Source organism: Leptodactylus fuscus, chromosome 11 (assembly GCF_031893055.1).
Source record: "Leptodactylus fuscus isolate aLepFus1 chromosome 11, aLepFus1.hap2, whole genome shotgun sequence".
In the NCBI taxonomy this organism is placed as follows: domain Eukaryota; kingdom Metazoa; phylum Chordata; class Amphibia; order Anura; family Leptodactylidae; genus Leptodactylus; species Leptodactylus fuscus.
Window position 1 is genome coordinate 78,131,669 of NC_134275.1, and position 72,089 is coordinate 78,203,757.

Here is a 72,089-nt window from a genome sequence, read left to right on the forward strand (position 1 = left end):
CAAGGGCCAAATACACTTGTTTCAAGGTGTTTTTCCACTGTCTGAGAGGTGGTATTGAGTGTGTAAAGTGTGTAGTTGTTAGGCTGTGATATTGGGGTAATAGAGGGTCTTTGGTGTGTTAGATGCCCCCAGACATGCTTCCCCTGCTGTCCCAGTGTCATTCCAGAGGTCTTGGCATCATTTCTTGGGGTGTCATAGTGGACTTGGTGACCCTCCTGAGACGGATTTGGGTTTCCCCCTTAACGAGTATATGTTCCCCATAGACTATAATGGGGTTCGAAACCCGTTTGAACACTCGAACAGTGAGCGGCTGTTCAAATCGGATTTCGAACCTCGAACATTTTAGTGTTCGCTCATCTCTAATGGTAACCCATGGTCACATCTCTACTTTCTACTTCTTTAGACTCCATCAGGATGCGAACTTGCCAAAATTTTCAGCTTTCTGACGATGACGTTTTAACCCTGTGGGGTACAATGATGGCTGAAGACATTGAGACCCATGCCCTCTATAATGATACTCGCAATATTGTATTCAAGCAAAGCTGGTCAAAAGGAGGCCTGACTGAGACGGACTGGATGTTCTGCGATATGTTCCTATTCAGCTACTTCTATTACTTCCAGATACATATGAAAATGATCTATAATCAACTTGGGATTCCACGTAAGTAATATGTACTGAGGGGGAATGGAGACAGGAGACATAGACTCAGACTAGCTTCATGTACCCCGCCATCATGCAGGGACCCGTCTATCCAATCTCATATGGACTGGCATAGAATAATGGCAGACAGACACAGACTGTTAAAATGAAGCACAACCTAAACATTACTTGCACATGTAGCTTCAGGCACAGTCAAGCGCGTATTAATAAAGGTATTTACATGGTTTATGAGGAACATCCGAAACCCCAACCTTTATAGCTTTAGCTCCTCTCCTACCTGCAGCCTACTATTAACATAAGGACCTGCCAATAAAGTCATGTGACTGCAGGTCCTTCACATCAAACAGAAAAAGATAATTCTCCCTTCCCTCATTCCCTCTCCTGTCTCTGTTGCCTGTTCCTTAGAAGTAGTAGCCACATTACATTGTGAGGTCTGCACTTCTGGTTCAGACCAAATAATTGAAACAGAATTGGTGGCCAAGCCTCAAGAATATTCGCAAAATAAATTTCAGAAGACTCATCCAGTATATATCCCTGTCTCACATTCTCATCTGTAGAAATGGAATAATATCTTGCTCCTACTTATTTTTTTCAGGACCTTTACTAGTTCAATGTCAAGCTGGAGGTGTCGCCTATGTGGACGATCCTGAAAGTTACTATTTCCAGGTGGCCATCGATGGAGAAGATACGGTATACTTAAACATCACAGAGCGTGTTTGGGTTGCAGAGCACAATAAATATGCCCAGGCTATAAAGCAAATCCTGGACCAAGACAAGGTCACCATACAGTCCATCTATAATAATCTGTCAAATTATGGACAAAAAATGGCCCGAGCACTTGCAGTGTCAGGAAAGGAAGCATTATCAAGGAGAAGTAAGTCACTAATAATTATCAGCAAGTTCATGCGCCATCTTCCTTTTTCAAGTTTAACTATATTTGGCTTTTGGAGTCATGGGTGAGGTCACCACCATTATGAGTATAGATGGGTGAACCGGGTTGTAAGGTGGTGGTGGTGGGTTAATTACAAAATTTTCAAAAATTTCAGGTTTTATGCATATATATATATGTCATTCTCATGGTCAGTGTAATCTTCTATATATTCCAGCTAAACCAGAAGTCTACTTCATCATGAAGTCATCGAAGCCCGAGCTTGTGTGTCTAGCAACTGGTTTCTATCCCGGGTCAATCAATATAACTTTATGGAAGGACAAAGAGAACATGATGGACAATGTGATGGTCTCCGAGACTCTCCCTAATGGTGACGGAACCTACCAGGAAAGAGCAATAGTGACAACAGGTTGGGAAGAACAGACAACCGTCTACTGTAAGGTGGAACACATCAGTCTGGAGGAACCACTGGTGAGACAAATAAGTAAGTGATGGATGGACTGATGGTCTGGCAGGACTGGGAACGTAGAAAAATAGGAACTGAGACAAAGCTGCTGCTGGAATTGTTCTTTTTTTAAAGAGAACCTTTTAACACCATCTCTTCACACTCTTTAATAGGCTCTGCGCCAAATAATCTAGTGCAGCTTTTTTCTCTGACCCCTACCATTTCTGAGCAATAATTCTGTTAGTTTCACCACCCAACTGGCTAAATTGTCTCCCACCTGCCCCACGATGAGAAAACTCATTACCTGCAAAGTGGGTGGGATACTGGTTAATCCCATCCACACATTGCAGAAAATAATGGAAATGTGGTGATTTCAAAAACGCAACTTCAAAAAAAGCAACAAAATCAAAATTTAGCGTTAAAGACAGTAAAATCAAAGAACCGACCTTCACCCAGTATTGACACTTGGAAGATTCACACATCTGTCACCTCCATTTGCAGATCTGAAGCACAATGCGTTAGCTGGGATTGTTATCGGCTCCATACTGGGAGTTGTCATCTGTGTGACTGGACTGATCTGGCTTGTGAAGAGGCGCAGGTAAGACGACTCCAGACAGTAATATTTGGCATCTATGATCATAAAAAGTTCTACTTTACAGGGGTGGAAAAAATGAATGAAAATAAATTTCAGGGTATTTGTTCTGATACCTACCTGTGGCCTCTTAATAAGATTCAGATGATAGTTCTGCTCCTGTGGACATAAATGTGAAAGAAATGGCAGCCACTGATCTTCTTTGTGTAAAACCCATCCTAGACAGGTTCAAAAATTCTGAAGGCTAGGCGGAGTTTACGGCGGGGCAAGAGGAAAGTCAGGTGGAGTTTCACATCATTCATCTCTGGTGACCAGAAGATGGTGGAGCAGCTGAGAAGAGAGGTTGTCCTGCTCCACCATCTTCTGGTACTATGGGTGTGAATGTGTGTGTGTGTGTGTATGTATGTGTATGTGTGTGTATCATGTCCCTCTGTGCTGCAATCCCAATTCTCAGAGTCAAGACATTCATACTCAATCTGTACGGTGTCCAAAACCAAGAACAGACCATTTCCTCACGCCTCACAGCACTGTTTTTGTAGGTATCTTTCATCTTTCTGCTCCATGATCCCTATATTTTCATGTTACACAGATCATACACATCTATAGCCGGAGGAACCACAGACAGAATACTATAGAGAACTACAGATGGGAAGTCTAAAGATGAAGCCTGGATGTTCCTGCCCTCCAATAATGTTTGACCTCTAAATAACAATTTTCCAGGGTACTAATGGTCAGACCTATAAGTATTGTATTGATAATGACCGCCTGCACCTCTGTAATGGATCCTTTAGTGTATATTTGAGGCTTAAAGGGGTTGTTCCATCACAAGGATCCTCTCTATACTGCTTGATAATGTGGATGTAAGACTTTTCCTAAATACACTGCTTCAGCAAAACTGCTTTGTTTGTCCACTATCTTACTTTATTCAATTATATCGATTTGCATCTCTAAAGCGAAAGGAGATGTTCTGGATTTTTAAGTTTAATACCCTTGCCCCTTTAGGTTTAAATGAGGCTTTGGAAGACGTGACAACATAAACCTCCCAGGTTTCATAAACTCATAAACATACCAGTTCATGGTATGTTCCCTCTAACTTGCCCTTCCCCTTTTTTATGTATAATATTTAATAATTAATTTTTAATATTTATATTCCTTCCATCTACATTGTGGTGTGACTCTTGTTTCCCCCTGTATATGAAATAGTTTCCCTTATGTTTATTAGTTCATTAGTTGTGCATTTTCTATGGGTTTAATAATTAATACAAGTTGGATTATGTCCATCATGCAATTTGGTTTTTATGTGATGACATCTCACATGTCTGAGTAGGTCTATGTAATGAATTTTTTTTTAATTCACAAGGATTCACTTATATTAATTCATTATTTATTTATTTTCCCTTGAACCTATTTATTAATTGTTTTATTTATTCATATTTATTGTTTTTTTTTAAATAGATTATCTTTTATTATAAGGTGTTTCTATATACCATTATATGTGTTAAATTAAGTTGACACTCATTTGATCATAGGCTTATCGAATAGGCTGATCGGCAGCCTGCCTTAGATTTACCGGTTTTGTTCACTTGCTAGACGGCGGGCACGCTTCAGCGGCTCTATTAGCAGCTGATGCGAGCCTTCTACATACTCCGCATGCGCGGGTTGTTCGCCGTGCACATGCTCATAGATGTTCTTCCGGACGCCGGCGCTGGCCGGCACGTGCGAGCTTGATAGTGAAGGATGTGCCGTCATGAGATAGGAGTGCGGGAAAGGATCCCCACTCCTCCCACTTCAACTTTAGAGGCTGTTAAAAGGGGAACTGGCACTAGAATGGCTAAGCACCAAGCCATTTAGGCCAGGTAAGTTGCTGACCTTTTTATCCTCTTGTCTACTTTTGTTCGTATGTTTGCCTTTGACTAGGGATATGATTATACGGGGCTAGGTATATTTTGTACAGCGGTACCTACGCTAGCCATGTAGACTTGTACTGTTTACAATACTGTTATTAATTCAATTGGCCCTGATACAGTGAAACAGCATTGGTGTATATCTCTCCATCAATTGGTCGATATCAGCTAATGGTAGAGTCTACAGCTAACTTAAATGTTAATATCTGGACATTACTAGTATCTGAGGTGGTTATACTGTGATACTGCATCCATTTGTTTATTTATATTTATTCTATTTTATATATATCTTTATTCTGACTAGTATGTCCGATATTTGGCCTGGGTATATCTATGTTTATTTCCTTTGTATTTAGACAGAGTCTATTACAGAGGCTTCTTTGTATGCTCAAAATTCTAAAGTTTTTTATATATTGTGTCATGTTATTTTAAAGTGATTGTGCACTTGAGAAAGGACATGTGATAGTCCGATACGCATTGTGCCTACCAATTCCATTAAAGAAGACTACTTTAATTACTGGGGTGAGCGCTGTGATCCTTGCCTGTTTCTTGGGTTGGTCCTTGCTCTATCGGTTCACTTTATGTCCTTGAGACGCTCTTGCAGCTGCTGCCACAGTAATTTCCACTGGAACCTACGCTTCAGGTTGTTGTGACTCGTCACAACCCACCAAGGTGAGCAGACACCTGTTGGTACTTTTTGCTACAATACGTAACTTGTGATAATACACGAGGATCAGCTCGGTATTTGTTTTTTTTGTTCCAGTATTTCCACATTCCGTCTTTCTTGCTTCCTCTTCTGGTCTATATGCTGAGACTTTGCCGTCCGTCTGTCTCCTGGACTCTTGTCTCCTTGCTGGTGTCTATTCACCTTTACACCGTGCTGATCCTTCCGCCATCTTGTACGGCTTCTCCTGTCCCACCACTACTGCAGACCCTATGGTGAGTAATGGTGATACCATCTGTCTGATGAAGGGTCTTGAGAATGTTTTTCCCACTTAGTCCACTGTTACTTTCTCTACGTTCTGTTTGTTTCTCTGGTCCTTTGTGTTGTCGGAGAATACATTCTGGCTTGTCCTTTCTACTAAATCGGAAATGGAAGATTTTTTCTTTAATAAATGTTTGACAATAAAAACAGAATCAACAAGTGAAACAATGTATAAGATAGAAAAAGCATTATAAGGTAATTGTAGGACGTGATAATGAACGACCATAGTAAGTAATTTTAGGGGTCATTCACACGGAGTAACACCTTGTGTGTATCACAGCCGTACATGCCGGCGTTACGGCAGGGCTGACGAACACTTCCCATTCATTTCAATGGGAGCGCTCGTAACGCTGCCGTAACGGCGGCGTTACGAGCGAACCCATTGAAGTGAATGGGAAGTGTTCGGCAGCCCTGCCGTAACGCCGCCGTTACGGCTGTGATACACGCGAGGCGTTACTCCATGTGAATGGCCCCTTACTGTGTTTTTTTTTGAGGTAGGCGCACCTCCTTGTTCAATGTTGTCCACGTGTTAGATTAGATGCGCCCCTATAACCTATGAGCACTTTGCCCCTTTTCATTGTTGTCTGATCTCGTGGGCTTTTTCACTCTGCTCATGATGTACTGAAGGGCATTTGCACCTTTTTAGCTCCTTTTCAAAAAGGTGCAAATCATAAATACAGCGGGGGGGGGGGGGGGGGGGGTCCCGACAAAAAGCAAATGGGGTGAGGGCTGTATAAAATATGGGAAAAAAAAGTTGCAAATGCTTCATAGACAAAAATAGCAGAAAAATACTTTAAAAAGGTGCAATTTACACACAAACAAAGGTGCAAACAGCTTTATAAATGTGCCCCAATGATTCTGACTATTCACGTAAGACCTTGCAGCAAATCAATTTGCCCTCAATACCCCATAATAAGAATGTGAAAACAGCAATTTAAGTTTTTTTTCAAATGTATTACAAATGTAAAAATAAATTTTGCAAGTACATGAGTCATTAGACCCTTTGCTCTGAATTGAAGTTTAGCCCTGAGGGTTAACTATTTCTCTGAGCATCTCTGAGATGTTTCTACACCTTGGTTGGAGTCCACCTGTGGTAAGTTTAGTCTATTAGACATGATATGGACAGACGTCCCCTCTCTATATAATATCTGACATCTGACAATGCAAATCAGGGAAAAAACCAAGCCACGAGGAGGAAAGAACTGTCCGAGGAGCTCAGAGACAGGATTATGTGGAGACAGATCTGGAGAAGGGACAAAAACATTTCTTCTGCACTGAATGTCCCCAAGAGCAGAGCGGCCTCCATAATTCTTATCTGTATGGAACAACCAGGACTCTTCGTATAGCTGACCGCCCCACCAAACTAAGCAATTATAAAAGAGCTTTGGTACAAAATGTGAACCGAGAGCAAGGCAGACGGTTTAGACTCCGCAACCAGAAATGAACGTAGACGTGGCAGTAAAGTTGAAGGAAAGTGTATTTATTATAGATTATTAAAGGCAAATTGGTACTATTCCGTTATCGGGCCAGCAGCAGCGCAGTTCAGCAGCAGCTTTCGGGACAGCAGTTCAGCAGCGGGAATTACAATGACATCCGAGGACTGCTGGCCCGATGCTTGTGCCCAGTAACCAGTACATCGATGACCCCCCTCCCCCATCCTTCTCCTCCTGCCAGTGCTGCCCCCCAGCTCTCCTTACATCTTCCCCGTACCCTCTCCCCACCACACGACTAGGCCTCACCTCAGCGCTAGTACCGAGACCGAAAGGAAAGACACCGGGGCTCAATCCAGGCCCTGACAAGAAACACGCCGACTATAGGAACGGTGAGCTACAGCGAGCCGGAGGGACAAACTTTCTGCAGCGTCCGGCGGCTATCTAGTAGCATTCATTGCTCAAGATTTACGGTGAGGCCTATTACAGGGAGAGGGTACGGGGCAGATGTAAGAAGAGCTGGGGGGCAGCACTGGAAGGAAGAGGAGGATGAGGGCATCGATCGATGTACTGCCTACTACACACAAGCACGGCCTCTATCATCGGGCCAGCATCGGCTTAGTCATGTGGCGGGGAGAGGGTACGGGGTAGATGTAAGGAGAGCTGGGGGGCAGCACTGGAAGGAGGAGGAGATGGAGGGGGGGTCATTGATGTACTGGCTACTGGGCACAAGCATCGGGCCAGCAGTCCTCGGATGTCATTGTAATTCCCGCTGCTGAACTGAACTGCTGTCCCGAAAGCTGGTGCTGAAATGCGCTGCTGCTGGCCCGATAACGGAATAGTACCGGCAAATTATCAGTAAAATAACAAGAGGAAGGACAAGCAAAATACACAGTGTAGGATGAAACATTCAAGGTAGATTTAGCAATGTTTTCCACTATGACCGCTTCTACAGTACGGACACTGAATGAGCACTATACCCCAAACTTTCCCTAACTGACCCTGACTTCACATTTGGGTGCGCACCCCCCTTTTCCCAGTGGTCCAGGTGGATCACTTACAGTTTGTAGAAGCGCCCAGTGGGGCCCAAAATCGTTCTTTTCTTTTGAAGCGTCTTCTCCTCACAGGTATCACGATTTCTGAAGTGATGAAATTCTCCTCAGCGAGCCAGGAAAATAAATGGATGCAGAATCTGACAGTCCTGCAGAATCCATACACTGAGCTGGGATGTAAGCCGGGGTTTGCAGTTACTGTCCGGTACTTCAGCAGTACTGCGAGAGTCTCTCTATGAGGTGGCAATATACTCGGGCACAATGTCAGCCTCACAGGTTATCCACTGGGCACAGTTCTGGTAATGTGGCCACTAGACGCTCTGTCTCTTTACACTCGGCCTCTGGGCTGATATATCTACAGCTTAGCTGCACAGGAAAGTCCTCAGAGATCTCCACAAACACTTCATATATCACAGACAGTCCTTCTTTCATCCTGCCAATATGGCTGCCGCTCTCTGTCTCGTCACTTCCTTCTTCTCTCTCACTCTGTCTCCAAGCACAGGTGGGATGACATCATAGGGGGCGTGGCCTTGCAGCATCATATCACAACTACAATGGCCGCTGTCTTATAGGACCAGTATCACAGAAATACATTTACCAGCTTAAACACACAAATGAAGTTTCAGACATCATTGGGCTTTCTTACAGAAAGATGTCCAAGAAATCATTGGTCACTCTGGTGGAGCTCCAAAGATCCTGTGTGCAGATGGGATAAAACTTCACGAAAGCCAACCATCACCAATCAACCCACCAATCTGTCCCCTAACTAGTCATATAGAAAGGAACACAACATAAAGAAGTAAATGCTGATCTGTTCAATAAATAACAAATCCTATAATGTATATGAGTGATCCTTAAAGGGGTATTCCCACGTCGCATACTCACCAGTCTTCGTTTCTTTGAAATCTTCTGTCTTCCGGCTTTGTTTCATCATTGGTGGGCGGGGTCACATATTCAAAGCCAAGCGGCGAGATGCTGCCGGCCCTGTGTGCACGCTCATACACCAGTCCAGCCTTCACAATGCAAATACAGACCCGACAGGGTGTCGGGTCTGTATTCACATTTTGAAGGCTAGACTGGTGTATGAGCATGCACGCAGGGCCGGCAGCATCTCGCCGCTTGGCTTTGTATATGTGACCCCGGAGTCATGATGCAGAATAACAGCATCGCTTCTGCCGCTGCTTGCTTCAGCGATGTTGCTGGCTTCACCTGTGCCGGCGTATAACTGTCCCCAGCATCCGCCTCTCTATTACAGCGGATGCCGGGGAGTGTTAGACACCGGCACAGGTGAAGCCAGCAACATCGCTATGCTTCTGCCCTGCATGAAGCCAGCAGCAGCAGAAGCGATGCTGTTATTCCGCTCCTCCGCCCCCCCCCTCCTCTGGAATAGCAGCATCCCATGCGTTGCTGGCTTCACCTGTGCTGGTGTCTAACCCTGCATTGGCAGCCCCTTCCCCCGAAGGGTAAACTACCCCCCCCCCTCCAGGCTCGCTCCCTGCACTTAGCCCCTCCTCCCTCCCCCTGAGAGCAGGCAGACACATCACTTAACTCAGGAGTAGCTAGGTCAGGGCTGTGGCCACAAAAAAAATGAATAAAGTGATATAGTGGACAAGCAAAGCAGTTTTGCTGAAGCAATGTATTTAGGAAAAGTCTTACATTCACATTAACAAGCATTATAGATAGGATCCTTGTGATGGGACAACCCCTTTAAGTTCAAAAAGAAAACATTTACAAAGTATTTTTGGGAAGGACTAGAACAAAACAGGAAGATAGATGGGAAATCTTAGGAGATGTGTATACGGGGACAGATAGCAGGGGAGAATAATGCAAAGGATGGGGCCCGGAGGAGAGGGGGAAACGGGCAGCGACTAAGAGGAAAGCACAGTCCCAAGACTAGATCCCATAAATCATTGTACCAGTAAACCCAACAACAGGACCAAGACCCCCAAAAGAAACCAGACACCCCCAACCCAGATTTAAAATATGTACCTAGGGACATCCACATAAACAAAGACAGACCCTCTACTGTAATCCAGGTCCCAGACCCCACCTCATACACTTACACAGCGGGTCCTCATCTGATTTTGCAAACCAGCCATTATTACTAGGGTTGAGCGATTGGGATCGGAAAAGATTGGATCCCGATCGGTGATCGAGCAAATTTAATGATCGGGATCGGCTGAAAAATGATCGGAAATCTGATTTTGAAATCTCAAGATCGGCTGAACCCTAATTATTACATGTAAGTGGACCTTAATGTTAAAAAAAACTAATATTTTATGTTCTTGGTTTCACAGCAACAAGATGAAGATATATTCACCCACAATAACAATGACCATGATCCTTCTGAGTATTATCGCAGGTGAAGGTAAGAAGGTTGTGAGCTTATTAAGGAGGTATATGACGTCATGTTACATTACATACATTCTTCCATACATTTCTCAGGGTGGTGATAGTAGATACGGAGAAATTGTCATTCGAAATATTTAATAACATTGATGCTAGCTTCACAGTAGTGTTTGGGTTTCCGTTCTTTGGGTTCAACCACTTGTGGACCCAAAAAGCACAAATCCCATCTTTTTAAAAAGAATATAATGGGATCAACCTGGTTTTTGTCCAAAATTGTTGGAGAGAAAAGTCCTGCTTATTATAATAATATGTTACTTTAATATTAAAATAATTCCATAAAGTTCTATCATAACCTTAAAGGGATGAATAGAATCCCTTTTTTCAGTACTACCATGTCGGAATAGGCTTAAGAAAGGCTATTCTTCTCCTACCTTTAGAACTCTTCTCCGCTACGCCGTTCCAGTGATATTCCCATTTTTTTCTGTATGCAAATGAGTCTCCAGACAGCACAGGGGGCGTTCCCAGTGCTGCTTGAAAACTCTGGGAACATGGTCACATCTCTACTTTCTACTTCTTTAGACTCCATCAGGATACGAACTTGTCAAAATTTTCAGCTTTCTGGCGATGGCGTTACAGCCCTGTGGGCTACAATGATGGCTGAAGACATTGAGACCCACGCCGTCTACAATGATACTCGCAAGATTGTATTCAAGCAAAGCTGGTCAAAGGGAGGCCTGACTGAGACAGACTGGATGTTCTACGATATGTTCCTGAACAGCTACTTCTATTACTTTGAGATACATATTAAAACGCTCTATAATAAATTTGGGATTCCACGTAAGTAATATGTACTGAGGGGGACTGGAGACATGAGACATGGACTCAGACTAGCTTCATGTACCCCGCCATCATGCAGGGACCCGTCTATCCAATCTCATATGGACTGGCATAGAATAATGGCAGACAGACACAGACTGTTAAAATGAAGCACAACCTAAACATTACTTGTACATGTAGCTTCAGGCACAGTCAAGTGCGTATTAATAAAGGTATTTACATGGTTTATGAGGAACATCTGAAACCCCAACCTTTATATCTTTAGCTCCTCTCCTACGTGCAGCCTACTATTAACATAAGGACCTGCCAAGAACGTCATGTGACTGCAGGTCCTTCACATCAAACACAACAGCAGTATACAAAATATCAGAAAAAGCTAATTCTCCCTTCCCTCATTCCCTCTCCTGTCTCTGTTGCCTGTTCCTTAGAAGTAGTAGCCACATTACATTGTGAGTTCTGCACTTGTGGTTCAGACCAAATACTTGAAACAAAATTGGTGGCCAAGCCTCAAGAATATTCGCAAAATAAATTTCAGAAGACTCATCCAGTATATATCCCTGTCTCACATTCTCATCTGTAGAAATGGAATAATATCTTGCTCCTACTTATTGTTTTCAGGTCCTTTACTAGTTCAATGTCAAGCTGGAGGTGTCGCCTATGTGGACGATCCTGAAAGTTACTACTTCCAGATGGCCATCGATGGAGAAGATACGGTTTACTTAAACTTCACAGAGCGTGTTTGGGTTGCACAGCACAATAAATATGCCCAGGCTATAAAGCAAATCCTGGACCAAGACAAGGTCACCATACAGTCCATCTATAACGATCTGTCAAATTATGGACAAAAACTGGCCCGAGCACTTGCAGTGACGGGAAAGGAAGCATTATCAAGGAGAAGTAAGTCACTAATAATTATCAGCAAGTTCATGCGCCATCTTCCTTTTTCAAGTTTAACTATATTTGGCTTTTGGAGTCATGGGTGAGGTCACCACCATTATGAGTATAGATGGGTGAACCGGGTTGTAAGGTGGTGGTGGTTGGTTAATTACAAAATTTTCATAAATTTCAGGTTTTATCCATATATATATATGTCATTCCCATGGTCGGTGTAATCTTCTATATATTCCAGCTAAACCAGAAGTCTACTTCATCATGAAGTCATCAAAGCCGGAGCTTGTGTGTCTAGCAACTGGTTTCTATCCCGGGTCAATCAATATAACTTTATGGAAGGACAATGAGAACATGATGGACAATGTGATGATCTCCGAGACTCTCCCTAATGGTGACGGAACCTACCAGGAAAGAGCAATAGTGACAACAGGTTGGGAAGAACAGACAACCGTCTACTGTAAGGTGGAACACATCAGTCTGGAGGAACCACTGGTGAGACAAATAAGTAAGTGATGGATGGACTGATGGTCTGGCAGGACTGGGAACGTAGAAAAATAGGAACTGAGACAAAGCTGCTGCTAGAATTGCCTTTTTTTAAAGAGAACCTTTTAACTCCTTCACACTCTTTAATAGGCTCTGCACCAAATTATGCAGTGCAGTTTTTTTCTCTGACCCTACCATTTCTGAGCAATAATTCTGTTAGCTCCACCACCCAACTGGCTAAATTGGCTCCAACCTGTCAGGTGGGTGGTCTAAGATTATCTTCTCCAGCCAAGGACCACCCACCTGACAGTAGAGAGTCTAATTAGCATATTGGGTGGTGAAACTTACAGCAGTGGGGTTTAGAGGAAAAATTTTAACTGTGTCAGAATCAGTGATGTGGCAATGACTGAAGGATACAAAGACTTGATGTAGGGCAAGGTCCTCCTTAGCCTGGGGATGAGAAAACGGAGCGTTTTACAATTACCTGCAAAGTGGATGGAAATCTGGTTAATCCCATCCACACCTTGCAGAAAATAATAGAAATGCAGCGATTTCAAAAACACAACCTCAAAAAAAGCAACAAAATCTAAATTTAGCGTTAAAGACAGTAAAATCAAAGAACCGACCTTCACCCAGTATTGACACTTGGAAGATTCACACATCTGTCACCTCCATTTGCAGATCTGAAGCACAATGCGTTAGCTGGGATTGTTATCGGCTCCATACTGGGAGTTGTCATATGTGTGACTGGACCGATGTGGCTTGTGAAGAAGAGGCGCAGGTAAGACGTCTCCAGACGGTAATATTTGGTGTCTATAATCATAAAAAAGTTCTACTTTAAAGGGGTGGAAAAAATGAATGAAAATAAATTTCAGGGTATTTGTTCTGATACCTACCTGTGGCCAGGGTCGGACTGGGGTGTCTAGGGCCCACCAGTGGAATTGTTTCTAGGGGCCCACCACTAGGACCCTGCAGACCAGCGATGCCGAGACAGGGCAGCTAAAGGTAATACCATCTCGGGAGCCATGCTGCTCACCTGCCATACAATGTGCAACAACACACTACCTAAACCCACTGCTACACTCTGTAGGGAAAGTGATCAGCATGGCTCCTAGAAATGTTACCATTACCTGTAGCCGCGCTGTCCTGGAATAGCTGATCTGCAGAGGTCCTGGCTGTTGTATTATCACAGATGTAATATTGACGGCCTATCCTAAGGACAGACTATCAATATCACAAAGATGGATAAATCCTTTAAAGATTTGTCCAGGAATTGGAGCAACCCATGTGCCTGGCAGGAGGTGTAAAATAAAAAATAAATAATTAAAAAGTGTTCACCTGTCCCCATTGCTCCATTGTCCGCCGCCAGTGTCCATTTAGTCTCGTGCCGGCACCTCCTTGCTGGGAGTCCTGCACCTCATGGGACCACTGAAACCAATTAGATACAGGATTTCCAGAAATAAGGCCATGAGACTGAACAGACACAGGCAGGAGGATAACGAGGTGCTGGGGACAAAAGCTCAATGAAAAACACTACGTCTCACTGTTGTGCCTAATCCTTATAGAGGACCTTTCACCATTTGGGGTACATGCGGTTTAATACACCGCTAGAAAGCCGACAGTGCGCTGAATTCAGTGCATCTTTCCTGTTCTGTGCCCCGGGTGAAGAGCTATCGGTGCCAGTACCGTAGCTCTTCACTGTCAGAAGGGCGTTTCTAACAGTCAATCAGTAACGCCCTTCCTCGCAGTAGCGTCTATTGCCCTGTACTGTTGTGAGGGGGCTTTGCTTACCGCCTAGTGATGACGTTGAGTGGTGAGGAACGCTACCTCTCCCCAGTACATGTCTATGGACGAGCATTATCAGGAGGGGAGGGGGGCGTTCCTCCCCGATCTCATAGTACAGCACAATAGGCGCTGCTGGGAAGAAGGACATTGCTGACTGACTGTAAGACACGCCCTTCTGACAGCGAAGAGCTACAGTACCGGGACCGATAGCTCTTCACCGGGGGCACAGAACAGGAAAGCTGCTGTGAATTCAGCGCACTTTCTAGCGGTATATAAAACAGCATGTGCCCCAGGTGGTAAAAGCTCCTCCTTAACATCTCAATATACTGTACATTATACTATAAGGATAAGACCTAACACAGCATCCCGCAGCAAAAAAGCGCTGCAGGAAAACCCCCGGCGGCAACGTATCAGTTTTCCTGCAGCGCTTTTTGCAGAAACTCCACAGAGGTTTGCTTTGAGGACTTTCTGCTTCCATTATACCTATAGGGACACTGTAGGTGTTTCCGTAGGTATAAGTGCTGCGATTTCCAAAAACTGCAACAGTTACCTACACACTCATACATATACATTCATATATACTTACTCACACACATATATATGTATACTAGCTGGTACCCGCGACTTCGTCTGCGGTGATTGTAGCAGAGGGTATATACAGGCGCGGGTATATACAGGCGCGGGTAAGGTTTTCGTACTGTGTATAAGGTATGGGATATGAGATGTAACTTTGTATCTTGTTTTTGCTGTAATTCAGAGAATCCGTGAGACTTTTGTGTTGCAGTTACTTTGTATTTGAGCTGCTATATATACGGTGTTGTGAGAAACTTTACATAGTGACTTTGGGACAGAAGTATTTGAAGTTAACCCTTTCCCATCGATGGCATTTTTTGATTTTCGTTTTTGACTCCCCTCCTTCTAAACCCCATAACTTTTTTATTTCTCCGTTCCCAGAGCCATATGAGGTCTTAATTTTTGCAGGACAAATTTTTCTTCATGATGCCACCATTATTTATTCTATATCATGTACTAGGAAGCAGGGAAAAAATTCAAAATGGGGTGGATTTCAAGAAAAAATGCATTTCTGCGACTTTCTTACGGGCTTTGGTTTTACGGCGTTCACTGTGCAACCAAAATGACCTGTCCCCTGTATTCTGTGTTTCATTACGATTCCGGGGATACCAAATTTCTATGGTTTTAGTTACATTTTGACCCCTTAAAAACAAATCCAAAACTGTTAAAAAATTTTTTTTTGAAAAGTCGCCATATTCCGACAGCCATAACTTTTTTATACGTGCATGTACGGGGATGTATATGGCGTCTTTTTTTGCGGGACCGGGTGTACTTTGTAGTTCTACCATCTTCAGGAAATGTTATTGCTTCGATCACTTTTTATTCAAATTTTTATCAGAATCAAAACAGTGAAAAAACGGCAGTTTGGCACTTTTGACCATTTTTCCCGCTACGGCGTTTACCGAACAGGAAAAATATTTGTATATCTTTGTAGAGCGGGCGATTTCGGACGTGGGGATACCTAACATGTATGTGTTTCACAGTTTTTAACTACTTTTATATGTGTTCTAGGGAAAGGGGGGTGATTTTAATTTTTAATCCTTTTTTTTGTTTGTTTTTAATATTTTTTTTTACTTTTTTTAAACTTTTTTTTTGCATTTATTAGACCGCCTAGGGGTATTGACATGGGTGGGCGGTGTCACGGATTGTCAGAGAGGTGGGGGTTGGCAAACATGGCTGCTCCGGAGCGTTAAAGAGAGCCTCCTGGAGTATCGGTAAGGTGAGGGGCAAAGTGGTAAAGTCTATGTATATGTGATTGTGTGGGGTTAGGGGTGAGGCTGAAGAGGGCAATATGAATTTTGTGGCTTGCTATGGTCCAAAGTGTGTGAGATTGCAGAGATGTGGGTGTGAGTTTGGGGTTTGTGGGGGTCCTGGGAAAAACGTATGTGCGCTATTGTGACGAAAAGTAGCCTATTGCGCAATGGGGTGTATTAACTATGTTTGTGGAAAATTTCAGCCAAATCGGTCAAGCGGGTTTTGCGTGATTGACTAACAAACATCCGAACACACAAACCCACAAACATCCAAACTCACAAACTTTCACATTTATAATATTAATAGGATATATATATATATATATATATATATATATATATATATATATATATATATATATATATATATATATATAAAATTAGCATAGCATATACACATTTATATACATTCATATACCATATATACTATATATACTCACATATATACATACACTCACACATTATTATAGAATGCTGTATATACACACACACATACCTGTATACAAACATACAGTCCTCACACAGTATACAAGACACATGCTTTAACCCTTAAGTACTATCATGGTGTCTATCATAGTGATATGTGTAGGTAGTGGTGTATGATAGACACCATGATAGGACTTAAGGGTTAAACAAATGTACACATATACATATTAAATATTACATTTTACCAAAAAAAAAGAAAAAAAAAATACTCACATTTGTGAAGCAGCAGCAGACTCCTCTGTCCCCACACAGGCCGATGTAAGCGATGACTCACTCTGAAGAGGAGGGGGAGGGGGGAAAGTCCTGGCTTGCAGAGAGATCGCTTCCTAAGATTGCACTGGCAGGAGGCCTCTGTGTAAGTGTCGGGGCCCTGGGAAACTGCCGTTAGCCGGGCTTCTTTATTCATTACAGCGCTGCCAGCAGCCTGGGGCCCCGAGCTTACTGTTCCAGCCCCTGCCGCTAGCAGCATCGCTCAGTTTATCAATGCAAATGCACTGGACAGGGGCCCGAACCAGTCCCTGACATCCCGATCGGGCCCCTGTCCAGTGCTTCTATATAGTCGGGGCCTGGGGCCCACCAGGGGATTCCCCGGTGCTCCGGCGGGCCAGTCCGACCCTGCCTGTGGCCTCTTAATAAGATTCAGAAGATTGTTCTGCTCCTGTGGATATAAATGTGAAAAAATGGCAGCCACTGGTCTTCTTTGTGTAAGACTCATCCAGGACGGGTTCACTGATTCTGAAGATTAGGCGGAGTTGGTGGCGGCGCAAGAGCAAAGTCAGGTGAAGTTTCACATCATTCATCTCTGGTGACCAGAAGATGGTGGAGCAGCTGAGAAGAGAGGTTGTCCTACTCCACCATCTTCTGGTACTAGTCTTTGGGGCTCATTTATTTAGCTACTTGCACCTTTTTGTTGGGTTTTTCTGCCCTGACCCCCATTTGTGTAGCATTTGCGCATTTTTTCCAGATGTTATGCCGCCCTCGCCACTTCAGCTTTTTGGTGAGAAAAGGAGCGTGACCTAAATGGAGATTCTTGTGTATGTGTGTATGTGTGCATGCATGTGAATGTGTGTGCGAGTATGTATGTGCGTATGTGTGTATATGTGAATGTGTATGTGTGTGTACATGTGTGTGTGTATTGCAATCCCAACTCTCAGAGTCAATCTGTACGGTGTCCAAGACCAAGAACGGACCATTTCCTCACGCCTCACAGCACTGTTTTTGTAGGTATCTTTCATCTTCTGCTCCATGATCCCTATATTTTCATGCTACACAGGTCATGCACATCTATAGCTGGAGGAACCACAGACAGAATGCTATAGAGAACTACAGATGGGAAGTCTAAAGATGAAGCCTGGATGTTCCTGCCCTCCAATAATGTTTGACCTCTAAATAATAATTTTCCAGGGTACTAATGGCCAGACCTATAAGTATTGTATTGATAATGACCGTCTGCACCTCTGTAATGGATGCTTTATTGTATGTTTGAGGCCTAAATCTACTAATCCAACTATCTAGACTTCTAAACGTATCCTATAATTTTACTGCTGTACAATCTTTGTATCTCCTTCACCTATCTGGTTGTCCTCTTGCTTCTGACCAGTGGCATAACTAGGAATCGTGGGGCCCTGTGGCAAACTTTTGACATGCCTCCCCCCCAACCGACTCCAAAGACCTCAACCAACCGACCCACATAGTGGCCCCTGCACACACTATTATGCCCCATATTGGCCAACAATAATGTTTGACCTCTAAATAACAATTTTCCAGGGTACTAATGGCCAGACCTATAAATATTGTATTGATAATGACCGCCTGCACCTCTGTAATGGATCCTTTATTGTATATTTGAGGCTTAAATACAATATTAAGCAACTATCTAGGCTTTACTAAAATATCTCCTATGAATTTCTTGCTGTACATTCTTTGTAATTCCTTCACCTAACTGGTTGTCCTGTTGCTTCTGACATAGATATGGCAGTGCAGTGTAGCTGGAGGTTCTCTCTGCTCCTCCCCCTCCTTCTTCTCAATGGATATCAGCAGGAAAGGGGAGGGGCTATGCAAAGCAGATGAGGATGTGGGGAGTGGGAAAAGCATCTGAGCTTTCAGGGAGGGCAGATCAAACAGGATATATATATACCCCAAATTAAGCAAGGCAAAATACGTGTTGAGGTGTTTCCATCCTTCCCCTGGTCTGTATACATACTTATGTACCATGCTCATGGTTTTGTATTTGCTGTTTTTGCCCGGTGTATATTTGTATTTTTTGCATTGGTTATCGCCATATCTTATCATCTGCTCAGGGCTCGGTTATTTTTCCTATTATGCGGCTTGTACAATATTTTTATGTTTTTTATAGATTTTGACCGTTACTTGAATAAAGAGGAGATAATTTTACATGATTTTCCTGTTATGAGGATTATTTTCATAGGAGGTATTCTATTTTTAGGGGACCGGGATATCTTATTCGCTTGTTCTTAGCACTGCTGTATTGGTGTAAATCCTAAAGGGGGAAATGGTATAAGACAAAAAAATATATACTCATCCGCTAAATCATCCCCTGCTCTAGGTGGGCTCCATCAGACTCTATTTACCTGCCTATGACCACTCTGGAGGAACATTCGAGGAACCGTCTAAAGCTACCTACATGGCACCATCTCCCCCCGGCTTCCCTTGGGATGTGGTACATTCCTAATTAAGATGAGACCTCATATAGAGTAAAAACCACAATTTTCTTCCACTGCAAAAAGCACAACATTTTACAGCCCCTGCACAGTGAATGGGATTCTGGCAAATCCCATCAATACATTGCAAAAAATAATCCGCAACAACGGACACTTTTTTAAAAAAAAGCTGTATTATGGTATGCGCTATGTAACTATTTGTGTCCATTTTTTTTGAGGAATCCGTAATTTTTTCAGATGAATTCACAACACAAAAAACACATTTCTGCTCCCATACTAGACTCAGGGCTCTGCTCATTCGTATCATTGGATTGCTCTCTGCACTTCTGTCGCCCTTTCAGTTCCTCTCTGTGTCCTGGACTCATCCATCCGCCTACCCATTGAGCTATGACCACTCCCACATTCCGTCTGTCTTACTTTCTCTTTTGGTTTCTATGCTGAGACTTTGCCGTCCGTCTTCTCCCTGGACTCTTGTCTCCTTGCTGTTGTCTGTTCACCTTCACACCGTGCTGATCCTTCCACCATCTTGTACGGCTTCTCCTGTCCCACCACTACTGCAGACCCTATGGTGAGTAATGGTGATACCATCTGTCTGATGAAGGGTCTTGAGAAGGTTTTTCCCACTTAGTCCACTGTTACTTTCTCTACGTTTTGTTTGTTTCTCTGGTCCTTTGTGTTGTCGGAGAATACATTCTGGCTTGTCCTTTCTACTAAACTGGAAAAGGAAGTTGTTTTCTTTCTTTAAAGTTTGACAAGACAATAAAAACAGAATCAACAAGTGAAACAATGTAGAAGATAGAAGAAGCATTATAAGGTAATTGTAGGACGTGATAATGAATGACCATATTGAATAATTTTACTGTGTTCTTTTTCGAGGTAGGCGCACCTCCTTGTTCAATGTTGTCCACGTGTTAGATTAGATGCGCCCCTATAACCTATGAGCACTTTGCCCCTTTTCATTGTTGTCTGATCTCGTGGGCTTTTTCACTCTGCTCATGATGTACTGAAGGGCATTTGCACCTTTTTAGCTCCTTTTCGAGATGGTGCAAGTCATAAATACAGCGGCGGGGGGGGGTCCCGACAAAAAGTAAATGGGGTGAGGGCTGTATAATATATGGAGAAAAAAGTTGCAAAAGACTCAGCTTATACTTGAGTATATACGGTAAACACTGATCTGTTCAATAACTAACAAATCCTATAATGTATATGAGTGAGCCTTAAGTTCAAAAAGAAAACACTTAGAAAGTATTTTTTGGGAAGGACTAGAACAAAACAGGAAGATAGATGGGAAATCTTAGGGGATGTGTATACGGGGACAGATAGCAGGGGAGAATAATGCAAAGGATGGGGCCCGGAGGAGAAGGGGAAACGGGCAGGGACTAAGAGGAAAGCACAGTCCCAAGACTAGATCCCATAAATCATTGTACCAGTAAACCCAACAACAGACCCAAGACCCCCAAAAGAAACCAGACACCCCCAACCCAGATTTAAAATATGTACCCACATAAACAAAGACAGACCCTCTACTCTAATCCAGGTCCCAGACCCCACCTCATACACTTACACAGCGGGTCCTCATCTGATTTTGCAAACCAACCATTATTACTAGGATTGAGTGATTGGGATCGGAAAAGATTGGATCCCGATCAGTGATCGAGCAAATTTAGCAATCGGCATCGGCTGGAAAATGATCGGAAATCAGATTTTGAAATCTCAAGATCGGCTCAAACCTAAAAGTGACTTATCCCATAGAGAAGCATTGACTAGGGTTGAGAAATTGGGATCGGAAAAGATCGGATTCCGATTGGCTGGAAAATGATCGGAAATTGGATTTTAAAATCGATTCTGAAATCTCAAGATTGGCTGAACCCTAATTATTACATGTAAGTGGATCTTAATGTTAAAAAAACTAATATTTTATGTTCTTGGTTTCACAGCAACAAGATGAAGATATATTCACCCACAATAACAATGACCATGATCCTTCTGAGTATTATCGCAGGTGAAGGTAAGAAGGTTGTGAGCTTATTCAGGAGGTATCTGGTATCCTTGGCTATTACGAAATGTTACCTTCTGACCGATTGTCCTAGTTGGATGACATTTGCATCTGTGTCGGAATCTGGCCTTCTCCTACCTCCTTCTCCGGCCCCTTCCCCCTCCTTCCCTTCTCTCTTTTTTCCTTTTCTTCCCCTCTTTTACCTTCTCAGTCTTTTTACTTTACGACTTATGTTTATTGGAAACATGTCGCTGATCTGCTCTGTATCCAGTCATGTAATGGCCACTCTGAGACTTTTCATTAGCACTTTGTTCAGTGGATTTTGTTTCGCTGCTCTTTTGATCTACGACTTTGTTTGTATTGTATTTTGGTTTCCTTACAAGACTGCACCTTTTGCTTATGTTTGCCTGAATGTTCATATAAGGGTGCATTCACACAAAATCACGTGCCGTATACGAGACTAACTCCCATTGAAATCAATGGGAGCGTATACAGCGCTCAAAATCTCACGCGACGTATACATGCCAGGTCACGCGGCACATTACTCCGTCTGAATGCACCCTAAAAATGAAATTCCGATAAAAATTTGAATTAAAAAAAAATAATAAGCATTTGGTGTTCACCTTTCCTCACCTCTCTTGGTCTTCTATCATGGTGCCCGGTCTTCAGGACTCTGATTCTTGTACAAGATGGTAACTAGAGATGAGCGAACAGTGTTCTATCAAACACATGTTCGATCGGATATCACGCTGTTCGCCATGTTCGAATCGATCACCGCGTGGTAAAGTGCGTGAAAACTCGATTCCCCTCCCAACTTCCCTGGCGCTTTTTTGGCTCCAATAACAGCGCAGGGGAGGTGGGACAGGAAGTACGACAACAGGGACATTGAAAAAAATACTAAAAACACTTTGGCTGCCGAAAACATGTGACCTCTGATTGATAAGAACAGCGCCGCCCAGCTTCGCGTCATTCTGAGCTTACACTTGGTCACAGACGGAGGTCTGCAGCCGTAGAGTTAGGAATTAGATTCTGGTAGGCAGGGATAGGATTGGAAGGAGAAGAAGAAAACCAACAGCTCTTTTAAGAACTACATTCCAGTGTCTTGTCAGTGTCCATCACAGTAACGTGGCATTGACAGGCTCTATCTGCGCAACCCAGCTTTCCACAGTGTGGAGGATCCTGAATGGAATACACTGAAAGTGTATTCCCATATACCCTATATACCCCCAATCCACGTTCCAACAGTGTGCACCCCCACCCCTGAAATTAACTTGAATACACTGTGTGTAATTCCCCTAACAATAAAATTGGGGCTACATGCACCCTCCATTTGTTGCTATTGGCATATAGTGCCAGGGTCTGATTGGGAATTCCTGAAATATATTAGGGCCTTCATACCACCCTCAATTCTTGCTATTGGCATATAGTGCCAGTTTTTGAGTGTTAATTCCCCAAATATATTGGGGCCTGCATCCCCCCTTAATTTGTTGATATTTGTATATACACCAGGTTCTGAGTGTGTTTAACCCCTTCCCGCCGATGGCATTTTTTGATTTTCGTTTTTCGTTTTTGACTCCCCTCCTTCTAAACCCCATAACTTTTTTATTTCTCCGCTCCCAGAGTCATATGAGGTCTTAATTTTTGCGGGACAATTTTTTCTTCATGATGCCACCATTAATTATTCTATATAATGTACTGGGAAGCAGGAAAAAAATTCAGAATGGGGTGGATTTGAAGAAAAAATGCATTTCTACGACTTTCTTACGGGCTTTGGTTTTACGGCGTTCACTGTGCAACCAAAATGACATGTCCCCTGTATTCTGTGTTTCAGTACGGTTCCAGGGATACCAAATTTATATGGTTTTATTTACATTTTGACCCCTAAAAAAAATTCCAAAATGGTGTTAAAAATTTTTTTTTCTAAAAGTCGCCATATTCCGACTTTTTTATACATAGGTGTACGGGGATGCATAGGGCGTCTTTTTTTGCGGGGTCGGGTGTACTTTTTAGTTCTACCATTTTCGGGAAATGTTATTGCTTTGATCACTTTTTATTCAAATTTTTATCAGAATTAAAACAGTGAAAAAACGGCGGTTTGGCACTTTTGACTATTTTTTCCTGCTACGGCGTTTACTGAACAGGAAAAATATTTTTATAGATTTGTATAGCGGGCGATTTTGGACGCGGGGATACCTAACATGTATATGTTTCACAGTTTTTAACTACTTTTATATTTGTTCTAGGGAAAGGGGGGTGATTTGAACTTTTAATACTTTTTATATTTTTTTATATTTTTTTTTACTTTTTTTTTTATTTTTTTCTTGCATTTATTAGACCCCCTAGGGGTGTTGAACCCCAGGGGGTCTGATCACTAATGCAATGCATTACAATGCTAATGCATTGCAATGCATTGCAAAAAATCATCATCTCTTTTGCAGGCTGTATACACCAGCCTGCAAAAGAGAGAATTTGCAGACTGGCTGGGAGCCCTTAACAAGGCTCCCGGCTGTCATGGCAACGGGGGGTCGGCCCTGGAACATGCTCCAGGAGCCGGTGATCCCTGCCAAAATGGCGGCGCCCATGCGCCGCCGGGAAGATGGCGCTTCCGGCGCCTTTGACAGCAGCGCCGGAGGGGTTAATGCCTCCGATTGGTCCGGGGACCGATCGGAGGCATTAGAGCCGGTTGTCTACTGCTTAAAGCAGTAGACACCCGGCGGCTATGGCGGCCGCCCGGCTCCCGGGCGGTCGCCATAGTTACAGACCCGACACGCGCCGTACTATTACGGCGCATGTCGGGAAGGGGTTAAGCAAGAAAAGCATATTAAAATGCGCAAGGCTCCCGGAAAGGGACGTGGACGAGGCCGTGGGCGAGGTCGGGGGAAAGCTTCTGGGGAGCAAGTTAGCGGTGAATCCACATTGCGTCCCGTGCCTACTCCTGTGGGGCAGCAAGCATTGCGCCGCTCCAAAGTGCCAGGGTTGCTTGCCACATTAACTAAGCTGCAGGGTACAAACCTTACTAGGCCCGAGAACCAGGAACAGGTCTTGCAATGGCTGTCGGATAACACTTACAGCACATTGTCCACCAGCCAGTCAGACTCTGCCTCCTCTCCTCCTCCTACCCAACAGTCTTATCCTCCTTACTCCCAAAATTCCCAATCTTCCAAGAACAATAACTCCAACTTTCCCAGCTCCCAGGAGCTGTTCTCCGCTCCTTTCACTGTCCCTCAACCTGCCCCTCCATTTCGCGATTCCACGGACCTAACAGACGAGTATCTGTATCCAGATGCTCAAACACTAGAGCCTCCTTCATCTCCGGTCGATTTGGTGGCGGATGACCAGCAACCCACCCTCATCGACGACAATGAGACCCAGTTGCCGTCAGGGCAGCCAGTTGACATGAGCGTTGTGCAGGAGGAGGAGGTGAGACAGGAGTTGGAAGAGGAAGTGGTGGATGATGAGGACACTGACCCGACCTGGACAGGGGGGATGTTAAGCGGGGAAAGTAGTGTGGATGTTGAGGCAGGTGCAGCACCAAAAAGGGTAGCTAGAGGTAGAGGCAGACGTCAGCAGCTTAGGCGAAGCCAGGCCACACCCGGAATCTCCCAAGATGTTCCAGTTTGTACCCAGCCCCGAAAAACTCCCACCTCGAGGGCACATTTCTCGAAGGTGTGGAGTTTTTTCAAGGAATGTACCGAGAACAGATATAGTGTTGTCTGCACAATTTGCCTTTCGAAATTGAGTAGGGGCTCTGAGAAGAGCAACCTGTCCACCACTTCAATGCGCCGTCATTTGGAATCCAAGCACTGGAATCAGTGGCAGACAGCAACGGCAGGACAAACGTCGCCCGCCGTTCACGCCACTGCCTCTGCCACTGCTCACAGTGCTGGCGATGCACTCCAGAGGACGAGCCAGGACACCACTTCATCTGCCTCCGCCACTTTGTTGACTTCTCCCTCATCCTCCCCTGTTCCTGTCTTATCTCCTCCTGCACCATCAAAGGCACCATCAGGCACTTCTTTACAACAACCCACCATCTCTCAGACATTGGAGCGCCGGCAGAAATACACCGCTAACCACCCACACGCGCAAGTCTTGAACGCCAACATCGCTAAACTGCTGGCCCAGGAGATGTTGGCGTTCCGGCTTGTTGAAACTCCCGCCTTCCTGGACCTGATGGCAACTGCGGCACCTCGCTATGCCGTCCCTAGCCATCACTACTTCTCCCGGTGTGCCGTCCCCACCTTGCACCAGCATGTGTCACTCAACATCAGGCGGGCCCTTAGTTCCGCGCTTTGCACAAAGGTCCACTTGACCACCGACGCATGGACAAGTGCATGCGGACAGGGACGCTACATTTCACTGACGGCACACTGGGTGAATGCAGTTGAGGCTGGGACTGCTTCCCAAACTGACCCGGTGTACCTCGTCTCCCCGCCTAACATTCCTGGCAGGGACACGGAAACAACAGGCAGCACACTGCCTCCGAGGTGAGGGATGCCCTCCTCAATGAGACGGCAATATGGTTTGAGCCGCTGCACCTGGGCCCAGGCATGGTCGTTTGTGATAACGGCCGGAACCTGGTAGCAGCTCTGGAGCTTGCCGGACTCCAACATGTTCCATGCCTGGCCCACGTCTTCAACCTAGTGGTGCAACGTTTCCTAAAGAGCTACCCCAATGTTCCAGAGCTACTGGTGAAAGTGCGGCGCATGTGCGCCCACTTTCGCAAGTCGACAGTAGCCGCTGCTAGCTTAAAATCTCTCCAGCAACGCCTGCATGTGCCACAACACCGGCTTTTGTTCGACGTCCCCACACGCTGGAACTCAACGTTTCAGATGTTGAATAGAGTGGTTGAGCAGCAGAGACTTTTGATGGAATACCAGCTACAAAACCCTAGGGTGCCACAAAGTCAGCTGCCTCAGTTTCTCAGCCATGAGTGGCCATGGATGAGAGACCTTTGTGACATCCTACGGGTGTTTGAGGAGTCCACAAGGAGGGTGAGCTCTGAAGATGCAATGGTGAGCCTTACAATCCCGCTCTTGTGTGTTCTGAGAGAATCCCTGATTGACATCAGGGATAACTCAGATCACACAGAGGAGTCAGGGATAGCATCCGATCCGTCACAGCTGGAGAGTAGGTCCACACATCTGTCCGCTTCATCGCGTTTAATGGAGGAAGAGGAGGAGGAGGAGGAAGACCTGTCCGATGATGTGATGGTGATACAGGAGGCTTCCGGGCAACTTCGAATCGTCCCATTGTTGCAGCGCGGATGGGTAGAAAGGGAGGATGAGGAGGAAATGGAGATTGAACTTTCCGGTGGGGCCAGAGGAGTCATGCCAACTAACACTGTGGCAGACATGGCTGAGTTCATGTTGGGGTGCTTTACAACTGACAAGCGTATTGTCAAAATCATGGAGGACAACCAGTACTGGATCTTTGCTATCCTTGACCCCCAGTATAAAAACAACATCTCATCTTTTATTCCGGTAGAGGGGAGGGCCAATCGCATCAATGCTTGCCACAAGCAATTGGTGCAGAATATGATGGAGATGTTTCCAGCATGTGACGTTGGCGGCAGGGAGGGCAGTTCCTCCACTAGGCGACCAAGTGCTCACCGGTCCACACAAACAAGGGGCACACTGTCTAAGGTCTGTGACACCTTGATGGCACCCCCTCGCCAAAGTACCGCCACTGAGGGTCCTAGTGTCACCAGGCGTGAGAAGTATAGGTGCATGTTGCAGGAATACCTTTCCGACCACAGCCCTGTCCTCTCCGATCCCTCTGCGCCCTACACGTATTGGGTGTCGAAGTTGGACCTGTGGCTTGAACTTGCCCTATATGCCTTGGAGGTGCTGTCCTGTCCTGCTGCCAGCGTCCTATCTGAGAGGGTGTTCAGTGCAGCCGGTGGCATCATCACTGACAAGCGCACCCGCCTGTCAGCTGAGAGTGCCGACCGGCTCACTTTGATAAAAATGAACCACCAATGGATAGAGCCTTCCTTTTCGTGCCCACCTGTGGAAAGCACCCCAACATGAAACTCCATGTCTGTGCTCAACCTCTACAATTCCTCTGCATCCTCATACTCATCCACCATAAGCGTTGCACAATTCTGCTCCTACTAGGCTCCCTCCCCCCTGATTTCCCACAACTCTGCTGGTTAGAGGCTCCCTCCACCCTGATTTCTCACAACTCTGCTGGTGAGAGGCTCCCTCCACCATGAATTTCCCAAAACTCTGCTGGTTAGAGGCTCCTTCCACCACGAATTTCCCCAAACTCTGCTGGTTAGAGGCTCCCTCCACCATGAATTTCACAAGACTCTGCTGGTTAGAGGCTCCCTCCACCCTGATTTCCCAAAACTCGGCTGGTTGGAGGCTACCTCCACCATGAATTTCACAAAACTCTGCTGCTTAGAGGCTCCCTCCACCCTGATTTCCCACAATTCTGCTGGCTAGAGGCTCCCTCCACCATGAATTTCCCAAAACTCGGCTGGTTAGAGGCTCCCTCCACCATGAATTTCACAAAACTCTGCTGGTTGGAGGCTACCTCCACCCTGATTTCCGACAACTCTGCTGGTTAGAGGTTCCCTCCACCCTGATTTCCCACAATTCTGCTGGCTAGAGGCTCCCTCCACCATGAATTTCCCAAAACTCTGCTGGTTGGAGGTTACCTCCACCATGAATTTCACAAAACTCTGCTGGTTGGAGGCTACCTCCACCCTGATTTCCGACAACTCTGCTGGTTGGAGGCTCCCTCCACCCTGATTTCCCACAACTCTGCTGGTTAGAGGCTCCCTCCACCATGAATTTCCCAAAACTCTGCTGGTTAGAGGCTCCCTCCACCATGAATTTCCCAAAACTCGGCTGGTTAGAGGCTCCCTCCACCCTGATTTCCCAAAACTCGGCTGGTTAAAGGCTCCCTCCACCATGAATTTCACAAAACTCTGCTGGTTGGAGGCTACCTCCACCATGAATTTCCCAAAACTCTGCTGGTTGGAGGCTACCTCCACCATGAATTTCACAAAACTCTGCTGCTTAGAGGCTCCCTCCACCCTGATTTCCCACAACTCTGCTGGTTAGAGGCTCCCTCCACCATGAATTTCCCAAAACTGGGCTGGTTAGAGGCTCCCTCCACCATGAATTTCCCAAAACTCTGCTGGTTAGAGGCTCCCTCCACCATGAATTTCACAAAACTCTGCTGGTTGGAGGATACCTCCACCATGAATTTCCCAAAACTCTGCTGGTTGGAGGCTACCACCACCATGAATTTCCCACAACTCTGCTGCTTAGAGGCTCCCTCCACCCTGATTTCCCACAACTCTGCTGGTTAGAGGCTCCCTCCACCCTGATTTCCCACAACTCTGCTGGTTAGAGGCTCCCTCCACCATGAATTTCCCACAACTCTGCTGGTTGGAGGCTCCCTCCACCCTGATATCCCACAACTTTGCTGGTTAGAGGCTCCCTCCACCATGAATTTCCCAAAACTCGGCTGGTTAGAGGCTCCCTCCACCATGAATTTCCCAAAACCCTGCTGGTTACAGGCTCCCTCCACCCTGATTTCCCAAAACTCGGCTGGTTAGAGGATCCCTCCACCATGAATTTCCCAAAACTCTGCTGGTTGGACGCTACCTCCACCATGAATTTCACAAAACTCTGCTGGTTAGAGGCTCCTTCCACCATGAATTTCCCCAAACTGGGCTGGTTAGAGGATCCCTCCACCATGAATTTCCCAAAACTCTGCTGGTTGGAGGCCCCCTCCACCATGAATTTCACAAAACTCTGCTGGTTGGAGGCCCCCTCCACCATAATTTTCACAAAACTCTGCTGGTTAAAGGCACCATCCACCCTGATTCCCCACAACTCTGCTGGTTAGAGGCTCCCTCCAGCCTGATTTCCCAAAACTCTGCTGGTTAGAGGCTCCTTCCACCATGAATTTCCCCAAACTGGGCTGGTTAGAGCCTCCCTCCACCATGAATTTCCTAAAACTCGGCTGGTTAAAGGCCCCCTCCACCATGAATTTCCCACAACTCTGCTGGTTAGAGGCTCCCTCCACCATGAATTTCCCAAAACTCTGCTGGTTAGAGGCTCCCTCCAGCCTGATTTCCCAAAACTCTGCTGGTTAGAGGCTCCCTCCACCCTTATTTCCCAAAACTCTGCTGGTTAGAGGCTCCCTCCACCGTGAATTTCCCACAACACTGCTGGTTAGAGGCTCAATCCACCCTCATTTTTAAAATCAATGCTGGTGCCAACCTCAACTCACTACAAGGGCCAAATTCACTGCTTTTGCAAGGCTCTCCTCACTCCAAGTACCCAATACAAGGCTGGTGACAAGCTCTCCTCACTCCAAGGGCCAAATACACTTGTTTCAAGGTGTTTTTCCACTGTCTGAGAGGTGGTATTGAGTGTGTAAAATGTGTAGTTGTTAGGCTGTGATATTGGGGTAATAGAGGGTCTTTGGTGTTAGATGCCCCCAGACATGCGCCCCCTGCTGTCCCAGTGTCATTCCAGAGGTGTTGGCATCATTTCCTGGGGTGTCATAGTGGACTTGGTGACCCTCCAGACACGGATTTGGGTTTCCCCCTTAACGAGTATATGTTCCCCATAGACTATAATGGGGTTCGAAACCCGTTTGAACACACGAACAGTGAGCGGCTGTTCAAATCGGATTTCGAACCTCGAACATTTTAGTGTTCGCTCATCTCTAATGGTAACCCATGGTCACATCTCTACTTTCTACTTCTTTAGACTCCATCAGGATACGAGCTTGCCAAAATTTTCAGCTTTCTGACGATGACGTTTTAACCCTGTGGGGTACAATGATGGCTGAAGAAATTGAGACCCATGCCCTCTATAATGATACTCGCAATATTGTATTCAAGCAAAGCTGGTCAAAGGGAGGCCTGACTGAGACGGACTGGATGTTCTACAATATGTTCCTATTCAACTACTTCTATTACTTCCAGATACATATGAAAATGATCTATGATCAACTTGGGATTCCACGTAAGTAATATGTACTGAGGGGGAATGGAGACAGGAGACATGGACTCAGACTAGCTTCATGTACCCCGCCATCATGCAGGGACCCGTCTATCCAATCTCATATGGACTGGCATAGAATAATGGCAGACAGACACAGACTGTTAAAATGAAGCACAACCTAAACATTACTTGCACATGTAGCTTCAGGCACAGTCAAGCGCGTATTAATAAAGGTATTTACATGGTTTATGAGGAACATCTGAAACTCCAACCTTTATAGCTTTAGCTCCTCTCCTACCTGCAGCCTACTATTAACATAATTAACAAATACTTGAAACAGAATTGGTGGCCAAGCCTCAAGAATATTCGCAAAATAAATGTCAGAAGACTCATCCATTTCAAATAGTATATAACCCTGTCTCTCATTCTCATGTGTAGAAATGGAATAATATCTTGCTCCTACTTATTGTTTTCAGGTCCTTTACTAGTTCAATGTCAAGTCGGAGGTGTCGCCTATGTGGACGATCCTGAAAGTTACTATTTCCAGGTGGCCATCGATGGAGAAGATACGGTTCACTTAAACATCGCAGAGCGTGTTTGGGTTGCACAGCACAATAAATATGCCCAGGCTATAAAGAAAATCCTGGACCAAGACAAGGTCACCATACAGTCCATCTATAATAATCTGTCAAATTATGGACAAAAACTGGCCCGAGCACTTGCAGTGTCAGGAAAGGAAGCATTATCAAGGAGAAGTAAGTCACTAATAATTATCAGCAAGTTCATGCGCCATCTTCCTTTTTCAAGTTTAACTATATTTGGCTTTTGGAGTCATGGGTGAGGTCACCACCATTATGAGTATAGATGGGTGAACCGGGATGTAAGGTGGTGGTGGTGGATTAATTACAAAATTTTCAAAAATTTCATGTTTTATCCATATACAGTCCTATGAAAAAGTTTGGGCACCCCTATTAATCTTAATCATTTTTAGTTCTAAATATTTTGGTGTTTGCAGCAGCCATTTCAGTTTGATATATCTAATAACTGATGGACACAGTAATATTTTAGGATTGAAATGAGGTTTATTGTACTAACAGAAAATGTGCAATATGCATTAAACCAAAATTTGACCGGTGCAAAAGTATGGGCACCTCAACAGAAAAGTGACATTAATATTTAGTAGATCCTCCTTTTGCAAAGATAACAGCCTCTAGTCGCTTCCTGTAGCTTTTAATCAGTTCCTGGATCCTGGATAAAGGTATTTTGGACAAACAATTCAAGTTCAGTTAAGTTAGATGGTCGCCGAGCATGGACAGCCCGCTTCAAATCATCCCACAGATGTTCAATGATATTCAGGTCTGGGGACTGGGATGGCCATTCCAGAACATTGTAATTGTTCCTCTGCATGAATGCCTGAGGATTTGGAGCGGTGTTTTGGATCATTGTCTTGCTGAAATATCCATCCCCGGCGTAACTTCAACTTCGTCACTGATTCTTGAACATTATTCTCAAGAATCTGCTGATACTGAGTGGAATCCATGTGACCCTCAACTTTAACAAGATTCCCGGTGCCGGCATTGGCCACACAGCCCCAAAGCATGATGGAACCTCCACCAAATTTTACAGTGGGTAGCAAGTGTTTTTCTTGGAATGCTGTTTCTTTTTGGACGCCATGCATAACGCCTTTTTTTATAACCAAACAACTCAATCTTTGTTTCCAAAATGAAGTTGGCTTCTCCAAATGTGCTTTTGCATACCTCAGGCAACTCTATTTGTGGCGTACGTGCAGAAACGGCTTCTTTCTCATCACTCTCCCATACAGCTTCTCCTTGTGCAAAGTGCGCTGTATTGTTGACCGATGCACAGTGACACCATCTGCAGCAAGATGATGCTGCAGCTCTTTGGAGGTGGTCTGTGGATTGTCCTTGACTGTTCTCACCATTCTTCTTCTCTGCCTTTCTGATATTTTTCTTGGCCTGCCACTTCTGGGCTTAACAAGAACTGTCCCTGTGGTCTTCCATTTCCTTACTATGTTCCTCACAGTGGAAACTGACAGGTTAAATCTCTGAGACAGCTTTTTGTATCCTTCCCCTGAACAACTATGTGGAACAATTTTTGTTTTCAGATCATTTGAGGGCGGGCTGTCCATGTTCGGCGACCATCAAACTTAACTGAACTTGAATTGTTTTGTAGAAAGAAATGGTCCAAAATCCCTTTATCCAGGATCCAGGAACTGATTAAAAGCTACAGGAAGCGACTAGAGGCTGTTATCTCTGCAAAAGGAGGATCTACTAAATATTAATGTCACTTTTCTGTTGAGGTGCCCATATTTTTGCACCGGTCAAATTTTGGTTTAATGCATATTGCGCATTTTCTGTTAGTACAATAAACCTCATTTCAATCCTGAAATATTACTGTGTCCATCAGTTATTAGATATATCAAACTGAAATGGCTGTTGCAAACACCAAAATATTTAGAACTAAAAATGATTAAGATTAATAGGGCCCAAACTTTTTCATAGGACTGTATATATGTCATTCTCATGGTCGGTGTAATCTTCTATATATTCCAGCTAAACCAGAAGTCTACTTCATCATGAAGTCATCGAAGCCGGAGCTTGTGTGTCTAGCAACTGGTTTCTATCCCGGGTCAATCAATATAACTTTATGGAAAGACAAAGAGAACATGATGGACAATGTGATGGTCTCCGAGACTCTCCCTAATGGTGACGGAACCTACCAGGAAAGAGCAATAGTGACAACAGGTTGGGAAGAACAGACAACCGTCTACTGTAAGGTGGAGCACATCAGTCTGGAGGAACCACTGGTGAGACAAATAAGTAAGTGATGGATGGACTGATGGTCTGGCAGGACTGGGAACGTAGAAAAATAGGAACTGAGACAAAGCTGCTGCTGGAATTGTTCTTTTTTTAAAGAGAACCTTTTAACACCATCTCTTCACACTCTTTAATAGGCTCTGCGCCAAATTATCCGGTGCAGTTTTTTTCTCTGACTCCTACCATTTCTGAGCAATAATTCTGTTTGTTTCACCGCCCAAAGCGCTAATTTGATTCCCTACTGTCAGTTGGGCGGTCTAAGATTATCTTCTCTAGCCAAGGACCACCCACCTGACAGTAGAGAGTCTAATTAGCATATTAGGTGGTGAAACTAACAGCAGTGGGGCTTAGAGGAAAAATTTCAACTGTGTCAGAATCAGTGATGTGGCAATGACTGATGGATACAAAGACTTGATGTTGGGTGAGGTCTTTAGGCCGGGGCCCCACGATGAGAAAATGGAGCGTTTTACAATTACCTGCAAAGTGGATGGAAATCTGGTTAATCCCATCCACACATTGCAGAAAATATTAGAAATGCGGCGATTTCAAAAACACAACCTCAAAAAAAGCAACAAAATCTAAATTTAGCGTTAAAGACAGTAAAATCAAAGAACCGACCTTCACCCAGTATTGACACTTGGAAGATTCACACATCTGTCGCCTCCATTTGCAGATCTGAAGCACAATGCGTTACCTGGGATTGTTATCGGCTCCATACTGGGAGTTGTCATCTGTGTGACTGGACTGATCTGGCTTGTGAAGAAGAGGCGCAGGTAAGACGTCTCCAGACGGTAATATTTGGCATCTATGATCATAAAAAGTTCTACTTTAAAGGGGTGGAAAAAATGAATGAAAATAAATTTCAGGGTATTTGTTCTGATACCTACCTGTGGCCTCTTAATAAGATTCAGAAGATTGTTCTGCTCCTGTGGATATAAATGTGAAAAAATGGCAGCCACTGGTCTTCTTTGTGTAAGACCCATACAGGAAGGGTTCACTGATTCTGAAGATTAGGCGGAGTTGGTGGCGGGGCCAGAGCAAAGTCAGGTGGAGTTTCACATCATTCATCTCTGGTGACCAGAAGATGGTGGAGCAGCTGAGAAGAGAGGTTGTCCTACTCCACCATCTTCTGGTACTAGTCTTTGGGGCTCATTTATTTAGCTACTTGCACCTTTTTGTTGTGTTTTTCTGCCCTGACCTTCATTTGTGTAGCATTTGCGCATTTTTTCCAGATGTTATGCCGCCCTCCCAGCTTCAGCTTTTTGGTGAGAAAAGGAACGTGACCTAGATGGAGATTCTTGTGTATGTGTGTCTGTGTGCATGCATGTGCATGTGTATGCGAGTATGCATGTGCGTATGTGTGTATATATGAATGTGTATGTGTGTGTGTATTGCAATCCCAACTCTCAGAGTCAAGACATTCATACTCAATCTGTACTGTGTCCAAGACCAAGAACGGACCATTTCCTCACGCCTCACAGCACTGTTTTTGTAGTAATCTTTCATCTTCTGCTCCATGATCCTTATATTTTCATGTTACACAGGTCATACACATCTATAGCCGGAGGAACCACAGGCAGAATACTATAGAGAACTACAGATGGGAAGTCTAAAGATGAAGCCTGGATGTTCCTGCCCTCCAATAATGTTTGACCTCTAAATAACAATTTTCCAGGGTACTAATGGGCAGACCTATAAATATTGTATTGATAATGACCGTCTGCACCTCTGTAATGGATGCTTTATTGTATGTTTGAGTTCCTAAATCTATTAATCCAACTATCTAGACTTCTAAAATTCTCCTATAATTTTACTGCTGTACAATCTTTGTAACTCCTTCACCTATCTGGTTGTCCTGTTGCTTCTGACCAGTGGCATAACTAGGAATGGCGGGGCCCTGTGGCAAACTTTTGACATGCCTCCCCCCCAGCCGACTCCAAAGACCTCAACCAACCGACCCCCCCTGCATTTCGGTGCACACTATTATGCCCCATAGTGACCCCTGCACACAGTATTATGCCCCATATTAGCCAACAATAATGTTTGACCTCTAAATAACAATTTTCCATGGTACTAATGGCCAGACCTATAAATATTGTATTGATAATGACCGCCTGCACCTCTGTAATGGATGCTTTATTGTATATTTGAGGCTTAAATACAATATTAAGCAACTATCTAGGCTTTACTAAAATATCTCCAATGAATTTCTTACTGTACAATCTTTGTAACTCCTTCACCTAACTGGTTGTCCTGTTGCTTCTGATATAGATATGACAATGAAGTGTAGCTGGAGGTTCTCTCTGCTCCTCCCCTTCCTTCTTCTCAATGGATATCAGCAGGAAAGGGGAGGGGGCTATGCAAAGCAGATGAGGATGTGTGGAGAGGGAAAAAGCATCTGAGCTTTCAGGGAGGGCAGATCAAACAGGATATATATATATACCACAAATTAAGCAAGGTAAAATATGTGTTGAGGTGTTTCCATCCTTCCCCTGGTCTGTATACATCCTTATGCTCATGTTTTTGTATTTGCTGTTTTTGCCCGGTGTATATTTGTATTTTTTGCATTGGTTATCGCCATATCTTATCATCTGCTCAGGGGTCGGTTATTTTTCCTATTATGCGGCTTGTTCAGCCGGTTTATGTTTTTTATAGATTTTGACCGTTACTTGAATAAAGAAGAGATTATTTTACGTGATTTTCCTGTTCTGAGGATTATTTTTTATAGGAGATTTTCTATTTCTAGGGGACCAGGATATCTTATTCGCTTGTTCTTAGCACTGCTGTATTGGTGTAAATCCTAAAGGGGGAAATGGTATAAGACAAAAAAATATACTCATCCGCTAAATCATCCCCTGCTCTAGGTGGGCTCCATCAGACTCTATTTACCTGCCTATGACCACTCTGGAGGAACATTCGAGGAACCATCTTAAGCTACCTACATGGCACCATCTCCCCCCGGCTTCCCTTGGGATGTGGTACATTCCTAATTAAGATGAGACCTCATATAGAGTAGAGATGAGCGAACAGTGTTCTATCGAACTCATGTTCGATCGGATATTAGGCTGTTCGGCATGTTCGAATCGAATCGAACACCGCGTGGTAAAGTGCGCCATTACTCGATTCCCCTCCCACCTTCCCTGGCGCCTTTTTTGCTCCAACAACAGCGCAGGGTAGGTGGGACAGGAACTACGACACCGGTGACGTTGAAAAAAGTAGGCAAAACCCATTGGCTGCCGAAAACATGTGACCTCTAATTTAAAAGAACAGCGCCGCCCAGGTTCGCGTCATTCTGAGCTTGCAATTCACCGAGGACGGAGGTTTCCGTCCAGTTAGCTAGGGGTTAGATTCTGGGTAGGCAGGGACAGGCTAGGATAGGAAGGAGAAGACAACCAACAGCTCTTATAAGAGCTAAATTCCAGGGAGAAGCTTGTCAGTGTAACGTGGCACTGACGGGCTCAATCGCCGCAACCCAGCTTTCCCAGGATCCTGAATGGAATACACTGTCAGTGTATTCCCGTATACCCGATATATACCCCCGATACCCGTTCCAACGGTGTGCCCCCCCACCTTCACCCCAGAAATACCCTGCAAGTCCCCTAGCAATAGAATTGGGGCTATATACACCCACTATTTTTGCTACTGCCATATAGTGCCATTGTCTCACTGGGAATTCAAAGAATATATTGGGCTTACATATAACTTCAATTCCAGGGAGAAGCTTGTCAGTGTAACGTGGCACTGACGGGCTCAATCGCCGCAACCCAGCTTTCCCAGGATCCTGAATGGAACACACTGACAGTGTATTCCCGTATACCCCATATATACACCCCAAATCCCCGTTCCAACGGTGTGCCCCCCCACCTTCACCTCAGAAATACCCTGCAAGTCCCCTAGCAATAGAATTGGGGCTATATACACCCACAATTTTTGCTACTGGTATACAGTGCCATTGTCTCACTGGGAATTCAAAGAATATATGGGGGTTATGTGCACCCACAATTTTTAATACTGGTATATAGTGCCATTGTCTGACTGGGAATTCAAAGAATATATGGGGGTTATGTGCACCCACAATTTTTAATACTGGTATACAGTGCCATTGTTTGACTGGGAATTCAAAGAATATATGGGGGTTATGTGCACCCACAATTTTTAATACTGGTATACAGTGCCATTGTTTGACTGGGAATTCAAAGAATATATGGGGGTTATGTGCACCCACAATTTTTAATACTGGTATACAGTGCCATTGTTTGACTGGGAATTCAAAGAATATATGGGGGTTACGTGCACCCACAATTTTTAATACTGGTATACAGTGCCATTGTCTGACTGGGAATTCAAAGAATATATGGGGGTTATGTGCACCCACAATTTTTAATACTGGTATACAGTGCCATTGTCTGACTGGGAATTCAAAGAATATATGAAGGTTATGTGCACCCACAATTTTTACTACTGGTATACAGTGCCATTGTCTAACTGGGAATTCAAAGAATATATTGGGGTGACGTGCACCCACAATTTTTGCTACTGCTATACAGTTCCATTGTCTCACTGGGAATTCAAAGAATATATGGGGGTTATGTGCACCCACAATTTTTAATACTGGTATACAGTGCCATTGTTTGACTGGGAATTCAAAGAATATATGGGGGTTACGTGCACCCACAATTTTTAATACTGCTATACAGTTCCTTTGTCTCACTGGGAATTCAAAGAATATATGGGGGTTATGTGCACCCACAATTTTTAATACTGGTATACAGTGCCATTGTCTGACTGGGAATTCAAAGAATATATGGGGGTTACGTGCACCAACAATTTTTAATACTGGTATACAGTGCCATTGTCTGACTGGGAATTCAAAGAATATATGGGGGTTATGTGCACCCACAATTTTTAATACTGGTATACAGTGCCATTGTTTGACTGGGAATTCAAAGAATATATGGGGGTTACGTGCACCCACAATTTTTAATACTGCTATACAGTTCCTTTGTCTCACTGGGAATTCAAAGAATATATGGGGGTTATGTGCACCCACAATTTTTAATACTGGTATACAGTGCCATTGTTTGACTGGGAATTCAAAGAATATATGGGGGTTATGTGCACCCACAATTTTTAATACTGGTATACAGTGCCATTGTCTGACTGGGAATTCAAAGAATATATGGGGGTTATGTGCACCCACAATTTTTAATACTGGTATACAGTGCCATTGTCTGACTGGGAATTCAAAGAATATATGGGGGTTACGTGCACCCACAATTTTTAATACTGGTATACAGTGCCATTGTCTGACTGGGAATTCAAAGAATATATGGGGGTTATGTGCACCCACAATTTTTAATACTGCTATACAGTGCCATTGTCTGACTGGGAATTCAAAGAATATATGGGGGTTATGTGCACCCACAATTTCTAATACTGGTATATAGTGCCATTGTCTGACTGGGAATTCAAAGAATATATGGGGGTTATGTGCACCCACAATTTTTAATACTGGTATATAGTGCCATTGTCTGACTGGGAATTCAAAGAATATATGGGGGTTACGTGCACCCACAATTTTTAATACTGCTATACAGTTCCTTTGTCTGACTGGGAATTCAAAGAATATATGGGGGTTATGTGCACCCACAATTTTTAATACTGGTATACAGTGCCATTGTCTGACTGGGAATTCAAAGAATATATGGGGGTTATGTGCACCCACAATTTTTAATACTGCTATACAGTGCCATTGTCTGACTGGGAATTCAAAGAATATATGGGGGTTATGTGCACCCACAATTTTTAATACTGGTATATAGTGCCATTGTCTGACTGGGAATTCAAAGAATATATGGGGGTTACGTGCACCCACAATTTTTAATACTGCTATACAGTTCCTTTGTCTCACTGGGAATTCAAAGAATATATGGGGGTTATGTGCACCCACAATTTTTAATACTGGTATACAGTGCCATTGTCTGACTGGGAATTCAAAGAATATATGGGGGTTATGTGCACCCACAATTTTTAATACTGGTATACAGTGCCATTGTCTGACTGGGAATTCAAAGAATATATGGGGGTTATGTGCACCCACAATTTTTAATACTGGTATACAGTGCCATTGTCTGACTGGGAATTCAAAGAATATATGGGGGTTACGTGCACCCACAATTTTTAATACTGGTATACAGTGCCATTGTCTGACTGGGAATTCAAAGAATATATGGGGGTTATGTGCACCCACAATTTTTAATACTGGTATACAGTGCCATTGTTTGACTGGGAATTCAAAGAATATATGGGGGTTATGTGCACCCACAATTTTTAATACTGGTATACAGTGCCATTGTTTGACTGGGAATTCAAAGAATATATGGGGGTTACGTGCACCCACAATTTTTAATACTGGTATACAGTGCCATTGTCTGACTGGGAATTCAAAGAATATATGGGGGTTATGTGCACCCACAATTTTTAATACTGGTATACAGTGCCATTGTCTGACTGGGAATTCAAAGAATATATGGGGGTTATGTGCACCCACAATTTTTACTACTGGTATACAGTGCCATTGTCTAACTGGGAATTCAAAGAATATATTGGGGTGACGTGCACCCACAATTTTTGCTACTGCTATACAGTTCCATTGTCTCACTGGGAATTCAAAGAATATATGGGGGTTATGTGCACCCACAATTTTTAATACTGGTATATAGTGCCATTGTCTAACTGGGAATTCAAAGAATATATTGGGGTGACGTGCACCCACAATTTTTGCTACTGCTATACAGTTCCATTGTCTCACTGGGAATTCAAAGAATATATGGGGGTTATGTGCACCCACAATTTTTAATACTGGTATACAGTGCCATTGTCTGACTGGGAATTCAAAGAATATATGGGGGTTATGTGCACCCACAATTTTTAATACTGGTATACAGTGCCATTGTCTGACTGGGAATTCAAAGAATATATGGGGGTTACGTGCACCCACAATTTTTAATACTGGTATACAGTGCCATTGTCTGACTGGGAATTCAAAGAATATATGGGGGTTATGTGCACCCACAATTTTTAATACTGGTATACAGTGCCATTGTCTGACTGGGAATTCAAAGAATATATGGGGGTTATGTGCACCCACAATTTTTAATACTGGTATACAGTGCCATTGTCTGACTGGGAATTCAAAGAATATATGGGGGTTACGTGCACCCACAATTTTTAATACTGGTATACAGTGCCATTGTCTGACTGGGAATTCAAAGAATATATGGGGGTTATGTGCACCCACAATTTTTAATACTGGTATACAGTGCCATTGTTTGACTGGGAATTCAAAGAATATATGGGGGTTACGTGCACCCACAATTTTTAATACTGCTATACAGTTCCTTTGTCTCACTGGGAATTCAAAGAATATATGGGGGTTATGTGCACCCACAATTTTTAATACTGGTATACAGTGCCATTGTTTGACTGGGAATTCAAAGAATATATGGGGGTTATGTGCACCCACAATTTTTAATACTGGTATACAGTGCCATTGTCTGACTGGGAATTCAAAGAATATATGGGGGTTATGTGCACCCACAATTTTTAATACTGGTATACAGTGCCATTGTCTGACTGGGAATTCAAAGAATATATGGGGGTTACGTGCACCCACAATTTTTAATACTGGTATACAGTGCCATTGTCTGACTGGGAATTCAAAGAATATATGGGGGTTATGTGCACCCACAATTTTTAATACTGGTATACAGTGCCATTGTCTGACTGGGAATTCAAAGAATATATGGGGGTTATGTGCACCCACAATTTTTAATACTGGTATACAGTGCCATTGTCTGACTGGGAATTCAAAGAATATATGGGGGTTACGTGCACCCACAATTTTTAATACTGGTATACAGTGCCATTGTTTGACTGGGAATTCAAAGAATATATGGGGGTTACGTGCACCCACAATTTTTAATACTGCTATACAGTTCCTTTGTCTCACTGGGAATTCAAAGAATATATGGGGGTTATGTGCACCCACAATTTTTAATACTGGTATACAGTGCCATTGTCTGACTGGGAATTCAAAGAATATATGGGGGTTATGTGCACCCACAATTTTTAATACTGGTATACAGTGCCATTGTCTGACTGGGAATTCAAAGAATATATGGGGGTTACGTGCACCCACAATTTTTAATACTGCTATACAGTTCCTTTGTCTCACTGGGAATTCAAAGAATATATGGGGGTTATGTGCACCCACAATTTTTAATACTGGTATACAGTGCCATTGTCTGACTGGGAATTCAAAGAATATATGGGGGTTATGTGCACCCACAATTTTTAATACTGGTATACAGTGCCATTGTCTGACTGGGAATTCAAAGAATATATGGGGGTTACGTGCACCCACAATTTTTAATACTGGTATACAGTGCCATTGTCTGACTGGGAATTCAAAGAATATATGGGGGTTATGTGCACCCACAATTTTTAATACTGGTATACAGTGCCATTGTTTGACTGGGAATTCAAAGAATATATGGGGGTTACGTGCACCCACAATTTTTAATACTGCTATACAGTGCCATTGTCTGACTGGGAATTCAAAGAATATATGGGGGTTATGTGCACCCACAATTTTTAATACTGGTATACAGTGCCATTGTTTGACTGGGAATTCAAAGAATATATGGGGGTTACGTGCACCCACAATTTTTAATACTGCTATACAGTGCCATTGTCTGACTGGGAATTCAAAGAATATATGGGGGTTATGTGCACCCACAATTTTTAATACTGGTATACAGTGCCATTGTTTGACTGGGAATTCAAAGAATATATGGGGGTTACGTGCACCCACAATTTTTAATACTGCTATACAGTTCCTTTGTCTCACTGGGAATTCAAAGAATATATGGGGGTTATGTGCACCCACAATTTTTAATACTGGTATACAGTGCCATTGTCTGACTGGGAATTCAAAGAATATATGGGGGTTATGTGCACCCACAATTTTTAATACTGGTATACAGTGCCATTGTCTGACTGGGAATTCAAAGAATATATGGGGGTTATGTGCACCCACAATTTTTAATACTGGTATACAGTGCCATTGTCTCACTGGGAATTCCACAAATAATTTGGGGATTCATTCACCCTACATCTCAGGCTCTTGCCATATTCACCCAGGTTGTCAGTGCTGCACCAGCTCGTTCCCAGACAGCTCGGCCCGAAAAACGCGTTACCTATATAGAGGATTTGGACAATGAAGACAACATGTTCTAAATCTAATGTCTGCACCTTCTCCAGAATTAAAATAAAGGCAGCGTTTAACTTTCAAATAGCACTGCACAAAGGAAGAGCTTATCAGCTTGTCTCATGACATGCTACTGAAAAGTTTCATTTGTGTATCTTAATGTAAATATAGTTGTATAAGCTTTTTGGGTTTTAGGCACTGCCAAGTTATTTATTACCACCCACTCCCTTATAATGATGATGACGCCAAAGTCACTGTGGGTGTTCAGAGCTCACAGCTTTGGGTGACATTTGTCTTGCTCTCTGTCGGTACCAGCTGTCTTTTTGGATACCGTAAAGTTATGTTGACTTTATTAACAGCTATAGAAGCTTTAGCCAGGTTGTGACGGTGTGTAACCCTAACAACACTAAGTGGGATACACATTAATAGTCAGTCTATGTACGCTAAACGTATCACTGAAGTAATTTTTTTTCCCTCTCCCCTAATATAAGAAAGGAACAGACATTATACCTAGACCGGGGTTCGAGGCTTGAAAAAATCCAGTATTATTTGTTCTTCATGATGTGAAATATGTGTTGAAAAGCAACCCAAGATGAAGTCAGCCATGTGTGCCAGTGTGTTACTTGGCATGCCTTTGCTGGCCCCAACTGTAAGGGTCACTCTCCATTTCCTCCATTTTCCACTCCCCTTCACACCATTTGTGGTGAAGCAATGGGATGCACTGAAGTGCACCCTCTAGCCTCGTGTGGGATAGGGACATCAGATGCCACTCCAACCCCCTCGTCTTCCTCCGCCAGCCAACGGTGCGAAGATGAGAGGAGTGTGCTCTGAATGTTTTCTGCCTAGCAGAGGCTAGTTCTCACTTACGAAAATGGCCCCACTTTGACCTGTATATCAGGCACAATGGTGTAGGTTTCAAAGAAACATGGCACCAACAAGTTGGAAAACGTGGGCCATGCGTGGACCGTGTTTGAGTCTGGCAAGCTCCAGATCTGCTACCAGGTTCCAGCCATTATCACAGGCGCAAAAATGCCAGGCCCCAGGTGTAGCAGGGAAAAAAAAATGCCATCTCAGCCAGGATGGCATCCCTGACCTCGGAGGCACTGTGCTGTCTGTCCCCCAAGCTGATCAGTTTCAGCACGGCCTACTGACATCTCCCCATGCCAGTGTTACAGTGTTTTCCGCTAGTAGCTGGGGTGGAGGTTGCAGCTTCGTAGGGTTTCAGTCTACTCCTGCCATGAATTTTGGCCTGGGAGAGGAGATAGGCCACCCCAGTTTGCACCCGGGGAACAGACTCCACCACATTCACCCTGCCTGTCATTAAAGATAAGCACTGCAGCATCCCTGACCACAGGCGCTTGTCCATGTGTCGGTGGTCAAGTGGACCTTGCAGCAAAGCGCAGAGCTCTGGGCCCGACTGATGTTATGGGACACATGCAGGCGCAAGGCAGAGACAGCACACCAAGAGAAGTAGTAACGGCTAGGCCCAGCATAGGGAGGTGCCCCAGCTGCCATCTGCTGACGGAAGGCCTGGGTCTCCAGAAGCATAAACAAACACCAACATCTCCAGGGCCAGCAGTTTATCGATGAGGCTGTTACAGGCTTGGGCATGGGGGTGGGTTGTATTGTACTTCTGCCTGCAATGAAAAGCTTGGGAAATGTGGAGTGGCTGGGAAGAGGCGCATGATGGTGCAGGCCAAAAGGGCGCATGAGGGTGAACTCCCCAATGTGTCAGAGATAGGTGTGTAGGTGTCCTTGCATCATATACTTGCACCATATTTGGCTTTGGAAGTTAATTTTGTGCCAAAAAGTGGTTAAGACAGCGATCCCTCAGCTACTCCCGTTACACTGTCTATTGAAGTTACCATCTGTGGAAGTGGACCACCATTTCTAAGATCCCAAAGGAAGCAGGCAAGAGATGTGCAGTTCAGAAAAAAAGATGAGAAAATAAGTTTAGGCTGTAGAGCACAGAGGGATCGGAGAGGACAGAGCTGGTGTCGGCCAGGTATTCCCACAACATGCGCCTATACTTGTCCCTCCTGGTGACACTAGGCCCCTGAGTGGCAGTAATTTGTCCAGGGGGGCCATTAACGTGTTCCAGACCTAGGAATAAGTCTTCCAACAGGGTAGAGTTTTGCATGCCTTTGCTTCTACCCACTGTTTTTGCTGCTTAGCTTCCCTCCACATCTACTCTGCTTTCACCCCTAAACATCACCCCAGTTTATGCCTTTGCTTCTACCCAGGTTTTTTGTTGATTTAGCTTCCCTCTACATCTACACTGCTTTAGCCCCTAGACATCACCCCTGTCCATGTGGGGTCGGTGGCCTCGTCATCCACCAACTCCTCTTCCAATTGCGCACTGCCCCCTTACTGCAAACCGCACATGACCACAGCTTGCCTTGATGGCAACTGTGTCTCATGATCCCCACTTAGGTCCAGACAAGTCGGTGGCGGGTCCAAAACCCCAAAATTGGAAGGAAATGGCAGATGCTGCAGTATTTCTAACACCTGTTCCTGGTGCTCGGGCCTGGTCTGTGTTGTACCCTGCACCCTGCTTAACGCATCTGCCATATCCGAAGTTGTGCTGAGCGCATGCTAATGTTTCGTGTCCAGTGCAATGGATGGGATGGGATTTCACATAAGTCTGCCACCCATGGCCACTCATGGTTGAGCAACTGAGGGAGTTGACTTTGACGAACCCGAGGGTTTTGGAGTTGGAACTACATCAAAGGTCTGTGCTGCTCACACACTCTGCTCAACACATGATATGTTTAGTGCCAGCAGTGTGGAGACGTCGCACAACAGCCGTTGTTCCAGCAGGTACAGGCGTTGTAGGAGTGCATAGAGGCTAGCAGCGGCAACTATACACTTTAAAAACTATCCGCACAAACGCCACACTTTCACCAGTAGCTCAGGAACATTGGGGTACCTTTTTCAAAAGATTAGCAGCAATGAGTTAAAAACGTGGCCCAGGCATGGAATATGTTGCAGGCTGCCAAGCTACAGAGCCAATCCCAGGTTACGGCCATTATCACACATGACAACATGCCTGGGCCCAGGTGCAGTGGCAAAAACCACATTGCCGTCTCATCGAGGATGGCATGACTCACTTTGTAGGCAGTGTGCTGTCTGGCCCCCAAGCAGATGAGCTTCAGCACGGCCCGCTGACGTCTCCCCACACCAGTGTTGCAGCGTTTCCAGCTCGTAGCTGGGGTCAATTTAACAGCGGAGGAGGGTGGTGTTTCAGCCCTCCTCCCAGGAATGTTGTGTGGGGAGACAAGTCAGGCCACCACATTTTGCGACCCGGTCCACGCCTCAACTACATTCAACCACTGTGCCCAAATTGAAAGGTAGCGTCCCTGTCCGCATGCACTTGTCCATTCGTAACTGGTCACATGGAACTTTAGGGCTAAGCGCTGAATTTAGGGACCGCCTCATGTTTGGGGGAAAGTGCTGGTGTGGACGGCACAGTGCGGTGGCGCAGTAGACACTCTGCCCAAAAAGGGCAGAGTGTCCCCCAGCCGGGATTCCAACATCTCCTGGGCCAGATTTCTTGAGATGAGGCCGTTGAAGCCTTGGGCATGTGGGTGGGTTGCGCTGTACTTTAGCATGAAATGAAAGGCTTGGGAGATGGGGAGTTGCTGGGAAGAGGCGCATGATGGCGCGGGCAAAAGGAGAAATGGCAGGAAAAGGTGAGGATAAGGGTGAACTCCCCAAAGTGTCAGAGGCAGATGTGGAGGTGTCCTGGCTCCTGGTCTGGACTGCAGCGCCAGCCCTGTCAACAGTGGAAGAGGCAGTGGCCGCCAGGCCAAACGACGATTATCCTGCGCTTGCTCTCACCCACTGAGCCCAGGGCTTGCCTTCCAAATGATGGCACCCGCAAGAGGTGGTGAGATTCCTCTCCGCAGATCTCCAAACCATCTTGGACTTGCAAATTGCACTAAATTTGTCATGTAACTGACATGTATATGATGAGTCTATCCATTGTCTGTTCATTTTGGTGAAAGTCAGCCTGTCAGCTGACAGACAGCTGTGCTTGTCAGTGATGATGTCACCGGCTGCTTGTACCCCCAGTTTTTGCTGCTTAGCTTGCCTCCACATCCACACTGCTTTTGCCCCTACACATCACCCCTATCCATGCCTGTGCCTCTAGCCATAAGTCTGCCACCCATGGAAACTCATGGTGCAGAAAGTGAGGGAGCTGACTCTGAGGAACCCTTGGGTTTTGTAGCTGGTACTCCATCAAAGGTCTCTGCTGCTCACACACCCTGCTGAACATACGGTATCTAGGGTTAGAGCGTGTGGTGACCTCGCACAACAGTAGGTGCTTCAGGCAGATGTAGGCCTTGCTGGAGTGTATTGCGGCTAGCTCCAGGTACTGTAGACTTGGGAAAGTGGGTGTCCAAGTGCCGCACTTTCACCCTTAGCTCAGCTAATTTGGGGTATGTTTTTAAAAATCATTGCACCACTACATTGAACATGTGGGCCAGGCATGGAACGTGTTGGAGGCTGGCAAGCTCCAGAGCCCTCCAACAAGCTAAAAAACCTGGCCCCAGGGGCAGCGGGGATAAACAAATTGCCATCTCATCCAGGATGGCATCCCTGACCTCAGAGGCAGTGTGCTGTCCGTCTCCCAAGCTGATGAGCTTCAGCCCAGCCTGCTGACGTCTCCCCACACCAGTGTTGCAGCGTTTTCAGCTCGTAGCTGGGGTAAATCTAACAGCGGAGGAGGAGGAGGGTGGTGTTTCAGCCCTCCTCCCAGGAATGTTTTGTGGGGAAACAAGTCAGGAAAATTCTTGAAACGGGAGAGTTTTGCATCTTTGCCCTTGCTGCCTATGGACATCCCTTTGCCTCTAGCCACCATTTTCCCTGCTTTGCTTGCCTCCAAATCCACACTGCTTTTGCCCCTAGACATCACCCCAGTCCATGCCTTAGCTTGTACCCCCAGTTTTTCCTGCTTAGCTTGCCTCCACATCCACACTGCTTTTGCCCCTAGACATCATCCCTATCCATGCCTCTTCCCCTAGCCATAACTCTGCCACCCCTGGAAACTCATGGTGCAGAAACTTTGGTTGCTGACTTTGAGGAACCCTTGGGTTTTGTAGATGGAACTCCATCAAAGGTCTGTGCAGCTCACACACCCTGCTCAAGATATGGTATTGTAGGGTTTCAGCGTGTGTGAATGACGGACAACAGCCTGTGTTTGGACAGATGTAGGCCTTGCTAGAGTGTTTTTAGGCTAGCAGCGACTCCTGTGCACTTGCAAAAGTGGGCGCACAAGCGCCGCATTTTCAACAGTAGCTTCGGTACATTTGGGTATGTTTTTAAAAAACTTTGCACCACTAGGTTAGACGTGGGCCAAACATGGAACGTGTTGGAGGCTGGCAAGCTCCAGAGCCGCTACCAGGTTCCAGCCATTATCACAGGCGTAAAAATGCCAGGCCCCAGGTGTAGCAGGGAAAAAAAAATGCCATCTCAGCCAGGATGGCATCCCTGACCTCGGAGGCACTGTGCTGTCTGTCCCCCAAGCTGATGAGCTTCAGCACCGCCTGCTGACGTCTCCCCACACCAGTGTTTTAGCGTTTGCCGCTAGTAGCTGTGGTGGAGGTTGCAGCGTCGTAGGGTTTCAGTCTACTCCTGCCATGAATTTTGGCCTGGGAGAGGAGATAGGCCACCCCAGTTTGCACCCGGGGAACAGACTCCACCACATTCACCCTGCCTGTCATTAAAGATAAGCACTGCAGCATCCCTGACCACAGGCGCTTGTCCAAGTGTCGGTGGTCAAGTGGACCTTGCAGCAAAGCGCGGAACTAAGGGCCCACCTGATGTTGAGTGACACGTGCTGGTGCAAGGCGGGGACGCCACACCGGGAGAAGTTGAGACGGCTAGGGACGGCATAGTGAGGTGCCACAGTTGCCATCAGGTCCGGGAAGGCGGGAGTTTCAACAAGCCGGAACGCCAACCTCTCCTGGGCCAGCAGTTTAGCGATGTTGGCGTTCTAGGCTTGCGTGGGTGGGTGGTTAGCGGTGTATTTCTGCCGGCGCTCCAATGTCTGAGAGATGGTGGGTTGTTGTAAAGAAGCGCCTGATGGTGCCTTTGATGGTGCAGGAGAAGGAGATAAGACAGAAACAGGGGAGGATGAGGGAGAAGTCAACAAAGTGGCGGAGGCAGATGAAGTGATGTCCTGGCTCGTCCTCTGGAGTGCATCGCCAGCACTGTGAGCAGAGGCAGTGGCATGAACGGCGGGCGACGTTTGTCCTGCCGTTGCTGCCTGCCACTGATTCCATTGCTTGGATTCCAAATGACGGTGCATTGAAGTGGTGGACAGGTTGCTCTTCTCAGGGCCCCTACTCGATTTCGAGAGGCAAATTGTGTAGACGACACTATATCTGTCCTCGGCGCATTCCTTGAAAAAACTCTACACCTTCAAGAAACGTGCCCTCGATGGGGGAGTTTTTCTGGGCTGGGTACAAAAGGGAACATCTTCGGACATTCCGGGTCTGGCCTGGCTTCGGCAAAGCAGCTGACCTCTGCCTCTGGACATGTCTCTGCCTCTAGCTACCCTTTTTGGTGCTGCACCTGCCTCAACATCCACACTACTTTCCCAGCTTGACATCTGCCTTGTCCAGGTGGGGTCGGTGTCCTCGTCGTCCACCACCTCCTCTTCCAACTCCTGTCTCGCCTCCTCCTCCTGCACAATGCGCATGTCAACTGGCTGCCCTGACAGCAACTGCGTCTCATCGTCGTCGATGAGGGTGGGTTGCTGGTCATCCGCCACCAAATCGACCGGAGATGGAATGGAGGAGACTCTAGTGTTTGAGCATCTGGACACAGATACTCGTCTGTTAGGTCCGTGGAATCGCGAAATGGAGGGGCAGGTTGCGGTACAGTCAAAGGAAGGGAGAACAGCTCTGGGGAGCAGGGACAGTTGGGGTTATTGTTCTGAGAAGATTGGGAATTTTGGGTGGAAGGAGGACAAGACTGTTGGGTAAGAGGAGGTAGAGGCTGACTGGCTGGTGGACAATGTGCTTTAAGCGTTATCCGACAGCCATTGCAAGACCTGTTCCTGGTTCTCGGGCCTACTAATCTTTGTACCATTCAGCCTAGTTAATGTGGAACTTTTGTGCAAAGCGCAGAACTTAGGGCCCGCCTGATGTTAAGGGACACACGCTGGTACAAGGCTCAACTCACCCTAAGTGCCAAAAACACTGCTGGTGCAAGGCTCTACTCATGCCAAGGGCCTCAATCTCTGCTGGTAGCTCAGCTTAAGGTCATGTAACTTTGTTTGGAAGGGCTCATGTTAAGGGCTAGAAAAGTGAATTTTGGAAGGTCTTACCACATCACACACACACACACACACACACACACACACACACACACACACACACACACACTCAAAATGACAGTTAAGGGTGAGGGCTTTTGGAATTCCCATTGCCTATTCCATTTGTGGTTGTCATGGGGAACGTGATTTAAAGGGGTGGTTGTTACTGTTTGTTGAGCTTAAATTGGGGTTTGTGTCCATCCATTTGGGGAGTAAAGAAGGTTTCCAGGTATTTTCCCACTTTGATAGAGGTTTTTTTGAATGTGGAAAGTGTGTAGTTGTTAGGCTGTGATGTTGGGGTAATAGAGGGTCTTTGGTGTGTTAGATGCCCCCAGACATGCTTCCCCTGCTGTCCCAGTGTCATTCCAGAGGTGTTGGCATCATTTCCTGGGGTGTCATAGTGGACTTGGTGACCCTCCAGACACGGATTTGGGTTTCCCCCTTAACGAGTATCTGTTCCCCATAGACTATAATGGGGTTCGAAACCCGTTCGAACACACGAACATTGAGCGGCTGTTCGAATCGAATTTCGAACCTCGAACATTTTAGTGTTCGCTCATCTCTAATATAGAGTAAAAACCACAATTTTCTTCCGCTGCAAAAAGCACAACATTTTACAGCCCCTGCACAGTGAATGGGATTCTGGCAAATCCAATCAATACATTGCAAAAAATAATCTGCAACAACGGACACTTTTTTAAAAAAAAAAAAAAAAAGCTGTATTAGGGTGCATTCACACTGAGTAAACGCTAGCTTATTTTGTAGAGTAAAATTACACTTGTAAATTTTGCTATCCCATTGACTTCAATGATATTTTTTTACGCCTGTAAAAATACGCTTGTAAAAATACGCCTGTAAAAATACGCCTGTAAAATGTCATTGAAGTCAATGGGATAGCAAAATTTACAAGTGTAATTTTACTCTACAAAATAAGCTAGCGTTTACTCAGTGTGAATGCACCCTTATGGTATGCGCTATGTAACTATTTGTGTCCATTTTTTGAGGAATCCGTAATTTTTTTTGATGAATTCACAACACAAATAACACATTTCTGCTCCCATACTAGACTCAGGGCTCTGCTCATTCGTATCATTGGATTGCTCTCTGCACTTCTGTCGCCCTTTCGGTTCCGCTCTGTGTCCTGGACTCATCCATCCGCCTACCCATTGAGGTCTCGACACCCTGGACCTGACTTATGACCATTTCCATATTCCGTCTGTCTTGCTTCCTCTTCTGGTCTATATGCTGAGACTTTGGCGTCCATCTGAGTCTGTCTCCTGAACTCTTGTCTCCTTGCTGTTGTCTGTTCACCTTCACACCGTGCTGATCCTTCCGCCATCTTGTACGGCTTCTCCTGTCCCACCACTACTGCAGACCCTATGGTGAGTAATGGTGATACCATCTGTCTGATGAAGGGTCTTGAGAAGGTTTTTCCCGCTTAGTCCACTGTTACTTTCTCTATGTTCTATCTGTTTGTTTCTCTGGTCCTTTGTGTTGTCGGAGAATACATTCTGGCTTGTCCTTTCTACTAAATTGGAAAAGGAAGTTGTTGTTTTTCTTTATTAAATGTTTGACAAGACAATAAAAACAGAATCAACAAGTGAAACAATGTAGAAGATAGAAGAAGCATTATAAGGTAATTGTAGGACGTGGTAATGAACGACCATAGTAAAGAAAAGTAATCCAACAATCTCATACACAAAGGTGCGATGAAGAACAGAGAACAGAATAAGGGCAAATGACATGTAGTATAAGATTCCAGAAATAAGACTAAGAATAGAAGAAAAGACAATGTATACTATAAAGCATTCCTTATATAAGGGATAGAAGCATCTCTGAGATGTTCTACACCTTGGCTGGAGTCCACTTGTGGTAAGTTCAGTCTATTGGACATAATGTGGACAGACGCCCCCTCTCTATATAATGTCTAGTAGAATATGGAGCTATTGCCTTGTACTATGGAGTGATGATACTACAAGTTTTTCCAGTCTTGAGCTCATCCCAAAATGGCTGTGTCTTCCTCCACTTGCTATTGGCTGAGAGGCTTTCAGGTGATGTCAGTGGATGCCAGAACCACAGCCAACGTCACAGACACTCGTCTCCTTTGTATTTTCTCTGTATAATGCAAATCGTAACACCCTTTTTAGTTCGCCATAGACGCATCACAAAGCTTTCTGATTCATTAAAACCTGAATATTTTGGATTATTCCGGCCAAATCCAGTTTACCCATTTCTAGTAGATAAGTCTCAATCCACCAGTTAAAGGGGTTGTCCAGGATATTTTATTGTATTACATTTGATTATTGCAGCAGGAGGTCGGGAAGGTGAAAAATACCAAAAACGCATCATCAACTGTCCCAGTGTTCTGAATTCCAAATTTGGTATCATGTGATCACTGAGTAGCTGTGGGAGATGCTGGATCTTTGCACACCCATGGTCACATCTCTACTTTCTACTTCTTTAGGTTCCATCAGGATACAAACTTGCCAAAATTTTCAGCTTTCTGACGATGACGTTATAACTCTGTGGGCTACAATGATGGCTGAAGACATTGAGACCCACGCCGTCTACAATGATACTCGCAATATTGTATTCAAGCAAAGCTGGTCAAAGGGAGGCCTGACTGAGACGGACTGGATGTTCTACGACATGTTTCTGATCACCTACTTCTATTACTTCCAGATACATATTAAAATGATCTATAATCAACTTGGGATTCCACGTAAGTAATATGTACTGAGGGGGACTGGAGACAGGAGACATGGACTCAGACTAGCTTCATGTACCCCGCCATCATGCAGGGACCCGTCTATCCAATCTCATATGGACTGGCATAGAATAATGGCAGACAGACACAGACTGTTAAAATGAAGCACAACCTAAACATTACTTGCACATGTAGCTTCAGGCACAGTCAAGCGCGTATTAATAAAGGTATTTACATGGTTTATGAGGAACATCTGAAACCCCAACCTTTATAGCTTTAGCTCCTCTCCTACCTGCAGCCTACTATTAACGTAAGGACCTGCCAAGAACGTCATGTGACTGCAGGTCCTTCACATCAAACACAACAGCAGTATACAAAATATCAGAAAAAATAAAGTGAATTCTCCCTTCCCTCAATCTTCTCCTGTCTCTGTAGCCTTTAACTTAGGAACAGTAGTCACAATATAGTGATGTCACTACGTCACCCCTGCCTGCTTACAAGCTGCCAGGAACAGAGACAGGGGGTGAATGGTTAAGCAGGAAGAGGATGGATCCCTGCTTTACCATTGCGCAAAACTCTGTTTGAACAGTGGGACAGCACCCAGAATCTGGGACAGTCCCGCTGATTCTGGGATGATTGGGAGGTAGAGAGTTATATTGTTAATGTTCACAAGGTTCACTCACCTATTTCTTTTCAACAAATTTGGTCCAAAGCAGAAGTTCTATTATTATGCTATGGGATCTGTGAGGACTTCAGAGTATAATAAGTGGAGTCTCTACGGAGGTGAGGAAACATAATAAACACTGGGACTCACCTTCCCTCACCTCTCCTGGGCTACCACTAAGACCTGTAATTGGGCCTCAGCATAACATGGGGTGCATCAAAGCCAGTGCCCCTCAAGAGATCACTGAGGCCAAATCATGGGATTGAACTGCTCTGTGATGACCTGGAACATCAAGCAGGAAGGTGGAAGAGGATCAAAAACTCCCACGAAGGAGTGCCGGTGCCACAAGGGAGTCCAGAAAAGACGAGTATCAGTTTATTATGTTTCTGCACCTTCCCTGGTCATCTGCTTACGATACTGTGGGGTCTGCACTTCTGGTTCAGACCAAACTTCTTGAAACAAAATTGGTGGCCAAACGTCTAGAATATTCACCAAATAAATTATGAGGTTCGTCTATTTCAATTAGTTTATATCCCTGTCTCTCGTTCTCATCTTTAGAAATGGAATAATATCCCGTTACAAATTCATTGTTTGCAGGTCCTTCACTAGTTCAGTGTCAATCTGGATGTGTCGCCTTTGTGGACGATCCTGAAAGTTACTATTTCCAGGTGGCCATCGATGGAGAAGATACGGTTCACTTGAACTTCACAGAGCGTGTTTGGGTTGCACAGCACAGTAAATATTCCCAGTCTATGACGAAAATCCTGGAACAAGACATTGTCACTAGAGATGAGCGAACAGTGTTCTATCGAACACATGTTCGATCGGATATCAGGGTGTTCGCCATGTTCGAATCGAATCGAACACCGCGTGGTAAAGTGCGCCAAAATTCGATTCCCCTCCCACCTTCCCTGGCGCCTTTTTTGCACCAATAACAGCGCAGGGGAGGTGGGACAGGAACTACGACACTGGGGGCATTGAAAAAAATTGGAAAAAGTCATTGGCTGCCGAAATCAGGTGACCTCCATTTTAGACGAATAGTGGATTTCAAATCCGGGTCATATGAGAATGTGAACTTTGTGACTATGAGACAGGGATAGCTGTACAGGCAGGGATAGCTAGGGATAACCTTTATTTAGGGGGGAATGTTATTAAAAATAACTTTTTGGGGCTCTATCGGGTGTGTAATTGTGATTTTTGTGAGATAAACTTTTTCCCATAGGGATGCATTGGCCAGCGCTGATTGGCCGAATTCCGTACTCTGGCCAATCAGCGCTGGCCAATGCATTCTATTAGCTTGATGAAGCAGAGTGTGCACAAGGGTTCAAGCGCACCCTCGGCTCTGATGTAGGAGAGCCGAGGGTGCACTTGAACCCTTGTGCACCCTCGGCTCTGCTACATCAGAGCCGAGGGTGCGCTTGAACCCTTGTGCACACTCTGCTTCATCAAGCTAATAGAATGCATTGGCCAGCACTGATTGGCCAGAGTACGGAATTCGGCCAATCAGCGCTGATTGGCCAATGCATTCTATTAACCCGATGAAGTAGAGCTGAATGTGTGTGCTAAGCACACACATTCAGCTCTACTTCATCGGGCTAATAGAATGCATTGGCCAGCGCTGATTGGCCAGAGTACGGAATTCGGCCAATCAGCGCTGGCTCTGCTGGAGGAGGCGGAGTCTAAGATCGCTCCACACCAGTCTCCATTCAGGTCCGACCTTAGACTCCGCCTCCTCCAGCAGAGCCAGCGCTGATTGGCCGAATTCCGTACTCTGGCCAATCAGCACTGGCTAATGCATTGTATTGGCTTGATGAAGCAGTGCTGAATGTGTGTGCTTAGCACACACATTCAGCTCTACTTCATCGGGCTAATAGAATGCATTGGCCAATCAGCGCTGGCCAATGCATTCTATTAGCGTGAACTGAGTTTGCACAGGGGTTCTAGTGCACCCTCGGCTCTGCTACATCAGATTGCTACATCTGATGTAGCAGTGCCGAGTGTGCATCAGATGTGTAGTTGAGCAAAACTGACTCAGCACTGCTAAGTCTCTGCATTCGCATAGGAATGCATTGGCCAGCCTTCGGCCAATCAGCGCTGGCTCTGCCGGAGGAGGCGGAGTCTAAGGTCGGACCTGAATGGAGACTGGTGTGGAGCGATCTTAGACTCCGCCTCCTCCAGCAGAGCCAGCGCTGATTGGTCGAGTTCCGTACTCTGGCCAATCAGCACTGGCCAATGCATTTCTATGGGGAAAAGTTAGCTTGCGAAAATCGCAAACTGACAGGGATTTCCATGAAATAAAGTGACTTTTATGCCCCCAGACATGCTTCCCCTGCTGTCCCAGTGTCATTCCAGGGTGTTGGTATCATTTCCTGGGGTGTCATAGTGGACTTGGTGACCCTCCAGACACGAATTTGGGTTTCCCCCTTAACGAGTTTATGTTCCCCATAGACTATAATGGGGTTCGAAACCCATTCGAACACTCGAACAGTGAGCGGCTGTTCGAATCGAATTTCGAACCTCGAACATTTTAGTGTTCGCTCATCTCTAATTGTCACCACACTGTCCGTCTATTATGATCAGACAAATTATTTAGCAAAACTGGCCCGAGCACTTGCAGTGACGGGAAAGGAAGCATTATCAAGGAGAAGTAAGTCACTAATAATTATCAGCAAGTTCATGCGCCATCTTCCTTTTTCAAGTTTACTTATATTTGGCTTTTGGAGTCATGGGTGAGGTCACCACCATTATGAGTAAAGATGGGTGACCCGGGTTGTAAGATAGTGGTGGGTTAATTACAAAATTTTCCGGTTTCCTAAGGTAACTGCTTTTTTATGCGGATTAGGTTTCCCTGAATGTCAACCCATGTGCAGATGTGAACCAAGACTCAACCTGAAGAAAGTATTGGTCCAACTCTGAAATGTGTTGCTCCAAGTGAACAAATATCTCAATAGCATTTTGAGCCTCCAGTGGTTGTTGACCATCTATATACATATATATGACTATATTATTATAGAACCCTCTAACTTCATACATACCTCAGCCAGGTGCAAAATCCCATTGTTAATTTCCATTTTATCCATATATACAGTATATATGACATTCTAATGTGTAATCTTCTATCTATTCCAGGTAAACCAGAAGTCTACTTCATCATGAAGTCATCGAAGCCCGAGCTTGTGTGTCTAGCAACTGGTTTCTATCCCGGATCAATCAATATAACTTTATGGAAGGACAATGAGAACATGATGGACAATGTGATGGTCTCCGAGACTCTCCCTAATGGTGACGGAACCTACCAGGAAAGAGCAATAGTGACAAGAGGTTGGGAAGAACAGACAACCGTCTACTGTAAGGTGGAGCACATCAGTCTGGAGGAACCACTGGTGAGACAAATAAGTAAGTGATGGATGGACTGATGGTCTGGCAGGACTGGGAACGTAGAAAAATAGGAACTGAGACAAAGCTGCTGCTGGAATTGTTCTTTTTTTAAAGAGAACCTTTTAACTCCATCTCTTCACACTCTTTAATAGGCTCTGCGCCAAATAATCCGGTGCAGTTGATTTTATTTCTCTGCCCCTACCATTTCTGAGCAATAATTCTGTTCGTTTCACCGCCCAAAGATGATTTGATTCCCTACTGTCAGTTGGGCGGTTTAAGATTATCTTCTCTAGCCAAGGACCACCCACCTGACAGTAGAGAGTCTAATTAGCATATATATATATATATATATATATATATATATATATATATATACTGTCAGGGTCTGGGGTTGCTAGGTGGGGTATATATGTATATATGGTGTTGATATCTCCGGGAGACAGGGTATATATATATATATATATATATATATATATATATACTGTCAGGGTCTGGGGTTGCTAGGTGGGGTGGCATAGACACACAAGTCCAGTTTCTTTTAGTCCAAAACAAAGGTAGAGTTTATTTTCACTCAAAATGGTAGTGCAGCAACAAAGGAAACAATACAGAAATAACTCCCTGCCCAGCTAGGCTGTAACTAATCATAGAATAGGTTACCTCACCTAGAAGAACAGAAATCCAGAAGCCAGTAGAATCATTCAGGACACAGCTCCAAAAATATGACCTCTCTGTTTGCTCTCCAGCCAAACTCTGCCACAGTCTGCTGCTAGAGCAACTTCTTAAGTCTCCTTGATGAGGAGACTCTCTGCAGCTGAGTCGCTGCTGGAACATCCCCGAAAGTGTGGACTGGAGGGGGGTGGAATGACAGGTCCCACTACCAATCCTACCTGTCATTCCTAAAAATCCAGCCCAATACTGAGCATTTATCAAAATGCTCAGCAGACGAGAGTTGTCTCCTGAGAACAAACATTCCGGGAGTTTTCTCATCTCAAACACCTAAGTAGTCTGTGTGAGATGTACACCACGTCCATTACCTGACCAGCCATCCGCTTACACCCCCTCCATTACCTGACCAGCCATCCGCTTACACCCCCTCCGTTACCTGACCAGCCATCCGCTTACAGTGTGTGTGTATCATGTCTCTCTGTGCTGCAATCCCAATTCTCAGAGTCAAGACATTCATATTCAATCTGTACAGTGTCCAAGACCAAGAACAGACCATTTGCTCACACTGCACAGCACTGTTTTTGTAGGTATCTTTCATCTTTCTGCTCCATGATCCCTATATTTTCATGTTACACAGGTCATACACATCTATACAGATAGCTACATACACATCTATAGCCGGAGGAACCACAGACAGAATGCTATAGAGAACTACAGATGGGAAGTATAAAGATGAAGCCTGGATGTTCCTGCCCTCCAATAATGTTTGACCTCTAAATAACAATTTTCCAGGGTACTAATGGTCAGACCTATAAATATTGTATTGATAATGACCGTCTGCACCTCTGTAATGGATCCTTTATTGTATGTTTGAGGCCTAAATCTACTAATCCAACTATCTAGACTTATAAACGTATCCTATAATTTTACTGCTGTACAATCGTTGTAACTACTTCACCTATCTGGTTGTCCTGCTGCTTCTGTCCAATGGCATAACTAGGAATCGTGGGGCCCTGTGGGAAACTTTTGACATGTCTCCCCCCCCCCCCCCAACCGACTCCAAAAACCTCAACCACCTTGGAGGGTTGGTTCCAGACTTGGTATCAGTGATGCCCTGGAATAGATGGTACTTAGCGTCTTTTATCTCCAATCCAGTAAATCTGTACTATGCTTTACCCACTCTGTCTATGGGGCTGATATGATGAAGTCCCAAGGATCCCTATCTACCTATATGTCACAGAGTCCCAGCTGAGAGGCCCTGAATACCTCAACTTCTCCTCCACTTCTTCTCCTATAGGGGGCCTTTGACACCACTTCTTCCCAGTCTCAGGGCTGTAGGAATGATATCTGGACACTGGTTTTAAAAAGAGCCCAAGACTTTCCCTCAGGGGCTGCATAGTCTTTCAACAAAGTGCCTGCTCACCTTCTACGACTAGACTAACTGAACTCTGGAGACTGGCCGGGACTTGGGGAAGGATATTAAATTTCAATAAAATAAAAAATTCTTAACAATGTTTAAGATAAAACTTAATTTAAAATAAAAATATCTGGTGACACAATCTCTGTATGGAAATATAAATGATTATAAAATGCGACCATAGGACAGTACAGGGATATATGCACTGCTTCCTTCCCTGCCACTGAAAGGATTTGGGACAGTTTTTGCCCATAATTTGTCAAATCATTATAGATGGATTCTATGGAGACCTTGTATGGGACTATACACTGTGCTGTGCAACCCAAACAAGTTCTGTGATGTTTAAGTAAATCGTATCTTCTCCATCAATGGCCACCTTGTAATAGGAACAATCGGGACTGTCCATATTGGAGACACTTCCAGCTTGACAATGAACCATTTCAGGAGCTGAAAACAATAAATTTGTAATGAGAAGTTATTCAATTTCTAAAGATGATGTTACCCTTTTGCTCGTCAGTCTATATACAGTATATCCTTTGATTGGGTATGTGTCAATATATGCGCACACCACCCTGAAGGAGTGAGGCGGACAGGTCACAAACGGCTTCAGATGACGTCCATGACCACTATAAAGGAGTTTATTGATGGAACTTCCAAGCTTGACTGCACCTGAAAACTATTTCTGAAAGTAAATTTTAGGTTGTGCTTTATTGTAATAGTCTGTTTTCTCCCACTATTATTCTGTGCCAGTCCATATGAAGTTGGATAGACCGGTTCCTGAATGATAGCTCCTTCCAACTCAGGACAGAACGGGTACATAACACCACAGGGTACAGGAGCTTAGTTCCAGTCCTCGTCGCTCGTCTCGAGTCTTCCTCAGTACATATGACTTACTTAGAACCCCAAGCTTTGTAGAGAATTTTAATACGATTCTGGGAGTCATAAAAGTATCTGCTCATGAATACATTGTAGAACATCCAGTCTCTCTCACTCAGGTTTCCTTTCGACCAGCTTTGCTTAAACACAATCAGCCGAGTATCGTTGTAGACGGGATGAGTTTCAATGTCTTCAACCATCAGTGAGTCCCACCGGGTTATAACACCATCACGAGAGAACTGATAAGTTTGGAAAGTTCCCACCCTGATGGAGCTTAAAGGTGTGAAAAGTAGAGATGTCACCAGGTGTAGTGATCTTAAACATGTACTACACATAATTCTTCCTCCTTATGTAGAGAATAATTGTCTTCTGCACAAGAATATTGTGCATTTTAATTGACTTGTATAAATCCCCCTGATCACCATTGAAATATATTGATTATGAACAAGATGGTGTAGAGACCAGCAGGGGAGCGAGGAGAGGTGAGTATCAGTGTTTTTTATGTTAAACGGCAGATGAAGAGGGACATTAAACTGTGGGGGCAGATGAGGGGAATATTAAACTTTGGGCAGATGGAAGGTGCATTAAACTGGGAGCAGCTGGAGGGGGACATTAAACTATTGAGCAGCTGTCAGAGGCCAGTAAACAGTGGTTACACCAGGAGAGAGACTGTATAATGATGATTTAGCGGATGAGTATATATTTTTTGTCTTATACCATTTCCCCCTTTAGGATTTACACCAATACAGCAGTGCTAAGAACAAGCAAATAAGATATCCTGGGCCCCTAAAAATAGAATACCTCCTATAAAAAAATAATCCTCAGAACAAGAAAATCATGTAAAATAATCTCCTCTTTATTCAAGTAACGGTCAAAATCTATAAACAACATAAAAATACTGAACAAGCCGCATAATAGGAAAAATAACCGAGCCCTGAGCAGATGATAAGATATGGCGGTAACCAATACAAATAATACAAATATTCACTGGGCAAAAACAGCAAATACAAAAACATGAGCATGGTACATAAGGATGTATACAGACCAGGGGAAGGATGGAAACACCTCAACACGTATTTTGCCTTGCTTAATTTGGGGTATATATATATATATACACACTCACCGGCCACTTTATTAGGTACACCATGCTAGTAACGGGTTGGACCCCCTTTTGCCTTCAGAACTGCCTCAATTCTTCGTGGCATAGATACAACAAGGTGCTGGAAGCATTCCTCAGATTTTTGTCCATATTGACATGATGGCATCACACAGTTGCCACAGATTTGTCGGCTGCACATCCATGATGCGAATCTCCCGTTCCACCACATCCCAAAGATGCTCCTCTATTGGATTGAGATCTGGTGACTGTGGAGGCCATTGGAGTACAGTGAACTCATTGTCATGTTCAAGAAACCAGTCTGAGATGATTCCAGCTTTATGACATGGCATTGCATTATCCTGCTGAAAGTAGCCATCAGATGTTGGGTACATTGTGGTCATAAAGGGATGGACATGGTCAGCAACAATACTCAGGTAGGCTTTGGCGTTGCAACGATGCTCAATTGGTACCAAGGGGCCCAAAGAGTGCCAAGAAAATATTCCCCACACCATGACACCACCACCACCAGCCTGAACCGTTACCGATACAAGGCAGGATGGATCCATGCTTTCATGTTGTTGACGCCAAATTCTGACCCTACCATCCGAATGTCGCAGCAGAAATCGAGACTCATCAGACCAGGCAACGTTTTTCCAATCTTCAATTGTCCAATTTCGATGAGCTTGTGCAAATTGTAGCCTCAGTTTCCTGTTCTTAGCTGAAAGGAGTGGCACCCGGTGTGGTCTTCTGCTGCTGTAGCCCATCTGCCTCAAAGTTCGACGTACTGTGCGGCGTTCAGAGATGCTCTTCTGGCTACCTTGGTTGTAACGGGTGGCTATTTGAGTCACTGTTGCCTTTCTATCAGCTCGAACCAGTCTGGCCATTCTCCTCTGGCATCAACAACGCATTTCCGCCCACAGAACTGCCGCTCACTGGATGTTTTTCCTTTTTCGGACCATTCTCTGTAAACCCTAGAGATGGTTGTGCGTGAAAATCCCAGTAGATCAGCAGTTTCTGAAATACTCAGACCAGCCCTTCTGGCACCAACAACCATGCCACGTTCAAAGGCACTCAAATCACCTTTCTACCCCATACTGATGCTCGGTTTGAACTGCAGGAGATTGTCTTGACCATGTCTACATGCCTAAATGCACTGAGTTGCCGCCATGTGATTGGCTGATTAGAAATTAAGTGTTAACGAGCAGTTGGACAGGTGTACCTAATAAAGTGGCCGGTGAGTGTATATATATATATATATATATATATATATATATATATATATATATCCTGTTTGATCTGCCCTCCCTGAAAACTCAGATGCTTTTTCCCTCTCCACACATCCTCATCTGCTTTGCATAGCCCCCTCCCCTTTCCTGATGATATCCATTGAGAAGAAGGAGGGGGAGGAGCAGAGAGAACCTCCAGTCACAGTGCACTGCCATATCTATGTCAGAAGCAACAGGACAACCAGTTAGGTGAAGGAGCTACAAAGATTGCACAGCAGTAAAACCATAGGAGATATTTTGGTAAAGCCTAGATAGTGGCTTAATATTGTATTTAGGCCTCAAATCCTACTAATATTATAAATGTGAAAGTCTGTGTGTTTGGATGTTCGTGTGTTTGTTCCTCAATGACGCAAAAAATGGCTGAATGGATTTGGATGAAATTTGGCACATAGATAGTTTATAACCTCGATTAACACATTGGCTACTTTTTATCCCATTAAATGACATGGTTTCACGACTGTTATAAATTTATTTTCACATACTATATTACACTGCTCCTGCAGCAGCTTATCTCAGGTTCCAGGGCTGTTATCTCTCTGTGTAAACACTCAGCTAACTCTAGGTGTAAATACACATTTCCATATTATCTGATCTGCTCCAGGCAGTGCAGACAACTGACATGGGCAAACAGCTATAACCGAAATGGGCAGTTCGTCAATTTTAAACATGTCGGGAAAAAAGAAAATCTAATTGGTCGCAAACAACGAGAGCTTTGAAGAAAGCCAGAAGTCACAGAGGTCTCCTCAAACAGAGGCATGGTGCAGCAGGTTCAGCAGCAGGACAGCTTAAGAGCTGCCAAAACACCGGAGCAAGCAAACCATCGACGGCAGCAATTTGCTGAATATAGGCGGATCATCCACTCCAACAACCCGCAGATGAAGTCGTGGGCAGAGGACATCCCATATGTAGTTCTCTGTAACATTCTGTCTGTGGTTCCTCCGGCTATAGATGTGTATGATCTGTGTAACATGAAGATATAATGATCACAGAGCAGAAAGATGAAAGATACCTACAAAAACAGTGCTGTGCAGTGTGAGCAAATTGTCCGTTCTTGGTCTTGGACACCGTACAGATTGAATATGAATGTCTTGACTCTGAGAGTTGGGATTGCAATACACACATACACACACACATACACATTCATATATACTGTTAGGATCACATCCTCCAACTTGTATTTTGTCAGCCATCTTGTCCCTATCACAGATAAGTAGTTTTGTCTCAAAAAGGAATTGGTTAGACTAATTAACATGGAGACGCTATGGGCTGTGTACTATTGAGACTATAAAAACATAAGATCGAAGAAGAGAAACCCTTCTTTAGGTTATAAGGAGATGGAATGTTAATGAATCCTTATCTAACTAATAGTCTTCAAGGAAGATGTAAACACAGGATGTCTATAGTCTATTGATTGTTAGCCCCATTTCTGAATTGCATCAATCTGCATCAATTCTGGTTGGGATTCTCGGGACTGCTGATCAGATGATTTTTTATAACCCAGTGGTGATGTGATAGTGTATTGACTAGTCGTGCGGTTTGCATGGCCCCATTTCTCTTGTCAACGTTCTGTCAGACGAGTATCAATCTGAATGCAGTGATCAATAAATTCAGAAAAGACTGAAGGAGCTTTTGCTCGTGCTAATTCGTCTTTAATACTACTGGAAAGTCCATTCTTGAAAAGTGCTAGTCTTGCGGAGTCATTCCAGCTAGTGTCCACAATCCATCTCCGGACTTCCATGGCATAATCCGCAACAGAACGTCTGCCTTGCCGTAATGTTAGTATGGTGGTCTCTGCTGTAACCATTCGGTTGGGGTCATCAAACATCCCTTTCATGGCTTCCATGAAGTCTTTGTAGTCATTCAGGCAGACGTCATCGGTTTCGATTAGCGGATTTGCCCAGGCAATAGCTTTGTGTGTTAACAGCATAATGACGCACAACACCTTTGATCTTTCAGTTGGATATTGGTTGGGATGCGCATCAAAATACAAATTGCACTGGTTTACGAATCCTCTGAATTTATCCCGGTCACCATTGAATCTAAATGGCGGCAATCTTGGGGATGGAGCAGAGGTGGGAATCAGGCCTTGTGCATCCAGCTGTGCAATACGTGCTGTGACCGTATTCATGGATGTCTGCAATTCCTGCAGAGCTTGGCCTTGCATAGCGATTTTACCAGTGGTCATTTTATCAAAAGATTCCCATTGGTGTTTCATATCTTGGACCTCCGCATACATTGCGCCCAAGGCGGCTTCTACCTTTTTGAAGCGGACCTCCCAAGCTTCTTTCCCAACGGACTCCATTGTAGGTGTTGGTATCCTGTCAAGATACTAGTGGCACAAGATCAGGAGTCCAGTCGTCAGGTAATGCACAGGAGGCTGGAGACAGCAGGTGGGTAGCCCCAGGGGCTGAGGTAACAGTCCAAGAGCAGATAAGCCAATACCAGGTAGAAGTCTGTAGTAATTCGGGAGCTGTATTAAAGCTACGGTGAGCTTGCAGGCAGCAGTTGAAGTTCCAGGGAACTGAAGAAGCGCTCCAGCAAGGAGGTCTCCTAGGTGTCCAGGCAGTATTCAGAATAGACAGAACACAATACCAACACAAACAGGAAGTGTCAGAGTCACCTATATATAGGCAACCCAATCAGGGTAATACAGGGCGGGTTCCAATCATGAGAATCAGCTGATGAGCCTCAGGAATAGGCTCCACACTGAAGTCCAGCAGGCTGTTATTCAACAAGCTGAGTAGCTCAGGAAGCAAGGAGACCCCGGGCAAGACAGCAGGTCACAGGTTCAAATCCTGACACTGTGCTTTGGTCTGATGAATCCAAATTTGAGATCTTTGGTTCCAACCACCGTGTCTTTATGCGAGGCAGAAATGGTGAACGGATGGAGTCTACATGCCTGGTTCCCACCGTGAAGCATGGAGGAGGAGGTGTGATGGTGTGGGGGTGCTTTGCTGGTGTTATTGTTGGGGATTTATTCAAAATTGAAGGCATACTGAACCAGCATGGCTACCACAGCATCTTGCAGCGGCATGCTATTCCATCCGGTTTGCATTTAGTTGGACCATCATTTATTTTTCAACAGGACAATGACCCCAAACACCTCCAGCCTGTGTAAGGGCTATCTGACCAAGAAGGAGAGTGATGGGGGGCTATGCCAGATGACCTGACCTCCACAGTCACCAGACCTAAACCCAATCAAGATGGTTTGGGGTGAGCTGGACCACAGAGTGAAGGCAAAAGGGGCACCAAGTGCTAAGCATCTCTGGGAACTCCTTCAAGGCGGTTGGAAGACCATTTCAGGTGACTACCTCATGAACCTCATCAAGAGAATGCCAAGAGTGTGCAAAGCAGGAATCAAAGCAAAAGGAATCGAGAATATAAGACAGATTTTCAGTTCTATTACATTTTTTTTGGTAAGTCTATAATCCCACATGTGTTACTTCTGAGTTTTGATGCCTTCAGTGTGAATCTACAATTGTCATAGTTATGAAAATACAGAAAACTCTTTGAATGAGAAGGTGAGGCCAAACTTTTGGTCTGTACTGTATGTGACTAATATGATTATTGAACCTTCTGGTGAACCTGATACCTCAACCAGGTGCCAAATCCCATTGTTATTTTCCATAATTATATATATATATATATATATATATATATATATATATATATTCTTTGAATGAGAAAATGTGTCCAAACTTTTGGTCTGTACTGTATATAGATGGTCAACAACCACTGGAGGCTCAAAGTGCTGTTGAGATGTTTGTTCACTTGGAGTGACACATTTCAGCCTTAGACTAATACTTTCTTCAGGCCGAGTCCATAAACAATGGAAGCTTTAAGCAAACTATGCTAAAGCTTACAAAAATGATTAGATGCCTTTATGGAGCAAAATATCATTGATGATTTTGGAAATGTATAAACTGTCATGACATTTCCCATCCTTTGGTTGAACTTAATGGACATACTTTTTTTTTTCAAGCATACTTCATGTAACTGAAATGATTTGTGGATGGCAAACCTCAAAAATCTCAGGTTCTGCCAAACCTGAAATTTTTGCAAATTTTGTAATTAACCCACCACCACCACCTTACAACCTGGGTCACCCATCTTTACTCATAATGGTGGTGACCTCACCCATGACTCCAAAAGCCAAATATAAGTAAACTTGAAAAAGGAAGATGGCGCATGAACTTGCTGATAATTATTAGTGACTTACTTCTCCTTGATAATGCTTCCTTTCCTGACACTGCAAGTGCTCGGGCCAGTTTTTGTCCATAATTTGACAGATCATTATAGATGGACAGTGTGGTGACAATGTCTTGGTCCAGGATTTTCTTCAAAGACTGGGAATATTTACTGTGCTGTGCAACCCAAACGCGCTCTGTGATGTTTAAGTATACCGTATCTTCTCCATCGATGGCCACCTGGAAATAGTAACTTTCAGGATCGTCCACATAGGCGACACCTCCGGCTTGACATTGAACTAGTGAAGGATCTGAAAACAATGAATTTGTAATGGGACATTATTCCATTTCTAAAGATGAGAATGAGAGACAGGGATATACAGTACTAGCATCTGCCCGTGACTTCGTCTGCAGGTTGGTGTTGGCGCTGAGCCACTTATATTTAGCCAATTGCTGTTGTGGATGATCAGCCTGCTCCTGTGTCTCGGCTCTGGTACATCGCAGCATATGTGCAGCATACTCAGTTGTATGTACATCTCTGCATATGGAGAGCGTACTGAGCTGTGTTGCATTGCTGCCTAAGCTCTGCTACATCTGGCCATTTGAAATATAGGGGCGTTCTTATGTCAGTGTGTGAGCAGCTTCTGTGTTACAAAGGGCTCAATGGATGTTGCTGAAATGTGCCAAAGTTCTCCCCCCTCCCCCATCAGAGGCAAAACAACACATTCCCTGTCGTACTCACTTAAACTCTACACCCGATGTACTCCTCTTGCCCACACACAGACTGCATGTTCTGTAGTCTCCTGATCTTCCATAAGACTCCATTTTCTTTCAGCTTTCACACTGTCCAGCTTCATCCTATATGGCTCCGCCCACAAATAGTGTGTAGCTCCGCCCACTGCCTAGCATAATCCTATCCTAGAATGGTTGAAGGACCAGTGATGATGTCATCACAGGTCCTTTAGTGTTGCGTGAACCTAAATTCCTTCACAGCGGTCGTGTAGTGACATCATTTACCAGGATAAAAAGTAGCCTATGTTTTCATCGGGGTTCCTATCTATGTATGTGGCAAATTTCATGCAAATCTGTTCAGCCGCATTTGCGTGATTGAGGAACAAACATCCAAACATCCAATATTAGTAGGATAGGATTAGTAGGATACTAATTGAAATAGATGAACCTCATAATTTATTTGGTGAATATTCTAGAGGTTTGCCCTCCAATTTTGTTTCAAAAAGTTTGGTCTGAACCAGAAGTGCAGACCCCACAGTATCGTAAGCAGAGGACCAGGGAAGGTGCAGAATCATAATAAACTGATACTCGTCTTTTCTGGACTCCCTTGTGGCACCGGCACTCCTTCGCTGGAGTCTCTGATCCTCTTCCACCTTCCTGGTTGATGTTCCAGGTCATCACGGAGCAGTTCAAGCCCATGATTTGACCTCAGTGATCTCTTGAGGGGCACTGGCTTTGATGCACCCCATTTTATGCTGTGGCCCAATTACAGGTCTTAGTGGTAGCCCAGGAGAGGTGAGGGAAGGTGAGTCCCAGTGTTTATTATGTTTCCTCACTTCCTCACCTCACTAGAGACTCCACTTATTATACTCCGAAGTCCTCACAGATCCCATAGTATAATAATAGAACTTCTGATTTGGTCCGAACTTGTAGAAAATAAATAGGTGAGTGAACCTTGCGAACATTAGCAATATAACTCTCGACCTTCCAACTGTCCCAGAATCAGCGGGACTGTCCCAGATTCTGGGTGCTGTCCCGCTGTTCAAACTGAGTTTTGTGCAATGGTAGAGCAGGGATCCATCCTCTCCCTGCTTAACCACTCAGTACATATTACTTACGTGAAATCCCAAGTTGATTATAGATCATTTTAATATGTATCTGGAAGTAATAGAAGTAGGTGATCAGGAACATATCGTAGAACATCCAGTCCGTCTCACTCAGGTTTCCTTTTGACCAGCTTTGCTTGAATACAATATTGCAAGTATCATTGTAGACGGCGTGGGTCTCAATGTCTTCAGCCATCATTGCAGCCCACAGGGTTATAACGCCATCACCAGAAAGCTGATAATTTTGGCAAGTACTTATCCTGATGGAACCTAAAGACAAGGAAAGTAGAGATGTGACCATGGGTGTGCAAAGATCCAGCAGCTCCCACAGCTACTCACTGATCACATGATACCAAATTTGGAATTCAGAACACTGGGGACAGTTGATGATGCGTTTTTGTTATTTTTCATCTTTCCGACCTTCTGATGCAATAATAAAATGTAATATAATAAAATATCCTGGACAACCCCTTTAACTGATGGATTGAGACTTATCTACTAGAAATGGGTAAACTGGATTTGCCCGTAATAATCCAAGGTTGTATAGAATCAGAAAGCTTTGCGATGTATCTATGGCGAACTAAAATACAAAGGAGACAAGTGTCTGTGACGTTGGCTGTGGTTCTGGCTTCCATTGACATCTCCCGACAGCCTCTCAGCCGATAGCAAGTGCAGGAAGACACAGTTATTTTGGGATGAGCTCAAGCTTAGAAAAACCTGTCCTATCATCACTCCATAGTACAAAGCAATAGCTCCTACTAGAAAGCAACAGCAACGGTGCAATAGAACTGCAGAATAAGAGGAAGAGGCAGAGAAATCATAGGAGTGGGTGGAGGGAGAATTTCAGGCTTGTGTTGTGTGAGCCCGACAGCTGCACAGACACTAGACAGTTAATCCTTTCATTGCCAATAATCTTATTTTGTTAATGGGATTTACTCAGGAACTTAATTAAACAAGTAGAGAATTAAAAATTAACCATTTTTGCAAATACAGGTAGTCCTCGGGTTATGACGGTCTCGGGTTACGACGTTTCATGGTTACGACTAGAGATGAGCGAGTATGTCCTTGCTAGTTGGGAGTGCTCCAGCTTGCATTTATGCGGGAGCTGACTTTTTCTCATAGGAATGCAGTGGCCAGCATTGATTGGCCAGTGTACAGCATTCGGCCAATCAACGCTGGCCAGGAGGCAGAGTCTAATATCGGACCACAATGGAGACTGCTGTGGTCCGATCTTAGATTCTCTGTTCTCTGTATGACATTCAGCCAATCAACGCTGGTCAATTCATTCCTATGAGAAAAAGTAAGCTCCCTCATAAAAGCAAGCTGCCATCTCTCCTGACTAGCAAGGACGAGCCTGCGGCAAATCAACGCTGGTTCTGCAGCAGGCTCGTCCTTGCTAGTCGGGAGAGCTGGCAGCTTGCTGTTACGAGGGAGCTTACTTTTCTCATAGGAATGAATGGACCAGCATTGATTGGCCAGTGTACAGCATTCGGCCAATCAACGTTGGTTCTGTCAGAGGCTCGTCTGTGAGGAGGCGGAGTCTAAGATAGGACCACAATGGAGACTGCTGTGATCCGATATTAGACTCCGCCTCCTCACAGACGAGCCTCCGGCAGAACGAGCGTTGATTGGCTGAATGCTGTACACTGGCGAATCAACGCTGGCCAATGCATTCCTATGAGAAAAAGTAAGCTCCCTCGTAACAGCAAGCTGCCAGCTCTCCCTGTAGTGTGCAGCGGCTCGGAACCGAGGAAGACTGTACTGTACTGTATATGGTACAGTCTTCTTCGGTTCCGAGCCGCTGCACACTAAATCACGTTGATCCGTTCCTACGCGGCATTGTATGGTACAGTTACGAATGTTTCCAACTTACGTCGAAATTCGGTTTACGCCGCCACGTAAGAACGGATCAACGCCACAAGTTGAGGAAAACCTGTATAAAAATAAAATCATTTTGCAGAGTTTTAAAGTTTTCCTTTAGCCATGGAGACAAAGGAGACAGCCGCTATCTTCATCGTCTGCCAATGGATATGACCATCAGTCAGGAACTTTCTATGGTCTGGTACTTGTGAGATACCCAGTCATGGTGTCCTTATTACAATAAGGAGGTTATCCTTGTGTCTCTGACTACCCACAGAGTGTCTTATTTTCTTTTTGCTGACAAAGTCAATCTTGTTTGAAAAAAAAATTTGGTGACTTTTTTGGGGGCAATAGTGTTTTGTTTTGTTTTTTGTTAAATACATACAAAGTACCGTCCTGCCATTAGCAAAAACAAGGTGTCTGATGTAGCTGAAAAATCTCCACTGGTTAAAGTGTAACTAAACAAGTAGTCTATGGGGTCCGCCAGTGTCCTAAGGTAACTGCTTCTTTAATGCGGATTAGGTTTGTGTTTGGGGGACTCTCTGAATGGTAACCCATGTGTAGATGTGACCCTAATATATACAACGTGCCGATCTAAGGGAAGCGCAAGTCATTTATGTGCAATTACTTAGTTACTTTCTAGCTTTTGTTCTGATTGACAATTTCTCCATATCTACTATCACCACCCCAAGGACTTGATGGAAATAATATATGTAATGTAACATGACGTCACACACCTCCTTAATAAGCTCACAACCTTCTTACCTTCACCTGTGATAATACTCAGAAGGATCGTGGTCATTGTTATTGTGGCTGAAAATACTTTCATCTTGTTGCTGTGAAACCAAAAGAATTGTGTTACTTTCCTTATTATGTCGCCTGTATTTCCTACATATTTATGGACTCGGAGACTTTTTTGGCTCATTGTTGCTTATTCAAATAAAACTTGTAATACTAATAAAAATTCCCGCCATGTCGCCACCACCAGGCCTCACCGTCAGCGATGGTATCGGGCAGGTGATGAGCAGTGACCAGTTTCCTGGTGGAGAACTGCGGTGATGGACGACTTTCTGGAAGTTTTATCCCATTTGCACACAGGATCTATGGATTTCTTGGTCTCCTCTCTTACCAGGGATCTTCTCCCTCCCGGTTACTTAGTTTGGTGGAGCAGCCAGCTCTAGGAAGAGTCCTGGTTGTTCTAGATGTCTTCTATCTAAGGAGGCCGCTCTGCTCTTGGGGACATTCAGTGCAGAAGAAATGTTTTTGTCCCTTCTCCAGATCTGTCTCCACATAATCCTGTCTCTGAGCTTCTCGGGCAGTTCTTTCCTCCTCATGGCTTGGTTTTTTCTCTGACTTGCATTGTCAGATGTGACACATTATATAGAGAGGGGGCGTCTGTCCACATTATGTCCAATAGACTGAACTTACCACAAGTGGACTCCAGCCAAGGTGTAGAACATCTCAGAGATGCTTCTATCCCTTATATAAGGAATGCTTTATAGTATACATAGACTTTTCTTCTATTCTTAGTCTTATTTCTGGAATCTTATTCTACATGTCATTTTCCCTTATTCTGTTCTCTGTTCTTCATCGCACCTTTGTGTATGTGATTGTCAGATTACTTTTCTTTACTATAGTCGTTCATTACCACGTCCTACAATTACCTTATAATGCTTCTTCTATCTTCTACATTGTTTCACTTGTTGATTCTGTTTTTATTGTCTTGTCAAACATTTAATAAAGAAAAACAACAACTTCCTTTTCCAATTTAGTAGAAAGGACAAGCCAGAATGTATTCTCCGACAACACAAAGGACCAGAGAAACAAACAGATAGAACGTAGAGAAAGTAACAGTGGACTAAGTGGGAAAAACCTTCTCAAGACCCTTCATCAGACAGATGGTATCACCATTACTCACCATAGGGTCTGCAGTAGTGGTGGGACAGGAGAAGCCGTACAAGATGGCGGAAGGATCAGCATGGTGTGAAGGTGAACAGACACCAGCAAGGAGACAAGAGTCCAGGAGACAGACTCAGATGGACGCCAAAGTCTCAGCATATAGACCAGAAGAGGAAGCAAGACAGACGGAATATGGAAATGGTCATAGGTTAGGTCCAGGGTGTCGAGAATAAGATATCAGCAGAGAAGTCCAAAGGTAAGTCGTTATGTTCAGGTTTATTGACTTAGTACTGAAGAGAAAAACAACAGAAGATTTGATAAAAAGAGAAAAAACATTTGCCATTTCTATCTTCTCTTCTTTTACCATCCACATTGGGGGTTTTGCTTCAAAGCTACATAATTGAAACCTGAATGTGGACACACACCTCGATGGGTAGGCGGATGGATGAGTCCAGGACACGGAGCGGAACTGAAAGGGCGACAGAAGTGCAGAGAGCAATCCAATGATGGGAA

At 44.5% G+C, this 72,089-nt stretch overlaps 2 protein-coding genes across 2 annotated transcripts in view; both read left to right on the plus strand.

The window, feature by feature from the left end:
• Positions 1–20,020: 20,020 nt before the first annotated feature.
• On the plus strand, positions 20,021–35,702 carry LOC142184449 (T-cell surface glycoprotein CD1c-like). Its single transcript, XM_075259325.1, has 7 exons — positions 20,021–20,110; positions 21,234–21,304; positions 30,031–30,288; positions 30,744–31,022; positions 32,841–33,107; positions 33,778–33,877; positions 34,649–35,702. Exons 2-7 carry the CDS (start codon positions 21,241–21,243, stop codon positions 34,692–34,694), a joined length of 1,014 nt encoding a protein of 337 aa, XP_075115426.1. The 5' UTR covers positions 20,021–20,110; positions 21,234–21,240; the 3' UTR covers positions 34,695–35,702.
• A 34,947-nt stretch (positions 35,703–70,649) lies between these two features.
• Positions 70,650–72,089, plus strand: part of LOC142185524 (HAUS augmin-like complex subunit 3) — a 14,693-nt gene continuing 13,253 nt past the window's right edge. The window contains exons 1-2 of the mRNA XM_075260952.1: positions 70,650–70,732; positions 71,421–71,658. Of these exons, the coding sequence (XP_075117053.1) occupies positions 70,650–70,732; positions 71,421–71,658 (321 nt within the window). The remainder of the gene's footprint in view (positions 70,733–71,420; positions 71,659–72,089) is intronic.

What these genes read in the sequence shown, in the direction of transcription:
- LOC142184449 (XM_075259325.1), top strand. Translation starts at nt 21,241, where the DNA reads ATGAAGATATATTCACCCACAATAACAATGACCATGATCCTTCTGAGT. An exon ending in TGATCAACTTGGGATTCCAC is followed by an intron (nt 30,289 to 30,743) that starts GTAAGTAATATG and finishes TATTGTTTTCAG; the next exon opens with GTCCTTTACTAGTTCAATGT. An exon ending in CTTGTGAAGAAGAGGCGCAG is followed by an intron (nt 33,878 to 34,648) that starts GTAAGACGTCTC and finishes CATGTTACACAG; the next exon opens with GTCATACACATCTATAGCCG.